This window comes from Dermacentor silvarum, chromosome 1, assembly GCF_013339745.2.
Source record: "Dermacentor silvarum isolate Dsil-2018 chromosome 1, BIME_Dsil_1.4, whole genome shotgun sequence".
Lineage (NCBI taxonomy): Eukaryota > Metazoa > Arthropoda > Arachnida > Ixodida > Ixodidae > Dermacentor > Dermacentor silvarum.
The window spans coordinates 93,209,336-93,281,424 of NC_051154.1; the positions used below are offsets into that span (position 1 = coordinate 93,209,336).

At 48.5% G+C, this 72,089-nt stretch overlaps 2 protein-coding genes across 2 annotated transcripts; both read right to left on the bottom strand.

Annotated features, from left to right (window-relative positions):
* Window positions 1-49,514: 49,514 nt before the first annotated feature.
* On the bottom strand, window positions 49,515-50,960 carry LOC119432498 (CCAAT/enhancer-binding protein delta). Its single transcript, XM_049670976.1, has one exon. It carries the CDS (start codon window positions 50,707-50,709, stop codon window positions 49,729-49,731), a length of 981 nt encoding a protein of 326 aa, XP_049526933.1. The 5' UTR covers window positions 50,710-50,960; the 3' UTR covers window positions 49,515-49,728.
* Window positions 50,961-54,947: 3,987 nt separating this feature from the next.
* Window positions 54,948-55,676, bottom strand: LOC119432506 (glutathione peroxidase). Its single transcript, XM_037699676.2, has one exon. It carries the CDS (start codon window positions 55,628-55,630, stop codon window positions 54,968-54,970), a length of 663 nt encoding a protein of 220 aa, XP_037555604.1. The 5' UTR covers window positions 55,631-55,676; the 3' UTR covers window positions 54,948-54,967.
* Window positions 55,677-72,089: the final 16,413 nt, after the last annotated feature.

Here is a 72,089-nt window from a genome sequence, read left to right on the forward strand (position 1 = left end):
GCTTGGCCGGGTCGGCGAAGACGGGCCCAGGCCGCGGCGACCCCGATCGGCGGGAGCAGCGCGCCTCCATCTGGGGCGTTCCGCTTTCCGGCGGCCGACCCAGCGACCGACGACGACGACGGTGCCGCTGCGCTGGCTGCCCCCCCCCCCCCCCCCCCCCCTCCCAACACACACCACCACCACCAGCGCCGCACTCCTCCTCGGCTGGCCGCCGCCGCTAAGGGCGAACCCGGGCGTCGACAGCAGGGTGGCCTCTGCTGCCGCCACTGGGCACCGCTGCGCACGACAACGCTTAACATGCGCCGGCAACGTCCGTACGGTGACAGTTCTGTGGCTGGGGACCTCTTATTTATTCTGCTTTCTCATATTATTTATTTATTTATTTATTTATTTATTTATTTATTTATTTATTTATTATTTATTTATTTATTTATTTATTTATTTATTTATTTATTGGTTTGTTTGTTTGTTTGTTCTGAAAGAACAAGGGTACTCACTTGCCCAGATGGTCATATATGCACATCAGTGCGTGACTCACCGATTGTGCATTCAAGAGCTTTAGCAGGCCGTGCGAAGAACAGTAGAAAATATCGTAATTTTGACAACATTTAGCAGCGAAAAGCGCCACGGCCGTTGGTCGTATTGTTTGCAGTTCGTGTGCCAAGTGCAACAAATAAGAAAAGTAAACTGCTACATCACAGAAATATTTTGAGAAAGTGGTATTAATAGTTAAATACATGCGTTTCTTTCTCGAGTGTAGTTTGCGCTCAGTACTTTGGAGACTTCTGGGTCGAATCCTTGAACAGAGGCCGTATAGTCACCTGCCATCCTCTTGCAACCATGGTATCGACTCAAGGCCGCGAAAAATGGTGATGAATGCTATGAGGACAATACCAGCGCGTAGTCGCGGTGCGTACTGTGGTTGATTGCCTTTTCTCTCTAACTTCTTCCCGTACTCTGTCACTATGCGGCTAATATAGGAACTCTCTCTCTCTATGTTTAAGTGAAGTCCGCTGAGTTTCACAGCCTACGACAGAGGCAGAACAGCGGCTACACCAAGCGTTTATACATCAAAACATTTCGAGGTCATGAACAAAATCGAGAAAGGCTATTATACCACAGCAGCGCTGCTTCGCGAAGAGCACGAAGATTCTCTCTTAGAGAAAACTACGAGAGAAAACGTTTCCAGAGAGAGAGAAAATGATTTAATGAAAGGCAGGGAGGTTAACCAGGACTGAGCCCGGTTGGCTACCCTACATTGGGGGAAGGAAAAAGGGGAGAGAGAGATAGAGAGAAGAATACAAAGTCCACTGTTGATATCGCCGACGTAGCAACAGATCTCTGTTCTATCACTGATGATCAATCAGTCCGGTTCATAGACGGTCACTCAGTCCTGTAGTTTTTAAAAATCTCAGCAGCGCTTTTGTGGCCCTTTGCAGCTATGCTATTCGAGGCCATGGTCCCAAGATCTTGCCCAAAGTGAACGGTCTTCTATCTAGCCTATTGAGAACGTTGCAGAGGTCATGTCTTTCGTTTTGAAAAGATGGACAGTAGCATAGTAGGTGTTCTATAGTCTCATCGACACCGCAGGCATTACACTCGGCGCTATCAGCCATTCCGATTAAACACTTGTAAGCATTGGTGAATGCAACACCCAAGCGTAAGCGGCACAGCATTGTTTCCTCATTTCGCGCAAATCCAGGCAACAGCCGCAGCTGCATAGATGGGTCGAGAGAATGCAACCAATGTTGGGCAAATTCAGTTGTATGCCACTTCTCCAATGTCATAGTTTGCGCTAGCTTGCTTAGGTGTTGGGCTGCGTCAGTCCTCGATAAAGGTACAGAAACAAGATTTGCTCCTTCGTGTGCTTTCCTAGCAGCTTCGTCGGCGATTTCGTTGCCGGTGATACTCGGCAGCCACTGAAACACGACGTCGTGTCGTTTTGCGATCGTATGGTGGTGCATTTCTCGTATCTCCGAGATGAGTTGTTCGCAGGACCCGCGACGGAGAGCTGACAAAAGACATTGTAGGGCCGCCTTTGAATCACATAATATTACCCACCGATTAGCCGGTTGGTTGTTAATATAATCAATGGCACCTCGGAGGGCCACAAGCTCCGAAGCGGTCGATGATGTCACGTGAGAAGTCTTGTATGTGATGCTCATTGATCGTGATGGTATAACCACTGCGCCGGTGGAGCTGGTCTGAGTGGAAGAGCCATCCGTATATATGTGGATTCGGTCATAGTAGAAAGAGTGCAAGCAATTGAGAGCTGCTTGCTTCAAGGCCAAAGTAGGCAGGTCCGTCTTTTTTCTTATTCCTGGAACGTAAAGGCGCACTTCAGGTTGTTTTAAACACCACAACGCTGAGGGTGAACGTGTCGAGGGTGTGAACCCGATGGTAGGGAGGCACGATGAATGCTGACCACGTTGGAGAATGACGCCTGTGGTCGTCGTTCTGGCAGGGAGGCAAGAGAGCTTGATTGCATCCGTGAAACGTGGCGAATATGGGCCCTAAGCGTGTCGATGATCATGTCAGTCGTGATCGGATGGTCTTGAGCCGTGATCGCTTCCAGAGCTGCCATTGATTCAGTAAGCTATAGAAAGCTCGTTCGTGCACATATGCATGGTCTCTTTTTGACGCTCTTTAGCCATCCCTGGCCCTTGCGCCAACAAACCCTATATTTGCCGTCATGGTGTGTTTCTTTGGCTGTGGTTATGTACACTCTACGTTTTCGGAAAGTTGTGAGAATTTCAGAAAATAACACCTTGTACATGATTGGTGTGTATGCTCTCAGGAAACAAAACGACCGATAAATCGGAAAAACGTATTTTTGGTTGCTTAGTGGTTATGGCGTTGGGCTGCTAAGCACGAGGTCGCGGGATCAAATCCCGGCCACGGCGGCCGCATTTCGATGGGGGCGAAATGCAGAAAACACCCGTGTACTTAGATTTAGGTGCACCTTAAAGAAACCCAGGGGGTCCAAATTAATCCGGAGTCCCCCACTATACGGTGTGCCTCCTAATCAGATAGTGGCTTTGGCATGCACGTAAAACCCCATAATTTTAATTTTTTTAAACGTCTTTTTTATATACTGCCAAACATCGCGACGGTGCTATCCTTTGGCGGTAGCAGATATAACGACACTTCATTTTGCCCACGTTTTTATCAGAGCAGACGTCAGTTAGACCAAAAGGAGGCCTAGGAGGAATATGACGAAAGTGCCCAAAGGAGCGAAGCGTGCGCGCTCTCTCCTATTTTGCTCCCGAGAAAACACCGCCGTGCTGATAACCGTGCCGCGGCTGCTTGTTGGCCGCTCCCAGTATCGCGTTCCACTTCAATGATAACACTAGCGTCGATTAGAAGGCGGAGCGCGAATTCTCGCGTGGGTAGACGCGCCTTTTTCAGTAATTCGTGGCACCAAGGGCTTCTGTGCCAGCCGACTGCGAAACAAATGGTTAATTCGCACACAACACCAACCCTTCGCCGGCTGTGCGTGCTGTTGCGATGCCAGAGTAACCTGCATACACACGTACAGTGGCAGCCTCTCAAGAACAGACCAGTTTGTTCGCCGTACGGTAAGGTCTAAATCGAACGCTTCAGGTTTCATTAAGTTGGCAAGCCGGTGAACGCGGAAGCATACAGAAGCAAATGAACGCGTGCTGCAGTTTCGCTTATCGCCGCAAAGCGCCAGTCAAGAGAGCTATCAGTTAGCCTTTCGGACGCGGAGCAGTGCTCCTGTATACATTGCGACTGCCTCTCAGTCGGTGCGCTACGAGTAAGTGTTCACCTTAACATTCTTTCTTCCTCTGCTTTCTGCTCTTGTACACATAATTTTACGTCGGCTAGGGACGCCTATCGTATCGTTTGCCTGATCATGCGTGGTGTTCCCAGGGTGAGCATCTCTATTTGGCACAACGACGGCGGGCTGTGTGTGTGTGTGTGTGTGTGTGTGTGTGTGTGTGTGTGTGTGTGTGTGTGTGTGTGTGTGTGTGTGTGTGTGTGTGTGTGTGTGTGTGTGTGTGTGTGTGTGTGTGTGTGTGTGTGTGTGTGTGTGTGTGTGTGTGTGTGTGTGTGTGTGTGTGTGTGTGTGTGTGTGTGTGTGTGTGTGTGTGTGTGTGTGTGTGTGTGAGAGAGAGAGAGAGAGAGAGGGCGGGGGAATGCGTGCGTGCGCCTATTTATTTCGGCTCAGATTTGCCCACCTTGGAGACCTCTCCGCAGTGTCAAAATATATTGCTGGAGGCCGATTATGAGTACCAGCGATAAGTAAGGTTAGAAATTACGAGGTCAGTTCATGAAGCAAAATATATATTACGAAAAGGCATTTCTACAGAATATTTCGTGACCGACCACCGGATATGATAGGCCTATATAGCCGACTCGTCAATCTGCGAGTAGGCCCTCGTACAGCACCCGTTGTTAAAAAAGATGACTCTCACTACTATGCACCGTACACGCACCAAAGTGTGCGAAAATTATTGCACGCGTTGACAAGTGATATAAGCCTTATCGCGCATGTTAACCTTGCACGTATAACTAGTTCATGCTGAAGCAAAACTATGCATGTCATGGGGGTTAGCGACATGACAAGGTGTCTTCGTTTGTAGTCTGCACTAAGCAGGGTGCACGTAAGCGATTACGAGCAGAGGATAGGACAACCTTTGTTCCCTCATTAAACAGCCTTTCCTCTTCATTCCGCTGTAGGAGCGATTCGCTCACGTTGCAAATATCAGGATACAAATTACAGCTTCAAAAATTTTGTGTGATTGAGACAAGACTTTGAGAAGATACGTGGAGAAAAAAAAAAGAGGAGGAAGACAGCGCACAGAGGATGTGACTCCCGGTGTTCGCCAGCCACTTTCGTTGGAGAGTTGCAGACGCTCCGCTTTGCTCGTCAACGGCTATCAACGTTCTGTCGAGTGGACTTCCCCGGGTGAGCGGAAAAGTACGCTTATCAGGGAGACCTTGGCAGAGAGCGTGCAACTCCGTCAGAGGAAACGAGATCGCCGCTACAAATGAGACCGCAGAGATTTTTGTCCCTTTTTTCATACGTCTGGTCTTTTGTATAGCTCTCAACGGCAGACAGACAATGTCGCCTAGTCGTGAGACTCGCGAGTAGATCGCCCGCCTGGTGTTCGTTGATGCAAACTGAGCTGCACGAGCCACTCTGGCTGCTTCCGCTATAGTCGACGCACACGCGTTCCGCACACTCGCGACAGGCTTGTAGAAAGAGAAGCGCTAACAGAAGTGCTAAATGGATCGCTGCACTTCCGGCACTGCCACCTACATGATGATGATGATGATTTATTGGCATATCGTTCGAAACGGAGCAGTGAGAAATAGTCACCTAGCCGGCTTGAGTTAATCAGGTATGCTATGCATGCTTTCATTCTAGCATTTTGTATACACCTCCTTAATCTTTTTTTCTCTTCCTTAAATCGTCTATATCTACCTGATATACCGCTACATATGTCGATAACAGATCCGGTCCTGTCAATCTCTTCCCTGCTTTTTTTTTCCCACAAGTACTCTAAAAGACTCTTGCTTATCTCGACTGCTCCATCCACTTTAAATCCAAGCGCTTCTGGAAGGTGCGCATTAGGCCTACGGGCCTGGCTGGTCTCGCATTCCAATAAGATGTGCTGAGTGGTCTCCGGATTCTTGCTACAGCAGACACACGCCTCATTTCGTGAATGAACCTTGCTACGGGATTCACTGAACCTTCCAACCCTCGAGCAGCGCCGCAAAACCGCAAGGCTGTGCCTTTTACAGCAAAGCTGTATATGACTCGGATCCCGGGATTTCTTCGTCTCCGTCGACAGAACAGTCGATAGAAAACTATTCCACGAATTGAAGCGCTAGTCTCCATTGGAATTACACATGCAAGACACCCCAGTATTAGTTTAAATAAATAAAAGCCCAAAACAAGTGCCAAAACCCCATGATAGATGGTAAGGCGCGTTCGAACAATGCGAAGCACGTAGCGTTCGCCGCATGTGTTTCCCGGTAAAGGTTACGGTACGTTGCATACGCTGCAGGTGCCGGGAAGTGGCAACTGTAGTATACGAAGCAGCGAGTGACGTCACTTCACTTTCATATGTAAAAGAAGAACCCGCCTAGCAACTGACTTAATTTGTTTTGGGATGGGGCTATGGGAAAGCCACGCATAATCAGGACTCCCGAAGAGCAGCGTGAACACGATGAGCGTCGACGGGAACAGTGTTATCAATATCGTTTCATAGAAATAAAGTTTTTGTACAGTGCATTTAATTGTCAATCATTTCATGTAGTGCATTGCTCAATCGTTCAAGGCTACGTCACATTGGTCTATTGGATAAGGTGATATCGCATCTTCGCTGGCCAACCACGCTCACAGCGTGGATTGGAACCCAATTTTTCATAAGCTTGTCATTAATTTTCAACTTCAAATTCCCGTCGACTCTGCATCGCCACATTGATGCTTCCGACGCTGAATACCTCACACGCTCTCTTAGACGCTACATAGAGAATTTCGCTATACGACTCAGTTTTAACTCGCACCATAATCACTTCTTTGGCGTCGACGCCGCAGTCGCGTACCGAGGGCTCCATTGTCTGGTCGAATGCGTTCCGGTGGGCGCGGCCACGGAGACGTCTTAACTCGTCCCTTGTTTCGCAAGGGTTGGGAGGCGCGCCACTTTTCACGTCGTGTTTCGACACCCGCCTGTGTGCGTGCACCTGAGGGACAACTTCTCCCCAAGGGGAGCCCTTTAATACCTTCGGCTGGCCAGGACAAAGATTGCCGAATATATGCGGTGCAAGCAGCGTGACTCACTGGGACGGGAGCAAAGGGAGAACAAAAAGAAAAGACAAGTACAGAACGGCGCGCAGAGATGGCCACCGATAGCAGAGAACCCGAGGCCATATATTGAAGGTTTAACATAACAAGGCGCTGGCACAAGCGCCCTGCTCAGTTGAATGGTTTGACCCACGCGTAGGGACGAAAGGGGAGCTTTGGACGAAGCGGGCAGGGGTCCCGCTACCACGGGCCTTTCAGGTGCCTTTCTTTGAGGAGGAGCGCCTTTGAGGTGTGCCTTGCGTAAACAGCCCTAACGGGGACGGTCGACTCCCCGGCAGCGCTTCGTGAGCGACGCGCCGGCGACGAGCATGGCTTCGCAGCTGGGACGCATGACTGTCGCTGTATACGACTGGCCGCTGGAACGAGTGTCGGTCGTCAGGCACTTACTTTCCCTGTTCATACTTTGGAACGCGCCACTCTAAGGTACAAAGGAAAGAGCCGAATAACCTTAGAAAGCTGCTCTGCTTGTTTTAGCATTGCGTGCATGCATGGTACAACGTGGAGGGTATTACTTACTGATGTCACCATTGGTCACGATGTCGTCACTGTAGTCTTTAACTTAATCTGTCTTTCGTGGCAAGTACGCTCCTACGGGTCAATACTCTCCTCGTTCTCTGCCTATCCCGGACAATCGGAATCCAGGAAAGCCTCTTACGTGCGATTGCTTTCCAAACGAGTGATTAAAAAAATTACCAAGCCTTGTAAAGGTTCTTTTGGTTAATTTAGTGGGTACTTTCGTACGTGGGTATCGCCGAAAATGAAGAGGCTGGTCCACTGACTTCCACTTTTGCTCACAGCGATGACTGCCCGGAAATTTCGTCTAAGCATGACGATCCCCATTCCTCTGCTCATTCGTCGCTACCCTCTTGCCGAGAAGCCATTCCTCCGAGGCAGATGCCGAAGAATTTCGCGACGAGCGTTTAGCAAATGGCTCGTCTCCTTCCCGAGGCTGTGGTCGAGGCTTGCCTCGTCGCGCTAGAGCACTGCTACTGGAACTAAGGGTTGGCTGTGTCCTGGTGTGTGAACGTTTGCAGCGACAAGGACGTGTGGACACTCCGTCAGTGTGTTTCTTGCTATTCCTGTAAGGAACTTGATCATCTTATAATTGGAGTGTCGAGCTTTCCTTGGGGTGCAGCGCACATTACTGCTAAGGGACTATCGTGTTCTTGGCTTGCAGTGTATACGTACGACACTCGACGCATACCTGTATCCGAGTGGTTGCGTACCTCCACGTCACCATGCAGGCTCATCACACCCTCCTCACTTTTTTCTAGAAGCAACTGACTTGGGTTTCCATTTATAGCGTACTTTTTTTTTTTTTTTTTTGAGTGTGACAAGCCCCGACTTTTTTTTTTCAGCTTTGTTTTGGCATTCTTTTGTAAATTGTACTCTTTTTTTTTCTGTTCCTGCTGCCGTTCTCTATTCTCTGTCTCTCTTTAGTCTTTGTGATATGCAATCACGTTCTTTCTTTACCTTTTCCTCTCTTCTTCCTTCTTCCATTTTTATGTTTCTATCCACTCATTCCTGAAGAGTAGGCAGGCGTTGTGCTCCTTTCGGTGGCTGTTGCCAGCCGGCTTCTTCCCTTCGCCTCTGTCTGTAGTATCTGTTTTCAGAAAAAATAATAACGATAATAATAGAGAGAGAGAGAGAGAGAGAGAGAGAGGGAAAGGCAGGGAGGTTAACCAGATGAGAATATCTGGTATGCTACCCTACGCTGGGGAGAGAGGGGAAGGGGAGGTAAAGTGACAGGAAATTAGAGATAAGGAACGATAATAATAAATTTTATTTCCACTATGGATGCAGAATTGCAAGGCTGTCGAGAAGCGCAGGAACCGACGCCTGACGACGCCACTATATATCTTCGTGCGGTCAAGAAGACTGTGACCGAAATTCTATATACGCTTTACAGTATACCCAGACGAGAAGTTCCACTCCATCGTGGCCTGCCTGCGTGCATATTATAGAGACGCACAAGACGTCTTGCCCCTTTCATTCCTGCTGCGTTTCCTTCCTATTTGTTGGGTCTTTCTTGCCGGACACGGTTCGCAGCACTTGCGGGCCGACGTTGTGGATATCTCGTGCCGGCGGCCTGACAGCGCGCATGCGTCGCGCCGATTTCGAGGGGGTACGACTATTCAATTATTGAAACGAAGATTCCGGCATAATCGCGGCCGGATTCGAGCCATCGCCGGAGCCCCAATGAAGCCCCGTCTTTCTGCGCGCCTCTTTCCCGCAAAGGCCTCGCAGCGGGCCCTCTCCTTCCGGCGGTGTGCGCCTGGTGTCATCGCCGGGTGCGCCGTCCAACGCTTGGCTGGCGATCAGGGTCGCGCCGCGCCAGGCTTTCGTCCTCCCTCGGTGATTTCTGTTAGCCCGGACTTGGTTCTGACCAATTTAACTTTCACTCGGCGGCGGGCGTTCTCCTTGGGCCGCCCCCGTAGGAGCGAGCGTTGCCGCGTGCTGCACAATCAGGTAACCTGGTGAGCTAGCCGAGCGCGTCCCGCCGACGGCCAGCCTCCTTTGGCCGGCACACCTCGCGCCCCGCATGCTGCCGAGGTGTCTGCGCGTACGTCGACGTCCGAGCTCACCCTGGATATAGTTGGCCTGCTCGCTGGTTTGCGCACCCGCACCAGCGCTGGGCCGTTCGTGGACTGACCCAAGCTCCATTCGTTGCATGCCTCTGGCACTCTTTTCGCCCTCAGCGTTAGCCACTATGACAAATACCGTATGGAAAACGTTCTCCTGATTTCGTGATCAGCGCTCGGCCACAGCAGTATCAAGAGCAGCGGAGATGTGCCGAGAAGCCATTCCTCCGAGGCAGATACCGAAGAATGAAATTAATGCGCGTCGCATCATTTGGACACCGGTCTTTTTTTTTTTTTTTCACAAATCTATCGAACCTCTCCATCTCTGCTCTCACTAAACTCAATTTCTTCTACAGCGCCCGCTTCCATCCCTGCACCAGGGAGGTGGTGTGCAAAAGAAACACACTGTTTCCTCTCGGCAGCAAAACATGTTCAGTGCACCTCTGAGTACACGTGCTCCTTGCTTGTTGCGGTTAGTTAGTTGGTCGACGGCAATTTCTCAAGCTCCAGCGATGAGCACGACAAAGCACACGATTGATGCAACTCCAAATTGAAAGCCGAGCCTATTGTATGTCGCTGGCACGAAAAAGAACGCAGAAATATTTTGTCGTCGTGCTCTTCCCTAAGAGGCTCGTATCTCGTATTCCACGTCCATATCGCGTTTACGCTATGCCTTAACTGCCTTGCCACAGATGAACGGAGCACGAAAACCCCTTACTTAATCGGTTACCTGATAATTGGGCGAAAGGCGGCTGCACGGAGGAGGTGAATGCGTCAAATGGCAACAACGGCACACGCATCGCTTAAGAAGGCACTTCCAGGTCTGGACGGCGCCCTTGACTGCGACGTAATCCGCGCGCGCGACGACGTCGAACTGCCTACCTTCCGGTGCGCTGGCAGGCATCAAACGTCGATGCCTAGCGTGATTTAAATATAGAAACACAGGTCGCGAATGGCAAAACGTGCTCCCATTTCCAGAACAACGTTCTCCTCGGAGGCGCTTTTAAATGCGCATACAGTTATGAGGCAGCGTAAGCGTAGCGCAGGTGGATCGTGAGCGACTCTTTCCTTCCTATTGGTCGTTCTTCATTTTACCTCGCATATACCGCCCTGTTTGAACAACGCCTCACAGTGAAGAGATATGAAAGACGATAAGTTGACAAGAGGCCCACCGTCACTCATATATTTTCGCTCGAGTGTGTCCCCAGCATCAACAGATTCGACCTTCCGTGTGCTCTTCCGCAGTCATTTTATCGTGAACTCACACAGGCGATGATTCGGCGTTGATTAGAGCCACTTTGTTGGCAGCCAGCGCATGGAAGGGTGTAATCTGGAAGAGAGATAAAGCGTTCGTATACGGCGCCCCTTCGTTCGCGCGATTGCTGCTACTTCAGCGGCAGAGCTCGCATGGCCGAGCATCTCCCTATGTCTGCCTCGGCCACTGCAGTCGTTATCGAACCCGTTCATTTAATCGACAAATAAAGTCCTCGATATACATGGCACGCATCCTCCTCTTAAACTGTGTCGTGTGCAAAAAAAGAAAAAAAAGTACGGTGAAACCTTGTACGAGAACTAAAAGTGACCGACAAATGGAACAAACATAGGAAGGCTCGGCGGAACTGAACAAAAAATAATTATACTGTTACCGGTAATATAGTACCGTTTGTGGAAGCCTGTAGCGGTGAATCGGCACAAAGCAGTGCTGATGGTCTTTTATTCATTCCGCGATGTGCATAGCTTAAGGAAACATAATAGATGAGGCATATAAAGCAGGTTCGTTGAATCACCGATCAGATTATTTGAAGAAAGTCAGAACCGCTATGCTTATTACACATATTGGACCATGAAAGGGATCAAAAGCAAAATAGAAAAATAAAAACGAGTCCACGAGTGGAAAAAGAACGTGGGAATATGTTTACAGCAGGTATTTTCTGTATAGTATACCACTGGCAGTGCGGAACAATGCCGTTCATTTACCACAGCCACGTTAAAAATACCGCATCCCTTATGACATATCGTCTTCCGTTCGCGCTATTTGCGACTGCAAACATGCCTGTAAGGGCGGCGGGGCAAAAACCTGGCCGTTCAGCGAAGTCTCTACGCGCCGCTGCTGCCCCTGGCTCGTTTAAACAGAGGAGCTTTTCTTGTGCCTTTGCCAAGCGCCCGCTGCCGCCTCGCGCTTGCGGTGACACAGCGTGGAACGCTCCCTTCGATACACGGCCTCAAAAACACCCGAGTGAGCGCTCTCTTATTTACACGCCTGGCGAACAAGCACGCGAATGCACGACGCGCTTCTACATCCGCGAGCTGCCCAAAACGAGAATCCAGAGGGTCGGATCCGCCCTGGAGTGCACGGAGGCATCGGGATGGCACGGAGTTTGACCTGAGCGAACAGTGCCAGTGGCTACTTGACGTCGTCAAAATCGGGCAGCCATTTGCGAAAGAAAACTGCAATAGTCAGCCTCTCATTTCGTTTACGGCAACGCGTGCGGCCAAAGGCGGCTCTCCGCACCTGTACCGCTTCGTTGCGCGGCTTTCGCGACCACCGAGGCAGCGCACAACCTGACGACCGCAAATGCACTGGATCGGAAGACTAAACTTGTCGAACATATTGAGTCAGACGTACATGAGTATGAGATGTCGCTAACCCAATTAATCGCAGCTGAGAGCGATGCTGAGATATATAGGGCATGTCTGACATTATCTGGCGATAAAATAAAAAAAAGACATCTAGAATTTGAGAAATTTTCAGATACAGACCTCAATAGAAGATATTCTGTGAAATGTTTGTTTGCAGCGTGACATTGCGCGAAGCACGATCCATAGTGAAACTACTTCACATCAGGAGGCTCGCATAGCCTAATGACTTGGTTCTACTTTTTGGAAGTATTTGTGTCTCATAAGCCCAATTATGGCAGCTATCAAGCTTTATTGTTCGTAGCAGTCAGCAGGCCTGATTGGGCAGTTCTTTTTTGTGTGGTAGCTAAGAAAATGAGTTTTCTTCAACTTTCCCACTCGGCCGATCCTCTTCTCCGGCATAAGGCAGCCAGCAGTGGGAGATAATGTATGTTCCTCAGCAAGAGTGATTTAAACCTGCCTTAGTTGAGGAAACTGTACTCAGCAGGCTCTTGAACAGGATTATTTGCTTCCCGCACCGCTTTGTGATGACGACAACGAGCGGAAACAGTGTATCAATAGAAACTCGCGAGGCTCCTTTTCATTAAACAACTGAACTGCCCTAATTTTAAGTGCTGCAGTACCCCAATGATTCCAAGTGGAAATAAGTGTACTTTACACGCTAGGTGAGCATCCTTGTCTAAGCTGATGACTCGACCAAGTCATCGTATTCAGATAGTCAGTTTGGTATCGTATTCAGATGGTCAGTTTGGTATCGCCTAGCGTTGTAGTTAACAAGTGTTGTCTTCTACAGGCATCACTCAGGTAATGTAATAATCGTATTATCTCGGTATCCTATGTGCACAAGAGTATACTTGAAGATCATCGTATTCAACTGCGCAATCAGTTTATTCCAGGAATAATATATATATATATATATATATATATATATATATATATATATATATAGCAATAAATCTTCCGAAAGCCATACTAACTTGCCGCACAACTCCCCAAATGCACATTCGAAAAGCGTAAGATTAAAGTTAATTACATGCATAAAAACCATACCCCAAAGAAGCCTAGGGAGTTGCAAGGGTTTTTTGGTCGGAAATCGGCATTGGATGTTGGCGAAATTATCAGAAGTGCCTGCAAGCCATTCCAACCGCTTTCAAACATGAATGTACGGTTCCCTATTCCAGAGGTGTGACCCGTCGGCAAAAACTGATACCACATTGCGCCTTCGCGCCTCTTCTCTGCCCTTCCGCTTACGTTAGCAACCGTCCCTTACCTGCCTGTCACAAGTAGCGGTTAATGTCGAGTGACTGAAAGTCACAGCATTTATTTATTTATTTATTTATTTATTTATTTATTTATTTATTTATTTATTTATTTATTTATTTATTTATTTATTTATTTATTTCACTTTAAAAAATTATGCAAGTACGCTCCTTCTAATGTGCCCCACAAAAAAAGGGGTCTCCTGTGCACGAGTGTTGAAGCACTAAAGTGAATGATTAAACATTATTTTGAGGACTAAAGTACTGGGTCATGGTGTTGAAAGAATTGAATGATAAGGGAGTGTCTGGCCGGCGCGGATACTCCCTTAGGCGTTCCTGCGACCGAGTTTTGGATGTTACTGTACCGGCGCTTTCTTTCGTCTAGTATATTTTGTTCGGCAAAGAGGGAAAGGGAGTGGGCGCACCCTATGAATATGTAGCATGTTATAGGTGCTGCTCTACCACCGACATTACGGACTCTTGTAAACCGCCATCGAGTTCACCTCTTATCCCGCATGGTGCGCGCAGGCGTGTGGAGACCGCCTCGAGCGTGGGAGGCAACAGATCCTCGGAAAGCGCCGACTAGCTCACCGTTGAGAAGCACCGAACAGGCGGGCCATATCTTCTAAGGGAGGCGAAATATAAAATAAAACAAACGTTTAGAAATAGATCGCGTTATTAAAGGGATATGTGTCCGTAACGGTGCTTGCGTTCTTTCTACGACATCTTACCATGTCTAAACAATGGATTATGCCTCGCAACGGGCATCTTCGGTTTCGTTACACCAAACCCGGAGGCAACGATAACGAAAACACTTCATTCGCAAGTGAACGTAGTGCGCCTGCTACGCGTCCGTTTCTCGAGAACGAGATGCAGTCACGCAAGGAAGGCCACGGTCTTTGTCAGGGGCACCCAGACGTCGACCCTCGACCGGGTGCGCCGCCGGCTTTTGCCCCGGCCGCATGGGGCCCGCTGCGGAGTTGGCGCTCGCGGTCGACGCCGTCGCCCCCGCGGGCCTCTCAGCCCGCGGTCAGTCGCCGTGTTGTTTTCCGGCCGCGCTTGGCGTGCGTCCCGTGCTGGCGCCCACCGCGGGCCTGCTTCCTCGAAGGGACCGCGCCATCTTGAGAGCAGCAACTCGGGTCAAGACCTTTGCTGCCGCAGCGCGGGAGATATGCGCCATCAAACTCGTCGTAAAAATGCACTCTTGTTCACTTAATTTTTCCACATACTCCAGCGACATCCCATACACCAGGGAGAGGCCAACTTCGATAACCGAAGGCACTTGCTATGGATCCCGGCACACATTGGACTGAGCACCCCCAACGAAGCGGTTCACCGCGTTGCTCGAGGCCTCACTCACCGAGCTTCATCGGAGGAAGGGCCCCGCGGGGTACTGCAAACGTCTGGGCGTGGGAGGATCGTATGATCAGGTTCCACGACATCACGACACACTACCAGTTACACAGACGCGTATACCCATTCCCTCACGCTAGGTTAGACAGGACGCAAGCAGTACACTACAGACAATTAGAAACGGGTTCTTACAGAAACCCCAGACTCATGCATGCCATGTATCCAGACATGTACACTACAAACAGATGCACGTCGTGTGGCGAGGTTGCCACGCTTAATCACATGTTATGGGAGTGTCAGGATTTAACAAACAATTCGGGCAGTGCCAAAACCTCCACCTCTTCCACCACCAGCCTCCGCTCGCGCTGGAAGACCGCACTGCTCAGCTCGAACCTGACAGCACAACTCTGGGCCGTCCAGCGAGCCGGGGAAGCCGCTTCGAGACAAGGTCTCGGAACAGCGTCCGCGGCGGGTGCCCAGACCCACTAAAATGACGCCGGACTCAAATTTGATTGATTTGAATTTAAAGTTTACGTTCTTCACTTACTTTTTTTCTAACAAAACGCCCTTTTATGCATTGAAGCACAAAACTGAAACGCCCATGTATTCCGTGCCATATTTTGTGAAATAATATCTCGAAACTGGTGTCATCCTGCAAATTCATTCCAAGTGGACACGTCTTGCAAGCTCACCGGCTGCAATTCGTAAATTGCAATGTGTGCCATAAAGTAATTAACTAAGAAGTTAATTACAGAATTTTTTGTTAATTAATTGAATATGGCTTTCGATTTCTCGTGCTACTAATGTGTCCGCCTCTTCGAATAATCCAGCTCAAGGGCAAGAATTATGCTGGCACAGGCAATTTTTAAGTTTTCCATAAAACTTAAAAATGACCCCCCCCCCCCACACACACATATATATATATATATATATATATATATATATATATATATATAGTTGCGCCTGCACACCACTTTGTCGGCCAGCGGTGCCAACATCTGCGTTGAAGATACGCCACGGATTACGCATTGTTCTAGGAGACGTTGTCTCCTAGGTTGGAGGGATGGAAGACCTTTATCAGCATCCCCTTTGAAATGGGGTAGTGGCTGGTGCTAAAAAAATAGATAAAGAAAAAGAACAAACACTTTTTATTTTCTGCTACGAGAAAAGTACGCGAGACGAGAAAATCGCCCGAGTTTCGAACTGTTCTTGGACGGGCGGCGTGTAAAGGCTCATTCCCATCGGCGACTGACAGTAGTCGCGCGACTAAGTTGGTCGCAAAGCGACCAGTCGCAATTGGTCGCAGATGGTCGTTTTTCTCGAAAAGCGACCATTTTGGGCCAGTCGCTCGCTGCTAGATTTTTCAGTCGCGCGACCGTGGTCGCAAAAGTGCTCAACCAATAAGCGCCGAAAGTGATGTTATGTGTCTTTGTCCGGCGTCCTCCACGTCAAATGCAATGTCCGCGCTACCATATGCAGACTACAGGTGTTTGTGATGCTGGGACGCAGCAGTTGCAGAAACGTGTCGAATGTACGCGGTCGCATTCGCTGGAGGGTAAACAGCAGGAAAAGAAAGCACAACACAGACCCTTTTTCCAGCTGCCGTTCGTTGGATGAGCAGCCATGCACTCAAAGGTGAACAGCGGGTGAACTTTAATATTAAGCACCGAATCCCGCGCAATGCGAACTAAAAATTACAACTTGCTCTCGATAATACTCGTTCTCGTGCGCACAAAGTACGGGCAGGAGGCGGCTTGCGTGGCCTGCCACTTAACGCGAGCGGATCCGCACCCACCAGCGTCGCGTTTTCTTCGGAGGCTTCCGCGCTGCGAGGGATGACACCATGGCAGAGCACATCAGCACAGTGACGACGTCTTCCTCTTCGCTAGCATCGAAATACATGGCTATTGCCGGAAGGTGAAACCAGAGCGAAGTGCGCGAACTGCGTATAGATCCCTAGAATTCTCGCTGAAGAACGAGAATCTCCGAGATTGCGACTTGAAGGTCGCGCTCAGCCGGGCTTGCCGGTGTGAACATCAGTCGCCTTCGGTCGCTTTTTGGTCGCGAGTCGCAAATGGTGGCGCGACCTCCTCAAGTCACCGGTACACGTGAATGAGCCTTAAGAGAGGTGAATAAACTGCGCGTCCTAGGATTATGGATCCAACAAACGGCCGGAGTAGCGCACACGCTCCGTCTCCTGAAAGGTACTACAACAAAACGGTACCTAAGATGATCCGTAGGGTTACGCGAACCCGCGAGGGCTTCTCGGAAGGGGAAACGATCCGACTGGTACGATCCTTTGTCATCAGTAAGATTACGTACTCACTTCCCTTCCAAAGCATTACCAAGCAGGAGCTCAAACAGCTTGAAGTCATCATTCGGCGGGCATTTAAAGCTGATCTAGGGCTCCCGGAAAATACCAGTACAGAACGTTTCGAGAAATTGGGAATCCACAATACCTTCGAGGAATATGCGACGGCCACCCTCATCGCGCAAAGGGAACGGCTGTGCGCAACAACGCAGGGTCGGGCGATGTTAACCAAACTCGGCTTTGCACTCCGGCTCCAGTTCAGTGCAGAAGAGACAGTGTACACGACCAGGGAAGTCAGGCAGCACATAGTGGTGTCCCAATTCCGAAAAATATGCGTCCGAGATATCATACGGGGCGCCGGAGCGAGAACCTTGTACCAGAGATTTAGAGGACAACCGGACGTGTACTACACAGACGTGGCGTGAGTCAAACGGGCAGGGACAGGTATACGGTGGTAGCCACGAACCAAAATCGTGTGATATCTGCATCGGTCAGGGCAAAATCTGCCAGCACAACAGAAGCCGCAGCGATTGCACTTGCAATTAGGGACGCGGAGAATAGGGACGTATCTGCGGCCCTACTCACGGACTCACAAACCGCCTGTCGCCTGTATTTCTCCGGGACGGCGCCGCGCTTAGTACTAAAAATTCCAGGGAGTCAAATTACCGGATTCCACAACCTCACTTGGTGCCCCGCACACGAGAGCATGGAGGGCAACACAAGGGCGGACCGGCTAGTTCGCGTACTATGCATCCTAGCTGCGGACCGGCCTAGTGCGAGCCCCCCTCTGCACCGCGCAACATCCTCGAACAACAGACAGGAGCAGAGGCAATATGGACGCCCGCACCCAAATTTAAACAGTCAACAGGCGAGGAATCGGCGCCGACTTCAAACACACATGTACTCAAACCTACATATACCCTTAGCCGTATTCACCAAACACGATACACTGACGAATGCCCGTGGTGCGGGGACACGCCAACGTTACCGCACATCACGTGGATATGCCCAAACAGACCGACACATATAAACTCCACACAACTAAAAACACAAGATTTAAACAGGCAGTGGGACGAGGGTCATGATAGCCAACTGGCTCTCCTGGACCAAACCCAGCGAGCCGCTCGCGCCAGTGGAGCCCTGGACTAGGGGCCCCAACCATGGGACCTCAAATGTTGTTTCTCTCTCTCTCTTCCCTCCTGCTGGGTCTGTTCTGGGCCCTAGGATACGTGGTTCGTGCTAACAAATTAACCATAGCATCTTAATAAAAGGCGTTGCTAGCAGAGTGCTCCTGTGCGTCAGGAAGGACTTAACCATCTTATCAAATTCAGTCAAGTGATTCAGACTTTCCGGAATTAATCGCATGTAAAGTATCCTTTGGTAAGCTGTGCATAACAGTGATTAACCTATATCTACAACCTTCAGGCCGTATCTCAGTGGAAGCGCTAGTGGATATCTTCAAAATAGCTGATTCTATTGTATTTATATGTGGATACTTCAATGCACACGACATTATCTTGGGCAGTGATCACTGTGATGCACGTGGTAACGCTATTGAGTGCGCCATAGATAAATGCAACTTGACTGTTTTAAACGATGGATCGCCAACATTTCTTCGTGGATACAATTATTCAAGCTGCATAGACGTTACCCTGTGTTCTCAAGATCTGTTGAATGGTGCGGGAAGGGCAATGGATGTAGAAACGTGCGAAAGTGATCTTTTCCCATCCTTGTAAATCACCCTAGCGTGCACAATGATATCAGGCGTTACAGCAGACTAACCAACTGGAAAGCTTTTCGCTGCCGCCTAACGGATCAAATTAGTCACATACAACTGTTGAAAATTTTACTGAATTTTTACAGGATAATGTGAACATATGCACAAAGAAGGTCTCAATTCCAAAAGGTTATGCTGCAGTTGACGGAGAGTGTGAACACCTAAGAGCCATCAGACGCCGATCCGAAAGAGCCTACAGACAGAGCAGAAGTTTAGAAGCATACAAAGAGGCTCAGAAAATTCACAGTGTATATAGTGCGCAGACGCATGGAAAATTTAGGCAAACGGTGCTAGCGTGATTTCTGCGGCACGCTGTCTCCTCACACGTCTGTCCCAAGAATTTTTCTAGTAATTCGTTTTTAAACGGCCCTGTAACACAGAGCTTCCCATTTCGTGATCTCGCTGTAGCCCGGGACATATGTGAGATAATAGTTGCAGACGAATTTAGCGAGCTTATTTCCAGACCTGCTTTTTCATGACAATGTGCAGAATTTGATAATTCAGTAGTGTTAGCTAAGCAGAAAATAAATGCTTGCTATTGGGCACAACATTCTCAATTAGATCCTGCATTCACATTGAGCGAGCTTCAATGTGCAATTGCATCATGTCACCAAAAGTGTGCTGCTGGACCGGACGGCATTACGTACAATATGGGAAGAAACCTCGAGCCGACAGGTACAAATGCTTTCTTAGACATCTATAATAATTTATGGATAGAAGAAACTGTACCTGAAGGCTGATTCTTGGAAATTCGCTCGAATCATCTCAATTTTAAAACCGGGTAAGACGCCCTTGTGCCTTGAATCATTCCGCCCAGTTAGTTTGACAAGTTGTTTATGCAAAGTAACGGAGAAAACTATTGACGCGGGACTTCAATGGTGGTGTAATGAAACGGATGTGTTGTCCAACTACTTAGCAGGTCTTAAAAAACAGAGATGCACAACGGATGCAATATTGGATATAGTAACCTGTGTGGAACACGAACGTGCATGTGGCAACTTGACGATAGCAGTATTCTTAGACATGAAGAGGGCATTTGACACTGTTAGTCACGTTCATGTCCTGCTAAGTATGTTAGAACTCGCAATGTCCGGCAGGTCCTTGCGATGGATTTCTGAATTTTTATCAGGTCGAAAAATATTTGTTCAGACGAGCGAAGGAATGAGGGCTGAACATGTTGTCAAGCAGTGAGTACCACAGGGAAGCGTACTCAGCCCTTTTCTTTTTAACTGCGTCATGGCTGATTTAGCAAGAAGGCTGCCATCACAGTTAATATTCTCACTGTATACAGATGATGTGTGCATTTGGACATCTGGGACTAATGTTCAATTACTTCAAATGACATTGCAAGGCGGCATAAATATCATTAACCACTTTTTGAGAGAGGGGGGAATGGTTCTATCACACGCGAAGACAGCTGTATTGCCCTTCACTCGGAGACAGTTAAAAAAGTTTCATTCTTAATCTGGAAGAACAACCTCTAATGATTGTCACGCAGTATCGATTTCTTGGAATAATACTTGATCGACAGCTATCCTGGGCACCCCACATAAAAAAAAAAACTCGAAAACGAGGTCAATGCGATAGTGACTGTACTTCGCAGACTTGCTGGCACATCACGGGGCGGATCAGTATCGTCCATGCTGACTGTTTACAATGCACTTATACGACAAAAAAATTGCGTATTCCGCGCCCATCTTACACCGACTTTCACACACGTCAGAAGAGCGACTTCAAAGTCTTTCAGCTAGAGAACTACGTATATGTCTAGGAGTTGCACGTGCGACTTCTAGCTGTTTTGTAATAGCTGAGGCTCGCCAATCACCGTTTCCAGTTATGAGAACTACAGAAACATGCCAGCATTATTTTCGTCTTCAAACACAGTATAAAAGCCACCCATTTGCTCTAGACATAATGAAATTAGATAGAAGTTATGTTCATAAAGAAATTCAGGAAAGTCTTCATATATTGCCAAGAAATTAATTTTGGAACTCAGATGTCCAATATCCTCCATGGCTGCTTTCACTTCCAAAAATCGAATTGTCAGTAGATGGAATATTAAGAAAAAGAGACATGTTCATTCAAGCAACTCCACAACTAGCACATTACCAGATATATATGCGGTATTCGGGATACATACACGTCTACACAGATGGCTCCATTGCAGCAACCTCGTCAACTTCAACATTTATTATACCACAGCTCAATAAACAAGAATCGTTTAAGTTATCTCTTGCGACTTCGTCCACAACGGCTGAACTATTTGCAATCCTATGTGCGATAAGAGAGAGAGCAAGCGAGAGAGGAAAGGCAGGGAGGTTAACCAGAAGTGAGTTTCCGGTTTGCTACCCTACACTGGGGTGGGGGATAAAGGTGTTGGAGAGAGTGCAAAGAGAGAGAGAGGGGGGGGGGAAAACACCAAAAAAAAAGACACAGGCATAGGAAACAGAAGAGGCGTTCCGATCACAGACGTTCACACAGGCCAGCGGACTTCAGGAAGCGCAGGAGTGCTTGCACGGCCTTCTGATGCGATGTTGAGTCGTGTCGATGTTGCAGAATTCTTTCTTCCGATAAAGGCTGGTCGTCCAACTGGTTCAGCACGACGGAAAGCGATTGTCTCTGCACACTGTATTGTGGGCACTGACGAAGAACATGACGAATCGTTTTCGCATCCCTACAATTGCCACATGCTGCACTGTCGGCCATCCCTACATGCGGAACGCGTAGGCATTGATGAACGCGACGCCCAACCATAGCCTACACAGAAGGGTCGCATCTCTTCGGGGAAGTCTTGGTGGAAGTCGAAGGCTTAAGGTTGGAGTCAAGGTGTATAATCGGGCGTACATAAAATGTGGTTTATTCCAGTCTGATGAAGTGCATTGGCGTGCAAGTAGGCGGAGCATCCTTGCAGCATCTGTCCTAGACAGCGGGATCGATAGGCGGTTGCCTTCTTCATGAGCTGAACGAGCAGCTTGATCGGCACGTTCATTGCCAATGATTCCACAGTGACTTGGCCGCCACTGAAATATTATTTCGTTTCCTTTCTCAGTCAGGTGGTGTATGGCCTCTGTAATTTCGAAAACCAGTTGTTCCTGTAGACTGCGCCGTAAGGCTGACAGTAAACTCTGCAGTGCCGTCTTCCAGTCGCAGAAAACGGCCCATTTGTGTGTTGGTTCGTCATTATAAAATGTAGTGTGACTCGAAGCGCTGCGAATTCTGCTGCCGTCGACGTTGTGAAGTGAGATGTTTTCATCTTGATAATGGTGGCTTTTTCTGGAATAACGATAGCGGCGGTAGAGCTTTTCTGCAAGACGGAGCCGTCGGTGTATATGTGGGTGTAATTCCGGTACTTTTCATATAATAGGAGTAAGGTAAGCTGTTTAAGCGCAGGCGATGACATATCAACTTTTTTTCCGGACGCCAGGTACTGTCAGGTTGATCGTTGGCTGAATGAGGCACCAAGGAGGAGTGGAAGGTCTCGCGGCAGGTGTGAAGCAAGATGGTATAGCCTCACGATGTGCGGATACCGTTCGGCAGAACGAGACGTGTGGTCTCTCCGCAGGTAGAGAGGCTACATGGGGGCAAGGAGTCCGTGCAAGGTGCCTTACGTGTATTCTTATTGCTTCAACTGCGATGTGGGTCTTGATGAGCTGGTCTCTGGCGATTGCAATAGTTGCCGCCGTTGACGCACTTCGAGGAAGACCTAGACAAATCCGGAGCGCCTGGGCCTGCACACTTTGTATAGTACGTAGGCTTGTCGTACTTGCGTTAGTCAATGCTGGCAAGCTGTACCGCAAGAAGCCGAGGAAAAGTGCTATATATAGTCGAAGTATAGCGCTTGTCGACATTCCCCAGGTCTTTCCAGCGAAGAATTTCAAAAGGTGACATGCCGGTCAACCGCTTTTTCGTGTACACTACATGGGGGCTCCATGAGACGTCTCTGTCAATTATGACACCCAAGAATTTGTATGACCATACAAATGGTATCATCTGCCCATTAATTAATACACTGTAGTGCGTCATAGGCTTACGCGTAAATGCCACAAGTGCACATCTCCAGGCCTTGATTTCGGAGGTAGTGTGTAGTCGGACGGACGGACGGACGGACGGACGGACGGACGGACGGACGGACGGACGGACGGACGGACGGACGGACGGACGGACCGACCGACCGACCGACCGACCGACCGACCGACCGACCGACCGACCGACCGACCGACCGACCGACCGACCGACCGACCGACCGACCGACCGACCGACCGACCGACCGACCGACCGACCGACCGACCGACCGACCGACCGACCGACCGACCGACCGACCGACCGACCGACCGACCGACCGACCGACCGACCGACCGACCGACCGACCGACCGACCGACCGACCGACCGACCGACCGACCGACCGACCGACCGACCGACCGACCGACCGACCGACCGACCGACCGACCGACCGACCGACCGACCGACCGACCGACCGACCGACCGACCGACCGACCGACCGACCGACCGACCGACCGACGACCGACCGACCGACCGACCGACCGACCGACCGACCGACCGACCGACCGACCGACCGACCGACCGACCGACCGACCGACCGACCGACCGACCGACCGACCGACCGACCGACCGACCGACCGACCGACCGACCGACCGACCGACCGACCGACCGACCGACCGACCGACCGACCGACCGACCGACCGACCGACCGACCGACCGACCGACCGACCGACCGACCGACCGACCGACCGACCGACGACCGACCGACCGACCGACCGACCGACCGACCGACCGACCGACCGACCGACCGACCGACCGACCGACCGACCGACCGACCGACCGACCGACCGACCGACCGACCGACCGACCGACCGACCGACCGACCGACCGACCGACCGACCGACCGACCGACCGACCGACCGACCGACCGACCGACCGACCGACCGACCGACAGACAGACAGACAGACAGACAGACAGACAGACAGACAGACAGACAGACAGACATACAGACAGACAGACAGACAGACATGACCTTTATTTGGTCCTGAGGAACTACGTGTGGACCCCTGTGGGAAGTCCGTAGTAGTCGCTGGCCGCGTCCACGTAGGGGCAGGAAGACCGTGGTCCTCCGCCCTTTCGCAGGCCCTCTGGACAGCCTGGAGTTGGACTGAGAGCACGCTGCTTTTAAGGGCATTGTCCCAGTCCGCTTTGTTTAACGGTGCGTTACGTAACGCACGGCATTGCCAGAGCATGTGAGCCAATGTACAGAAATGCACACCACAATCTGGACAGTGTGGTTCTATATTTGAGGCGATGCGACTTAGAAAGCCCCTCGAAGGAAAGGACCCCGTTTGGAGCATTCTAAAAGTCGACGATTGAGACCTGCTAAGCTTAGGATGAGGTAGTGGAAAACTGCTCCGCACTAACTGGTAGTGAGAAACTATTTCGTGGAATGTAAGTAATGGGTCGCTGTGCTTAATTTCGTCCGGCCCCCCAAAAGCTTCCATACCGCCGCGGCGGGTAAGATCTCGCGCACGGTTATGAGCAAGCTCATTGGGGTTTGGGAGATTTATAAAAATATTCGGACCCATGTGGACTGGAAACCACGTAATGGAATGAAAACAAGTAACCACCCTATTTCTGAGGATGGCCGCAGCCTCTCGGGAGATGGAACCCGATGCAAAGGCACGTATGGCCGCACGAGAGTCTGTGTATATATTGGGACGCACAGGGTCCCTCATTGCTAAAGCTATGGCTACCTGTTCTGCTACATCGATGGAGATATGACGGACAGAAGCCGCGTTGATGAGTGTACCGTTCGTATCAACTACTGCCGAAACAAAGTTGCTGGTCTGTCCATATTGGGCCGCATCTACGAATGCTGCCAAGCTTGGGCTATCTGCGACTGTTGTTAAAAATAGCCCGGGCGCGAGCCTTGCGTCGCCCAACGTTATACAGTGGGTGAACATTCCTAGGAAAAGGACTAACAGCGAATGATGCCCGGATTGCTTCCGAGAGTGATTCCTCATGGTCGTTGATTAAGCTTGGAGCTAAGTTGACTGAGTCTAGTAAACGTCTTCCGGCTTTGGATGTAGATAGCCTGACAATTTGTGCTGTTCTTTGGGCCTCTATCACCTCCGAGACGGTATTATGCATGCCCAGCTGCATAAGCTTCTCTGTACTAGTGGTGACTCGTAATCCCAGTACTCTTTTAATGCTCTTGCGCATGAGCGTGTTATTTTGTTCCTTTCTGTCTTAGTCCAATTTAGTGCAGATGCCACATAAATGATGTGACTCATCAAGAACGCGTGATATATCCTGAGAAGATTGTCCTCTCTGAGTCCCCTTTTTCTATTCGAGACTCTAGAGATGAGCCGGAGCATACTCTCCGTTTTGGAGGTGATGTGGGCAATTGTCTTTGCATTACAGCCTCTGGCGTCCAGTAACAGCCCCAGTATCCTGATCGAGTTGACTCGAGGAATAGCCTGACCATTCTTCGTGTGTAAGGCAATAGGTATCAGTTCCATCGGAACCAAACCCCTAACGCCCTGTCTCGCCGGCCTGTACAGCAATAACTCAGACTTGGTAGATGAGAGGCTGAGCCCTGTTTCAGTTAAGAATTCTTCCGTTACATTTAGTGCTTCTTGTAGCGCCTGTTCAACGTCCGCGTCTGATCCGTCGGAGTGGCAGCTTTTTGGAGCCTGGCGCGCAGCTGTAGGCGTGTCACTCCGGACGCCCAAACGCATATGTCGTCCGCATACATTGATAATTTAACTGTGTTTGGAAAGTGATCAAGGAGACCAATCAGCGTAAGTTTAAACAACGTAGGGCTCAGTACCCCACCTTGGGGGACGCCTCAGTAGGTGTAATGCAAAGAAGTGCGGCCGTCCTCGGTGCTCACAAAGAAAGATCGCATAGAGAGATAGCTATGTATCCATCGGAACATCCGACCACCGAGGCCTGCCTCTTCGAGAGTGGCGAGGATGGCTTCATGTGTAACGTTGTCGTACGCCCCTTTGACGTCGAGGAACGAAGAAGCGCACAGACGTTTACACCCTTTTTGGTACTGAACATTGGTAACCAGGTCGACGACATTATCAATCGACGAGCGGCCACGTCGGAATCCTGCCATGGCATCTGGGTAGATGTTGTGGTATTCCAAGTACCACTCCAGGCGTCCGAGGATCATCCTCTCCATCACTTTTCCCACGCAGTTCGCCACTGCAATCGGGCGATACGATGAAAGCTCCAACGGAGACTTTCCAGGCTTCAGTAGCGGAACTACGCGACTATTCTTCCAGCTTGTGGGAAGTGTGCCAGCTCGCCAGAATTCATTATAGATTTCAAAAAGAACACTCCTCGCCCGCTCACCCAGATTACACAGAGCTCTGTAAGAAATTCCGTCAGGTTCGGGTGACGACGTGTGTCTGCACAAAGCTAGCGCCGCCTTGAGTTCATGGATTGAAAATGGTAGATCCATGCGGGGGTCACGTGGTGGCGGGAAGCTGATGAAATGTGATAAGTTGTTGGAAGCTGTGCGTTGCCCGGTTAATCTGGCACAGAAGTCTTCTGCGACATCAATATCTGCTCGTTGTTGGAAGAGGGCCAGTGCCTCTAATGAAGACCGCTGTACGGGTGGCGTTTTACGTTGTGACTCTAGCTTATCTAACCGGCGCTGGATTTTCTTTTGTAGGCGTCTAGCGGTCCGTAGATCGTCCATTGACTTCGTGCGTCGGTATCTACGTTCGGCACGTCGCCGTATTGTTCGAAGTCGCTCTAGTTCTACGTCAAATTCAGTGAATTTCGAAGAGCACATTAGAGTACGCGTACTGTCTTGCACTGTGGTCTTGATTATGTCTTCCAAATTATATAATAAATTACCTTGACATTGGTCTTCAATAACAGCCTGAAATTTGGGCCAGTCCACTCTTCGGATGGTATCACTTGACTTCGACGACGACAGTCCTCTGATCTTGACATATGTAGGAATATGGTCCCTCCCGCGCGTTCCAATGTCCGTAAACCATCCTTTACGCCTGACGAGACTTCGTGATACGATGGCCAAGTCAAGACAGCTGCTGTATGTGGAGCCGCGTAAAAAAGTAGGGCTGCCGTCATTTAAAACCCAGAGCTCGCTGTCGGAGGCGAATGATAACAAGGCTCTGTCTTTCGCGTTGACTTTCGTACTTCCCCAGATTGTATGATGAGCGTTGAAGTCCCCGATGATAATCCATGGATCAGGAGATGTTGACAGGATATCTCGTAATCTTTTGGAGTCAAATCTACTTGATGGTGATAGGTACGCACCGACAACAGTGACGGTAAGTCTTTTCTTCTTTACTGTTAAGCATACGTATTGGTTATCGTCATGAGGTAGCACAGGCTGAAGAATGTAAGTGAGGTCACGGCGAATAAGCACCATAACCTTGCTTTTTTCACCACTATTTGATGACATAACTGATTTATAGCCGGATAGCCTGATTGAGTTCGATAAGTTCGGCTCGCAGATGATGATGATGGGAAACCTATTGGCATACACTAACCGTCGAAAACCGGCGATGCGCGATCGCAGTCCCCGGGCATTCAACTGGAAGATTGCTGCTTTTTGGACCTCCTCCCGAAAAGACAGTTTCTGGTGAGCCATGATTTACTAAAGGGGTGCCAGCACCGGACTTAGTGTGTCCAGTACTTGCAGTGCACTTTTGGCTGACGTTGTGTGCATGTTGTTCAGCAACACGTGAATGGAATTCATTAAGGATCGCAGTAGCGATACCACTTGCTGATCTGTATGTCGCACCTCATCCGATGGAGCAGCTTGCTGTACTGGATGCGGTACTTGCTGCTGTTTCTCTATAGGTTGTGTACTTGGAAGCGGGGGCCATTCATTTGTAGAGAGACGTCTCGTAGTTTTCTGCCATCCCGTGTACGCGTTTGCTGCGCTGGGAACTGCAGGTGACTTTGTTACTTGAAGAGGTAATGCATTTTTCGAAGCTGGCGCAGTCCTACGTGAGGACCGTCGGCGGCGGCGGCGTCTACGTCGCACTGTTTCAGCGAACTCCTTGTGGGTGGAACTGTCCCTAACCATTTGTTTGAGCACAGAACATTCGTTCCTAATCTTCGGGCAGTCTTTGGAAGAAGCACTGTGAGCGCATTGACAGTTAGGGCACTTCAAAACAGTCGCATTACAGTTTTGTTCTGAGTGGAGCTCGGCGCATCGGGGACAAGTGGCTGAATTCGTGCAAACGCCCTTCACATGGCCTGATCCTCTGGCAGTTATAACATTGCAGCGGTTTTGGAACAAATGGTCGAACCGGGTGGCGGAAGTGGCCAACCTTCACGTAGGAAGGAAGGCAATCACCCTTGAACGTTTTCACACAACGTGTCTTACCAAGACGGCCAAGCGTGCACAATAACGTTGCTCTGACTTGCTGGTTTTATGAGCACTGGAAGGTCTGCATCAGGGATCTCAATGTCATAAATGACTCCTGCAATGTGGGGCGGCAGGTCCCACAAAACGAGTGAAAAGTAAAGAAAAGCAGAGAGACGGGCAGGTTCTGTTCCACAAAAGAAGCACTTCGTCGTCGTCTCATATAAAAGTTATGCGATAAAATTTATAACTTCAGTACGAGATGCGCAAAAATGGGAAATTTTCAGCGATTCACAGGCGGCACTAATATCACTCTGCAGCCCAAAAGCAAGAACAATCAGTGATAGTATAATAAATGAAACACTTAAATATCTCACAAAGGCAAGCCAAGCGAAGCATGAAATAAGATTTCAGTGGATACCTGGACATTACAACATTCCTGATAACACAGCAGCCGATGAAGCAGCACGAGAAGCACACCTCAAAGATGATGTGGTTTCGCTCCCAATATCAAAAAATGAATTACGCTGCATTATAAGGGCAACATCTTTCAAAATGTGTAGAAATACGTGGTTTGACCAGAATTCTGAAAGATCTGATTTGTACAATATCGATCCGCTTATTGAATTCAAAATTCCATTGTCATTAGACAGAAATATGGAAACCCTTATTCATCGATTAAAGCTATGCACTGCCTACAGAAAAAAATTCTTACATTGGCCGCGCGGAAACCGCCGAATGTGATTGTGAATTCGTAGATGAAGATATACATCACCTCCTTCTAGATTGTCCACATCACGACGCACCAAGATGCCGACTTAAATCAACTCTTATGACATTAGACCGCAGACCTTTCAGTTTAAGAAACCTTCTGGGCAATTGGACAACAACGGCCTTGCAGAAGAGCGCTTTAAAAGCAATAAAAACTTTTCTCGAAGACAGCGGCATCGTTGGCCGTTATTAACACTTATAGTGTTCCTTTTATTTTAACGTCGCTGTATATATGCATGTGTTTGTGAATTATGTTATGTTGATTATTCTGTTCTGACTAGGTGTGATAATGCAGTTACACTATGTATGCACCATACGCTGACTAGAGACTGTCTTACATTAGGGACTGTATTACATTAGATTACAGAATGTATGGTTAGGTGACAGTATTATTGGTATTCTCGACACTTTCTTCTATAGTGTCGTGGAGTTACTTAACTTGTATATTGTATGTACCACGTATTTTTTTTTTTTTTTTTTACGTTGCAGTGTTTCTGTGAAAACGTTGCTTGACAAGTATTTTTTTTATGTTCTGTTGCTTGTATGAGAAGGTCGTTTGACATGTAATCTTGAATACTGTATGTTGTAGGTTAGATACATTCATGAGCTCAGGAGTAGCCGGCGCCTTACTTGTGCGTCAACATCTCCTTATATCATATCAATAAAATAAAGAAAACAAATTTTAATAAAATAAAAAAAAACGTTTCCTCTTTTTTTTTCATTCTCTGTTTTCTGTATCTTTACGCCGCACATCTTCCTACCACTTTTCACGCGGAGACGCATCTCTCATTCAACAGTCTTAGACACTCGCTCTCCCTAATGACGCAATCCTTCATAACATCAGGTGTAATTTCAGGTGTGACGGCAGCATCGTAGCGTGCACAAACAGGTACTGGGAATGTCCGCAAGGCCTCACGTCAGCCCACGTTATCGCGCACTACCTCAAACTTGTCGTACACCCGTAACTCTGTTTTTCATAATGGCCGCGTTTCTCTCACCTTTATATTTGGTTACGTGTTCATATTTTTCTGTATAATCCTTACCTTCTTTATTTCACACTTCTACATACTTGTATTCCTCAACGCGCGGTGTTTTGTGTAGCTGAAATGGCGATCGCCCTATCGGTGGTACCTTAGACACCACAAAGTCTGGCTTCTTAGCGATGAACCTAAAACCTGTATGGATCCATGGATGGATGAATGCTATGAGCGTCCGCTTTGAAACGGAGTGGTGGGTTGCGCCACCAAGCCCTTGTTCTTATTTTGCCTAACGTCCCACGTATCTTTCTAAACAAAAGGAAAGAAAAAAGGATTCCCAGCATCAAACTTTCTGAACCACTACTGGGAACTCTGTTTTTGCATGCCTCCGTTGTTTGTGGTCTCCCTACTTTTCTGCCACCAAACCTCCAATCACCTCTTACTAATCTCTACTTGGGACATGTTTACTTTCCCCCTGCTATCCCTGAACCCAAGGGCTTCAAGGAGGCCAGAGGAGCATCAACCGACTAAATACATTCACCTGTATGGACCATGGAGCACCGCCACCTATACGTCAAGCGCTGCGAAGACACGCCTATCTTTCCGGCTATACTGCTACTATATAGCTGGTGGGAATGCGTCTGTGTGAGTGCGGTATGTCATGCGCGTATGCTTCGTTTGGCTTTCATCTGGAGTAGTATGATTGCTATTTGCCCCAAGCAGGCCCCATTCCTGCTTCCATTAATAAGGTTCTCTCTCCATCCTTCAGCACTGAAGTTTCTCGTTTGAAGCAGGCTACCAAAGTCTGTGCATTATTATTATTATTATTATTATTATTATTATTATTATTATTATTATTATTATTATTATTATTATTATTATTATTATTATTATTATTATTATTATTAAAGTGAAGATAAAGGAGGGAGCCTTTGTCAACGTACGGTTACTACGGCAGTACCTTGTTATTATCTCTTCCAACATCTCGTTACCCGCTATCCGAGTACCGCTTAGCACTAGAAATCCTTGCTAAAAAATGAATCAGTTCCAAGACTGCACCACATACGCATAGCAAGCTCTCGTTATAACGCACTGGTAGTTTGATAGAAAGTCGAATGAAGTTGCCAACCCGACAGCTTTTGCTTTTATGAATCGCTTTTACAATGCTGGGTTCCCTTGAATGTAAGAGCGGCGTTGCGGTCACCGCCGCACTCATTGCGACTGGCTCCTTCAAGACCGCGGGCATCGAGGCCCGATTAAAGGGTCGCGATGCCTTTGGCCCGGCGGCGCTTCTCCGAAGTGGCGCATGACGCGCGGCTTTCGGGGGGGTCGTGGGCCCGTGCTGGCTCGGAACCAAGGGCCCAGGCCGCTGCATACAAGGACGGACGGGCCGTTCAACCTGGCGCCGTTATAAGCCGGCCTTGCCCCTGACCTCCCCCTACTGCAGCCCCCTGAATCTCGTGTGAGGGACCTCTGTTGTGCTGGGCGCACGATCACCTTGATCGCGTGCCCGATCTGCGCCGTGGGGTACACTGATCGCGCATTTGAGCCCGAGCCAAAATGCAGTGCGTACTCATACAGCGGTTTCCTGAAAATGTTCGCACATGTCTTCCTCCAGGTCCCTGCCATACTCACGCTGGGAACCAATGTCGTTATGCGCTTATTCCGTATGCATAGTTGTACATTGTATGAAAGTACGGACTGTAGTGTATCGTAGAACGTGTTCGTAGCGCTTACATATAGCACTCTATACTGTTTCGACAGCTGGATGCATAAGCCGCATATCCGCAGCCTGAATTGAAACGATGGATGGAGCAGGCATGCGATGACATAAAATACTCTCTTCTTTTTTATTCTTTTTTTTTCACATTGATCAAGGTTGTTTACAACATTCGTTTAGACGAGTGAAAGGTGTGGGCTCAAGCGCAGAGTTGGAATGAAAAAGAAAGTACGAGATAGAGTATCGGAAACATTTACGTACAAAATAATTATCACCACTTCTTCGTCAAAGCTTGGAGCTCTACATATAGGCAAGTGTAGTGTTAACTGGGGTATAAATGGAGAGGTTGGAAGCAGCATATACTTCCGGCTACGTCCACATTGCTTACCGCGAAAAATATGAATACGCTCTAAGGATTTAAAAGAATTGTAAAACACGACACTTTAGCACTCGCAAGCACTAACGCGCACCTGCAAGAGAGAGAAAATAAGACAAAACATCAACAATGAAAGCGAGTAAGTGTACATCAAATAGTCCCTAATATTTCGAGCATATGCCCCTACTACTGAATAAGTCTTTCACGACAAGAGAAACTATCATTTCAAAGTAAGTCCATCTGGTCATGATTGTCCAGGTGTGACAATGGGTGATTACCCAGCGCCGTAAGTTTGTAGTGAAGCTGGCACCTATGTTCGGCATAAAATTTGTAGTACAGCAGCACGTGGAACATGCGTCTACTTCCGCCACTCCACACGGACACGATGCGTAGCTCGCACGATGAAATTTAAATAGAAAGTTATTAGTGTGGGCAACACCAATGTGAAAGCGGTGAAACAAGGTTTCTACACTTCGTGGCAACGATGGAACCCAGCCTTTAGGACGCAAACACCAGGAGAGAAGTAGACGGACACACGCTGGGACTAGCAAAAAGTTTAATGAGAACAACCACACAGAAGTTCGCAGGGAAGCCAGAGCGCGCATGCGTCGTACATACCACGTGACTCTCAAAGAAAAAATACAAAATAACAACTAGTAACCACATTTTTCTCAATAAGCTATCTCTTTCTTTGACAGCGATAACGAGGGCACACTAACACATTGATTGTGGTGTTTTCGGATATGGTACGCTTCAATCAGTTCTCTTTCGTAACGTGTGGTTCCCCTGCCTATAATTTGTGTGTCTTCCAAAACAGGCGAGCAGCCGCACACTTGAGAAGGCAGGTTTGCTCTTCCTCCTAACGTGACAGACGTTTCGTGTTCTTTTAAGCGGATAATAATACAACGCCCCGTCTGGCCTATATACACGCGACCACACTTCAACGGCATGCGATAAACAACATTTTTGATGCAAGTTGTGAAGTTATGGCTGGTACTGCAGGCACTCCTAGGTTTACGATTTTCAATCCTAGCACATAGACTTGACATCTTGCATGGCACCGAAAACACAACACGAACGCCGTGCCTTGTGGCAACTTTTTCCACATTGTGGGAAACCTTCTGGATATACGGCATGACTTCCATTCGCTTCGGTCCTCACAGGCAGTGTTGTGTGCTCTGCCTTGTGTTTCTTTTTTCAACTTTTTCAGTTTTGTCTCGGCTACTGCCTTGAGAACAGTGTCAGGAAAGCCGGCCACCTGTAGACGCTTATTCTGCTGATGAAAACTTTGCTCCATTGAATGATGGCAGCTTCTAATGAGGGCATTGTTGATGCAGAGGGTAGCTATGCCACGCTTCACTAGTTTAGAGTGCGACGACTCGAATGGTAGAAGCTGTTTCTGGGTACAAGGCGCATACATCCAGCAGACGTGACCATTGTCAGAGAAGGTTGGTTTTAAGTCTAAAAACCTAATAGCATTGTCTGATGCCAGTTCCATCGTAAAATTCAGAGCCTTCGTACATGCTCTGAATGAGATAAAAATATCGCTTGCAACCGACTCTAGTTCCAAAGGGTCCTTCAGGTTTAAGAAGATCAAAAAGTCATCAACATACCTGAAGACCTTGACTACCCTATCGTCATTTAAAGAGCTGCTCAAAGCATTGTCAAATATTGAAAGAAAAATGTGACATAGGACGGGTGCCACACTAGACCCTATGCATATACCATTTTTTTTTTTTTGCACAAACAATTCATCCTGAAATTCACCAATCGTCGACGATAGGTACATGGCTAGAAGTTCCAGGAAGGAATCTTTCCAGGAAGGAAAGAACACGAAACGTCTGTCACGTTAGGAGGAGGAGCAAACCTGCCTTCTCATTGCCGAGTGTGCGGCTGCTCGCCTGTTTTGGAAGACACACAAATTATAGGCAGGGGAACCACACGTTACGAACGAGAACTGATGGAAGCGTACCATATCCGAAAACATCACAATCAATGTGTTAGTGTGCCCTCGTTATCGCTGTCAAAGAAAGATATAGCTTATTTAGAAAAATGTGATTACTAGGTGTCATGTAGTGTTTTTTCTTTGATTGTCACGTGGTATGTACGACGCATGCGCGCTCTGGCTTCCCTGCGAACTTCTGTGTCGTGGTTTTCATTTAACTTTTTGATAGTCCCAGCGTGTGTCCGTCTACTTCTCTCCTGGTGTTTGCGTCCTGAAGGCTGGGTTCCATCGTTTCTACAAGTATGTACCAACAGGCCCAGCAACAGACTCTTCTACTTCGTGGCAACTTGACAGAAATTTAGTACAGGCTTTACGGTATACAGGATTGACCTTGTGGCCTCCTAATTCATGCCGCAGTTTGTCTTCTCGTCGACAATATCCATGTTATGCTCCCAAGATTATCAGCGAACAGCATAATTGTGCATTCGCAGTGCTCGTATGCCCGTCTTGCCAATTCGCCTGCTCTGTTATTTCCAAACATGCCATTATGCCTAGAAAACCACCGAAAAACAATTTCATGACCACAAGTTCCTACAACGTGTGTAAGCTCCGCAAGTTTCGTAGTGGTTTTACTGTGTGCACTTTTGCCTTGAAGCTGCAGAGCCGCTCAAGAGCAGACTGTGAATCTGCGCACACAACCAATTTATCGAAGGTTAACCCATCGCAATAAACCTTAGAACTCTACGTTGAAGTAATGGCATGCCATACAAGAACACACGCGATGTGACACCACGCTTCCATGGCCAGACAACACACTTACAGAAAAATCGGGATCCGTACTCACGAAACTCTTACATAAAGGCGTTCTTACCCATTGACTATTAAGGGCACCTAATTTCATTACATTTCATTTGATTGCCTTAAATACCCCCGCAAGAAGGGTATTACATAAGGGATGGGTTTGAAATAACGCGCAATCAGCCACCACATAACTTCGAGTACAAAGGCGAGTACATAAAAAATTTTAAATGACTTGGGCAGATGACGGCGGCGACGTGGTGCAGAAGGTTATTCCAGTCTGTGTATGCTCAGCAGAAGACTGAAGCTAAAAAAATTGCCGCACGGGTACGTGGACGAGCTATACTTGATGGGGGACAAAAAAAAAGAACTCTCGTAATATTTGTGAAGGAGCTGCGGTATAGGGTTTGCCGTTACGTAAGTTAAGCGATCGGCGTAATAACGAAACGATCGCTTCGACGATGGCCAATCGCGGATAGCACTAACGTAAGACGTTCTGGTGGGCTAGTTGGTTCATAGCTTTTAGACGTTTATAAACTGCGCAAGAAAACGAAGACACAAGAAGGAAAACACACACGACGTCTAAACGTCTAAAAGCTATGAACCAACTAGCCCACCAGAACGTCCTACTGAAGTACATTTCTTCTCCTCTGGGCTCTATTTAAAAAAAAAAAAAAAAAAAAATCTGCGCTCGTGGTGTCGTGTGTGTTTTCCTTCTTGTGTCTTCGTTTTCTTGCGCAGTTTATAAACGTCTAAAACTTACGTAAGAAAAGTTCTCTGTCTACGCGTAGTCCCGAAGGAAGAAAAGGAGAAGGCCCGTGATATTCCCAGTGTGTGCGCCACCTGCTGTCCATAAATCCCTTGCTCAGTAAACGTTAGAGGAGGAGTGGTGTAACAAATGTATACGCTTGTGGTGCTATCCAGCCTTAAGAAGAGCCCTGAACCAGTACGTGCGAGGTGAGTGAAAGGAGTGCACTGTCGATGCAGGCTCCCACCGCTCGGAAAATGACGGAGCGCCAGTGCGAAACTTGTTGGTGCCAAGCGGCGAGCGCTCCGTTCAGGGATATCTGTAATGCAGGCAGGCACTGTGCGGGTCAACCAGACGTGTCACTAACACTTGGCTGTGTACATCCTCTCTAATTGGGCCCCGCAGTAGTTTGATCCGGAGCGGTTTATTTCTACTGACTATCTCCACATTTGCATGTTTCATATTTCATTTGGCAGAGCGGGAGTCTAAAGACTGCTGCGTTAAGTAAGCGCGTGCACGCGATTTCTAAACTTCCCGAGCACAGATGTCGTCCGGTGTTAACAGCGCCGACATCCCCTGTTACAGAAAGGCATTGCCCTCATGCGCGCGACTAACACAGTAACAGGACATCAAGTCCCGGCTGGGGCAGAATGATATTACGTGTACTTGTTTTCCAGTTTAAGACAGCGCATAAGCACCAATCGACTGCTCATATTCCGCGGTTCTACACATCTATATTGTTCCGCGCTCTCAGCTAGAAAAGAGATGATAATAATAATAAGTGAAGTTGCACACAATGTCTTTGCCTATTAAGCAGGGGGGGGGGGGGGGGGGGGGGGTCACCTCGCACGCCCATCTTTTTTTTTTTTTTTTTTTTTGCAGTAGGGAAACCATCATTCGCACTAATACGTTCCCCCAGCCTTGCTCTCCGCCACACTTTTTACCCTACCCAGCACACCGACAAATGTCCCTCCTGTGGAGGACACCCAAACCTCTACCATTCTACGTGGGAATGCTCCAAACCACCCGGCCTACCTAGAAAACCCAATGCCTCCCCATCCAAGTGGGAAGCCGCTCTTTCCAGCACAGCCTTGGACGACCAGCGATACCTGATTGACCCGGCCAGCCGGATAGCAGCAGCAAATGGGGCCCTGGTCCACCCTCTGGGACTTCATTACAAAACAACAAAAAGTTTTCTACAACAACAACAACTACTACTACTACAACTCCTACAACTACTCATTCGGCGTTGCCAGGTGCCGCTTAGCTACATTGATCTCACAAGAACCGGCGTATTCAGAATAATATGGCCGATACTTCTATTTTCTTTGTTACATGAAAATAGGCACTGATCTAGGGAAAAAAAAACACTACGAGAACTGAATTATTCTCTAAAAAAATAACCGTACAAGTCAGGCCTACATGACACACACTTGATATTTTAATCAGTCTGCCGTCAAGTCGCTGTGATAGTAAAATGCAGACTACTCAAAAGAGTCGCAGCAACAACAAACAGGCAAAAGGAGTTGTGCAGTTGAAAATGAACCATGATGCGACTCAGCGACATAATACAAAATGAGATAATGGAGCATTGACAACGAGACATTACCCATATTACCGCACAGTGTTTTTCCTTTGTGTTGCCGAAACCTTTAGTTTATGGGAAATTGTTTTTTTTTTTATTATATGGCATAAAAACATGAAACACAGACACAAAGAAATACACAAAGGAAGGGGTGAAGCAACAAGCTGCTCTGCTAAGAGCACAATGCCTGCCTTTCATTACAAAGATCTGCGAGGTGGAAACGCAAGAGGCCACCTTCCGTGCTATACGTCTGAGCCTCTGGATCCCATAGACATCACTGCCAAACCTTTCTTTCGCGTGGGGCTCCGCTCACCCTCCGCTGGTGGTCTATACTGAGCATCAAGTCACCACTGCTTACCATGCGCAAACAATTAACCTTACAGATCGCCTTAACAGAAGGCTCACTAACGTGTTTGCCATGAACATTTTCCGAAAGCCACCGAGTATGGCATGTCGCTCTCCCATATGTCACCGATAGCTACTCTCCGTTTTACCTGCTCTTTACACGAGCTCCTATACTTTGATCCTGGACATTGTACTACTTATATCTGCACCCCTGTCGCGGTACGCCCGCGATGCAATCGCCATGGCCACCCAGGCACGTCATATTGCATCTTGTGACCACCTCACAGGCTTCCCAAAAGCGCCGCTGTGATAGGCGTCACGTCCAGTTTTCATCTCTCTCTCTCTAGTGCCCCCGTGTTCACCACCGTCGCCGTGTAGTCCTGTAAGAACTTCTTTCGTGTTGTTCGTGTCTCTACGGGACCCTACGTCAGCTTTCCGATTCGCATATGAGATTGCTCCAATCGACCCTTGACCCCCCCATCGGTTAAGCAGAGAACCGTGGTCGTTCATTTCGCTCACCTTGAAGCCATACATTACCGCTATTCGCCAACAGGGACAGCGCTACATTGTGGGAGGGGTATATGGTGTCGCTGTGTACAAGACGAGGACACGAAATGTGGATGACGACGACGGGATGGGTTTGAAGTGCTAGCGATTTCCCGTGATGCCAGTGCTGCTTGTATTGTTGCATAACATAATCGCCGGCTTCCTTTTCGCAACAGTATTTTCGCTGATTTACATCCTTCGCTGCGCGGGAATCTACAAACGTGGCCAGATCGAGCTTTTTCAAAAAATGTACTCGTTTTTTTTTTCTTTATTTATTTTGCATTAATAATAGTTATCATAGCCTCAGCGAGAAGCTGCCGCAATTTATGACGTCCAAGAAATTTGGCGCCAGATTTTCAAGTTGAAGCCACCGATCTTTTTCCTTTACATCTTCTTCTGCCGATGGCCTGCGCTCTCCGTAAGACTAACTGGTACTCCAGAAATGTAATCGACCAACTCTGCTCTTTTCCATTAGTATCCTTTTAATTAATAGTAGTCCTGCTATATTTCTGGCAAGTTCATTTCAGACTGGAGCAGAGTAGACTGACGAGCTAGTTGGTACTGCATCTTAAAAACGGCAGCGCTTGACACAGGCAGGCCGAAGAGAGCAGGACCAGGCGCTGACTGTAGCAACTGATTGACTAGTTAGTCTACATTCTAGATATTAGTCAACGAATTCAAATTTGTGCATGTCAATAAGTTCATCTCTTTATTCGCAAAGTGAGACTAACAGCACACTGATATACTGTTCTTTCAGCCTGTCAATGGCAAGAGCTTCGATGATCTTTCTAGTAAGTCTATCAGCACTCTTTCCTAATACATGGCAGTCATGGAGCACAGGGCTACAACCTCCCGGTACTGCGTCGTCAGATGGCTTGTGGGTTTGTTTATTTATTTATTTACTTATTTACGTACTTATGACGCTTAACGTCTCAAAGAAACTATGGGGCTGAGGGGCCCCATAATGAAGGGCTCCAGCTTAATTTTGACCCCAAGGTTCTCTAACGTGCATACATGGAACTAGCCAGGCAGGTGGCAACACCCTGTACAGAATAAAGTTTTTTCCATCCATCCATCTAACGTGCATCTCAATCTAAGTACACGAGCGTTGTTGCATTTCGCCCCCATTGAAATGCTGCCGCCGCGGCCGAGAATCGAACCTACGACCTCGTGCTTCGCTTCAGAACGACATAGCCACTGCGTTTGTTTGCTTTGTAATTGCGCTGCCCGAGGCTTTCATTCAGGAACCTACCCGATGGACCACCCACACAGCGGTGGGTGTATATTCGGTGAACATTTTTAGCGTGTATCCGAAATCACAATTTTTGGGGCTTTCTCGGTCAATAATATACAGCCACGTGAAACTTTAGTAGTAATCCTGGTGACTATTATAGTTTATTTGTTGAAAATCGATGCATAACTATACTCATATTATATAGTTTCATACTTTTTTTTTATTTTTACCGAGCAGAAAGTCAATGTTTCTCGGTCATTGCATAAATTCCCGGGAAAAAAAGAAAAAAAAAAGCTTACTTTAGTCCACAGGCCCACGTGGAGCTATAGGAGAGCTTAGGAGAGGCGCCCCTGCCAGCCCGGCTGCGTTGGGGAAAGCGTGGCGGAATTCACGTGTCTTTTTCGCAAAGGAGCACTAGGACGAATGGGCAGAGCAGCTACGTCGTCATATAGCTACCGCGCTTCTGTCGCGAACGCGGGTTGCTATGACGACCGCTGTTCTACCATTGGCACTAAAACCCCTTTATTCTTTAGTTGTCACGCCTGCGTTCGCACGGTTCGCATCGCGCCCTGAGCTGACCGAGGCTTTGATATGCGTGCAACGCTGGCCACGCGCAGCGTGCATTCTCAGAACTTTCGCTTTGACGTCGCGTCCTGGAATGGCGGCTGTTCGGCGCAACGCAAGCGCGACCTCGGTACCACTGCGCCCCAGTGCGGAGGGTGCGAAGAGAGCAGGAGTGTCTTCGAGGAAGGGTCCGGCAGAAAGGGAGAAAGAAGATGGCCACCAAGGCGGCAGAGCATGCACCTCCGGCTTCAAAAAACTAACGTCAGAACGTTTTGTTTCCGCCGTCCATGAGGTTCAGGAATTACGATGGACGGATGACCTATACGCGCATCCCCTACGGAACGGTGTGGGGACTGAATGATAACAGGGGGAAAACCGAGGAGCCCAGATTTTTGTCAGTCACAACCATATGAAGTCAACAGATAATGAAGCCAAGGAAAGCATAGGGGAAATCGTTTTGTTGTTTTAATCAAATGTATAAAAATTATAAGGTAAATGGAAATGAAAATGGACGAAAAAACAAATTAACGCCAGTGGGCGACGAACCCACATTCTGCGCAATACGCGTGCGGTGCTCTGCCATTGATCTACGGCGACAGCTGTTCGCACGTCCACATTCTTGGGTATTTAGGTGTGTTGTTGCGATCGTGCGTTGACCCCGCGGAACCAGTCGCTCACGAAAAACGCGACGACCAGGGACATGGTAAACGAGTCAACGACCTCGTCAAAGACAGTTTCAAGTGCGGTGATTCATGGCAACCAGTTGGACACCGCCAAACGGGCTTGGGCGATTTGCGAAGTGACATTCCTTCAAACGACCTCGTGGTGCCTTTCTCTCCTGCCATCGCTTCGCCAGCGGGAATTGTGTGTCCTCGGTGTGTTTCCCCCTTTCCCTTTCGTGCACAGTGACGTGCGTGTGTTTTGGGCCGAGCTCTACTCGGAGGAAAAGGGCTGTAAACCTCCGGTTTGGCCGATGATGATGTCACCCTTTTCGTGACACCGAATTGGGGGAAGGTGACGGGACAAGGAGGACGGATGAGTTAAAAGACGAGACAGATGCTTTGTGATCGTCATCGTCAGTTTGAACTTGAAGTGAACTTCTCTGCATCTTTCCTATATGTTCTTGCAAAAAATGTAAATATAAATCTGTGTTCTAAAACGTCCTGAATGTCAGGACAAGGCCCACGATCCTTACTCCGACATGGTGTGTGAACTTCTCACATCTTCGGATCCCCGGTGGCAACAGCGTACAAGATTTGACCCTGGGAGTGTCGACTAGCGCCACTCATGGCCTTGGAGGTGGATGCAACCTTTTGACCACTGGCGTCACGTAGCGCGCGAAATTTAGGAGCAGGCGTGGGAACCGGTGCCACCAAGCTCGTCATGTTTACGTTACTGGTGCGTTCTTGTCAACCCTTAGGGGTCATTCACACCGGCGATTGACAAAGGTCGCGCAACCGACCACGACTTGCGACCAATGTTCACACTGGCAAGCACGAGGTCTGCCCATCGCCGTACCGAAATATCTCGCAATTGATGCCGTTCCCGCCTGCTCGCGCAGCCATCACTACGTAATATAAGCGTTAGCGTGTACAAACGTCTGTTCCTGCGCCGCTGATTGTTTCAGTATATATATGTTGTAGGATGGCGACTGCAGTTGCGCGACTGACCCAAAACAGTCGCTTTTCGACCAAAGCGACCATTTGAGACTATTTCCGATCGGTCTCTGCTTTTCGACCAACTTGGTCGTGCGACCTTTGCAAGTCACCAGTTTGACTGAACACCTAGGTCCGTGGTTCGTGCTAACAAACCAAGTATTCTTTTTAAAACAACAATACACTAAGGAATAGTATTATTTTGAACAGCTTCATTCTGTGTGTTCCTTACCTTCATGCCACAATGAACCTTTTGCAAGAATGTTGCTGCGCATACGCGAGAAAGGTATTTTCTAACCAGAACACTTGACCACAGGCTACAGCAGAACGAAGTATTGATCCAATTCAATAGCTTCGCCTTTACCATAGCCGAACCCTGCACACCCCATCTACTCGGCGAAGGTTCGGTGATGGTAAAGGGTATCGAATGACAACGATACATGCATTGTTCCCTCTGGGTGGCCAGCTGTGGGGTACGGGGTAACTAGGGTGACATGATATTTTCGGAGTAATACTCGGAAAGCCTTCGTGCTCGCGCTTCGTCCCAGGGATGCGGGAGGGGATCATACTTGAAGGAGAAATGCAGTCGGCAGACGAGACTTTTTGGCTGAAAAACCATCTTTCATGACAGCTGACCTAAATTTTTGCAAATTGTCTTTGCTCGATATTCGGCAATGTAAGAAAAAAACCGTAGTCCATCCAGTTTGTAAAAACAGGATGGGGATAGAGTCTTTCTCCATCATCGACGACAGAAGTCGCGTAACTGCAGAAAGCGAACATGTTGCGTCGCTTAGCGCTTTTACTACCGGGAACACTTGTTTTCCAAACACGCGGTGAGGCGCGAGGTTCCCGATTGTCGCGCAAGAGGTTGCTACTAAATTTGCAAATGGTACATTCTGAAGTCGTCTTTTATCATTCGACTGTAAAGAACAGCGGTGATAACGAGCAACCCTGGTGCAAACCTTCCGAATGTAAACTGCCTGGCCGTTACTTATATAGGCCTTCCCGTATTATATGCTTGTTATTATTCTGATACATTTTTTCAGTAACATTATGTTGCCTTCACCTATGAATTCGTCTCTATAAGAATGTTCCGCAAAGTTTTTTTTTGTGCTCACGTTTTATACGCACCAATAACATTTAGGAAAGCTAGGAATGTGGTGTAAGAAGCTTGACTACATACTAAGCAACACCTGTAGCGCACCTGAGTTGCAAACAAGCGCGATAAAAGAAAAATTATGGGGTTTTACATGCCAAAACCACGATTTGATTATGAGACCCGCCGTAGTGGGGGGCTCCGGAATAATTTGAACCACCTGAGGTTCTTTAACGTGCACCTAAATCTAAGTACGCAGTTGTTCTGGCATTTCGCGACCAGCGAAATGCGACCGCCGTGGCCGGTATTCGATCCCGCGACCTCGTACTTAGCAGCCCAACACCATAGCCACTAAGCAACCACGGAAGGTCAAGCGCAATTACCATCGGTGAGCCCCGCGCTATATGAAGTTCGTGAGCACGCCTTTGGGTGCAAAACGCCCAGAAAATCAGGGCCCAAATTCGCAAAACCTTTTTACGCTAGGATTGCTTGTAAGAGAAAATTCCCAAAAAAAAAAAAAACCTGATGCTGAACATATTACCGAAGGTGACTGACCAATGGCAAATAGCACTTACGAACGAAGAGCTTTGTGAATTCGGGCCCAGAAATCAGAAATCAAGAAAAAACAATTATACCTTTATTGCAAAGAATATCGATGTTTCTGTTTTTTTGTGGACTTACCTTCAGCAGGGGTAGCTGGCTTCCTCTGTCGCATGATTGCCGGCAGCACCGACGTGTCGACTGAACCACCAGGGAATCACGCAACCTTCTTTATGTGAAGCAACGCTCGACACCATAAAAACATTCTGCTGTGTGAAGTGCTGACGCCATGGGATTAAAAATAGGAGCTTATTTTTGAAGCTGAACCATTCGTTACGAGCTACAAGGTGTCGTGCAGCTATAGGTTGAATTCAGTCAATCATGGGGCCGGGCCGTATTCACAAATCAGTGCCGTATATATAGGATAGATTGTTTCGCAAAACAGGTGCCGGCCAGTCATGATAACGATCATGATATTAGCAAAAACGACTGACCAATGAAACAGCTCTAATAACCCAAAATGCTTGTGATTTCTGTTCCGGAGAGGGAAAAAAGTTGATGCAGCAGCCCGATTTGAGGCACGGCTCGAATTATGTTACGACTCTTCCGTTTCTTTTACCTAGGGATCATCGCTGGATCTATGTATCCGGTGCCGTGATGCATGCCTCTTATGATTCTATCATTGGGAGGGGCTGGCCAGTCGATGCAGATGTCGCTCATGTGAAATAAAGAAATCGGAAAACATTGTTCGACGGTTGCGCTCACGCATTGGTGGTATGAAACGATGTGGATTCAACCGAACGGTATACAGCGCGGAAGGACATCTTTCTTGTGGTCAAGGGTATCGTGATTGTCTCCAGAGAGTAAATGTTGGTAGAGTTAAGCACCTGAAAATAGCGGGACTTGGTAACACACCGTTTCAAAACCCGTGCGCTCGTCTTCACGCACCTCTAGCGCACGTATGGGTTTGTTATGTGCGCGAGACACGCCGAGTGCGTATCGAGCTTAATTCACGCAAGCGCTCTTCAAGCAAGCATTCTTCCCGCCAGTCAAGAAAGGCTGATCTCTATGCTAACCACGCCCGAGGCGTTCTTTAGTGTGTGGTTCAATGTAATATTTCCATGCGCGACGCTTATTAAAAAAGAGAGAGAGAGAGAAATCCGAGGAACCGACAGCATGTATTTCGGGTAATATCAATCATGTTCCTTTTTTCTTGGTACTATAATAATCGTGCAGCATTGCAGAAGGTGAAGCAAGGCATCAGTTAATCCTTATATCGGTGACCTGTCAAAGTACTGAAAGTTGGGCGAGTTGGTAGCTATTCATCATGAAAGTGCAGCGCACACACAAGAAACGAGGACACAAGGCAAATGTAACACACAGGCGCCTGTGTGTTAATTACCTTTTCCTTGTGTGCTCGTTTCTTGTGTGTGCGCTGCACTTTCATGATGGCCTGCCAAAGCATGTTCCTGCATAAAAAAAAGTTCATGATTGGTTGGTACCTTCATAGTATCAGCACCTTGACTGATCAACGCACAGGCGCCGGCCCGATCGCAAACGTCGCTTACGCGGGAACAGATTTGAAAAATCGTGCCCTGATTGGCTGAATCGGTATTTAGAAATCCAGAACGCTGAACGCTTTTAACGATGGACCAGTCAACCCTATGGTAAACCAGTGGTAGTCAGTAGTCGCTACTGCTGTTTCATTGTGGTAATAAAAGCTCTGGCTATAATATTGACTGGGATAACACACGTGTCATTGGCATTGAGCGCAACAGGATCGGACGCCTTCATCTAGAACCATTACAATTTCAAACGATTTTGCCTATGCTCGTCGGCCAATGACGGCATACTTCCAACTGCTTACTCGCGCTGTTCGCGCCATATCTTTTTTAGATTTATATTGCACGCAAACTTCACCTGTAACAATTGTAAACAAGGCTCCCGTACGGGAGCCGAAACATCGTTTGCTTCTTTTCAACTTGTGTTTCTTTGGTTGGTGTCCGTTATTCTGTGCCACCAATGTTCTGACGACACCCGCCAGCGGTTCCTCGAAAATGGCACGACATTTTGAGCGACAGCAGACGCTCACTTTCGCCCGATGCTCCCAGCCATGGCCACGCTCGAATATAGATGAGCACAGGCATCCCCATGTTGAAGCGTGCCGGTTCCCGGTCAGGAGTTGGTCACCATGGATGAATGCTAAAATGGAGAAACCGGATAATTTGCTATGTCAGCGCTGCTTCATCCGCTCAGTCCGTTAGCAGGCGCACTTTCCGCGCTGGTTGCCCACAGTGCGGTGATGAGCGCAGCATCCATTCCGCGCTTCGCCGCGGGACCAGCTGCTGAGAACCCAGCGCCAGGCTTGTTTGTATTTTTCGGCCATCTCGCTGCGAGCGCTTGCCGAAACATGATACGGGCGCGCGCTGCGGCGATCGCAGACAGGGAACGGGTTTAGTTTACAGCCGAGTCCTTGGACGACTTTTGGGCCATCTCCTTCACGACTTCGTTCCGCCCTTCTCTTCGTGTTCTTTTCTTCGGGCGCGCGTGGGAGTTTTCCTCGACGGTCGCACGAGCGGCCCTTGTAAAGCAAGCTACGCCACTTAACCGTAAAGAGAGCGAGGGATGCACCACTCGACTGCATGGAGAGTCCGGCACGCCAAATTCAGGCAGCAGTGAAGTTAGTCTGAAAGCGCTTCATCCAAGAAAAAGGCCTTTCCAATGGCGGCCCATGCGTTATCGTCTTTGGTCGACGTAGCCTCCTCCGCGATTCGCCAGTGCTCTTCATTACACTTTGTCAGACCGCGTCAGCCACATGAAGTACGAGAACTATAAAATGGACTTTTCCGTTATCCCACTGAGCGCCGCTTATCCATCCGTGATTCTTCCATACAATTCGTCACTCTTACGAGGATTAGCGGCGTATTGTGGACAAGCTTCTTCTCCTCGTTATGTTTCTGAAGGGACGACGCGATCAGTCACTTTGGCGGCACTACACGGATTTGGTGAGATGAAAGTATAGCGGCAATTACGACGCCTTCCTTGTTGTTACGACGAACGCTACGCTATACTTCAGCTTTGTCGGCGCACATCACGCCACCTTACAATGTATCGTCATATTGAAAGATACGTTCACCAGACTTTGTTCTAAAACGGGCGCTCGGGCGACAACCACCCTCCTTCCGATACGTAGAGAGAAAGTGATCTGTGCAGTCACCTGCATCCCCCGGTGCTCCATGGTCAGACCGTGCCGTTAAACCAACGCTTATGAGAACTATTCATTGCCGCACGACGCGAATCGAGACACGCGCGAAAGAACTTAGGCGAACATGTCCAGCAGAAGCTATACTGGCCGCATCATGGTCAAGGATACTCCAGCGACATTGAACTGCGGTAGTAGTATAATGCAAGCAGGAACGCCGACTCACGACCTCTATGCATGCGACCGCAAATAAATTCCTACTTCAACCTATATAGTATATGCAGTCGCGCTCACTGAACATTGACTAAAATGAAATATGGCATCATCGGCAACTAATACTGTTTTGAGCTAAGAGTCGAGCACTACTTTTATCGCTTTTAAGCGAAACGCGGGGAAAAAAATAATGTCATTCAGCAGAGGTAAGTGTACATATTATTCTGGAAAAGAGTCTTGACCGATGCATCAGAAGAAAAAAAGTAATATAAGCAGAAGAAAAAGAAGCATAAACTGTAAGAAATAGAGAGAAGTATTTATTTAAGAACGAAGAGGTTGACTCGATCCTCCATGGGAGCGGGCTACTTCAAAGCGTTTACGCTTTGTGAGCATAACTATACTTATAACAGTAGGAATGAAGCACAGAATAGACGACGGAAATCAACAAACCGCACACAACCCACCATACAATCTATGTACATGTATGTACAGTATGAATAATCCAGACTCTATACACACTATTTACACTATACGTGCACGGCGAAGATCCCTGGCACCATGCATTGTGAATGGAATATTAGAGATCTATCTCCCTCAACGTGTCATTTGGCGACGCATGCCAGCCAAGCTGGAGACAAGTATGTGAGCAGTTAAACTAAAGCGTCACTAACGGTCACGATTTTTTGTTACAAAACAAGGTTCTTAACAGCGAGCAGAGCTTTACTTTGATCGTGTATGTCAGAGTTGACGCACCCGTAAGATTACGATTAAACAAAGGTGATCTTGACAGCAAGGTAAGTCTTTTCTGTAGCACAAGCTGCTCGTTTGCAGACCGAGGACAATCTAGCATAGAGGTGGCCGACATCCTTCACCTGACGTCAAAATCCCCAACTTGGGACGACTGTGTGCGTGTGTGTGTGTTCTACCGCATGTATCCAGGTCCAGGTCGTGGTAATGACATGCGTAGACTGGTCATCTTCAGTGTGAAGTGCAAAATGTCTGAGTCATGGACCAAGTCTACAGTTTTGACAGTTTCATGATCCAGCTAATGTAGGTTGGATTTTGCACTTCCTCTCAAGAGAAGAATAATGTCAGCAGTTTATCTGCTATGTACCGCTACGCTCCCACACACCTCTAAATTCCAGGCTGCTTTCGTAGGACTAGCTGCTTGATGTATGCGTTTGCACTGGGGCCCATATAATGCAAGAATTGTCTTCGTCCGATTCTATCCATTTCTTATCATCTGTCCTGCTGAGCGGCTGATCTCTGCATTAGCGGGGACTCGGTTTTGTGCGAACCAATGACGAAGGGCAAAACTAATGGAAACTTGTTAGATAACTCGGGCCCTGATCAATATACATTCCCAATTCAATTGTTCACATAATGTACCAGGTAAAGTTTCATGTGCATATGATATTTCTCCTTTCCCTTCATAACAACCACACTTTTTTTTTCTCCCTTTCCATTAATATTTGCCCTACGTACCACCATGAGCACAGAAGTACTTATCCCACTGCCCCTTGCGTTTGTCGTAGTAAAATACACCTAACGAAACAGAAGTCGCCAGGTCACAGTGCACTAAAGCTGCTGCAACGAATACTGTCACGCCGAGTTCTGGAAAGTTTGTTTGCGTATCGGCAGGAGTAACGGCACACGAAACTACCGGAAAGGGAGTGCGGATTCTAAGCGACAAAACCGGGTTTGTCGAGCACGGTGGGGAATAAGGACAACTGCGAAGCTCACGTTATATATCTTCAGCAAATGTAACAAATTGAGGCGCTTGGCCATACGAATCTATGGCCGAATAATGCACAACGTGGCGAAGTGGCCAGTTGGTGCACGTTTGCAGGACAAAAGCTTACAAACAGAAAACCCAATTCTACAACAACGTAGTGAACGGAACAAGTAATGAGTGGGGAAACGCTGGATTTAAAACAATCGAAAGCGCTGGGCATTGCCATGTCTATACCGGTAGACCTGTCTATGCCTTGTTCTCGTGTATGCGCCGCCATTTTTCTCTGTACTTTTTTTTTTTTTCTCGGAATAATTTATGGCACAAGAAGAGACCGAATGAGCTCGGGCTTTTGAAAGAGCTGGACCGGTGTTAAGCCAGTAAGCGGGGTGAGACTTTCAGGGAGCGTGGGCCGGGCGCGCCCGTGACGCCGGCCCGCGGGCAGCCGGGAAACAGCGCTCGCGCGTAGATCGATGGGGGAGGGGGGATGGAATGGCGAAGAGCGCAGCGCCTAAGTTGCGGCCGCAATATTGCCAAGCGCTGAAACAGTGTATCCTCGGTATTGCACAAGGCCTGACCGAAAGACACAGCTGCACGGTTGCCCCTGGCAGCGAGCGGGACGCTGTCGCCTAGGCAACGCGCGCTCGGTGCGGAAATTCCGTCAGTGCGCGCGGCCGCGAGCGCCTTACGCTGACCCCGCGGGGCGCACGATAAGGGCCGGCCTTCACATTGGACACCCCTGGCGCGCGTCCGCAGCGATCAGCTATCGCCCCCTCTGGGGACCGCTGCAGCGGTGCACTTACCTGCAGCAGCTCTTTCGTACTCTGCGAACACACACAGTTAGCACACTATTGCTCTGGTGCCGAAAGCTGTCCTCGTGTCTCGCGCGCAACAGGAAGCACACCTACAGCAGCGAACAGATGGGCTCATCCAATTTCTGAGAAAGTTTTAGATATCTCAAATGAACAAATTACGGTACCACAAGAAACGTTTCCTGGCTTAGGAGGCATGCCAAAAAACTATACGAAGCAAGTATCACAGCAAAGGCTTATAATTCCCAAGCTACCACCTGACGTCATTTAAGAATTTTCAGTGAGCGAAGTGTACAGGAACTAGGGAGCTGCTGGTAAGCAACATGTGATGCCGTGCTGGTGTTGAGCCAATGGAGCGCGCGGGATCATCGAGGAGACGCGGCGGCAGGCCCTATAGAGCCTGCCACCGCGGCAAGCAGCTGGCGCGCGCCAGCAGGCGTCGTGTCTGGGGCACAGCGCCGCCGCTCGTTTGCCCTGAGGCCGGGGCTCCGAGCGGCGGGCGAGAGACACACACACCGGGGCCAGCGCTTCGATGAACGGAAAATGGACTTTAATATTGATATTGTTTTTCTTAAAAAAATAAACGGTGCAACAGTACTCAACGCAAGACGGAGGGGGCGGCAGTCTGAATGAAGGGGGTGGGGTACGCACTGGGGGTCCGCCGCGAGCCGGCGCCGGCGAGTCCAGGCCCGGGGGCCCCTTTGTACAGCTGACTAGACACGGGGCGGCCCGTGGGCGCCGCCTAGTAGCCCTGAAGCGAGCGCGCGATCTCGGAGTCGACGTTCTCCGGCGGCACGCCCACGTTGGTGAGCAGCGACTTGAGCACGGCCAACTCCTTGGTGAGCAGCTCGACCTTCTTGCGCAGCGAGTCGTTCTCGCGGTTCAGCTCGGACACCTTGCGCTCGGTGTCCCGGGAGCGCTGCTTGGCCTTCTCACGGGACTTGCGCACGGCGATGTTGTTGCGCTCGCGGCGGCGGCGGTACTCGTCGGAGCCCTTGTCGAGCAGCTTCTTGCCGGCCGAGCTGCGGTGCGGCTGCGGCTTGGCGGGGGGCGCGCCCAGGGGCCGCAGTCCGGCAGCGGACGCGGCGAGAGCCCCGTTGTGGTGCGTCGGAGGTCCTCCGCCGAGCCTGTGCAGCTGCGCTCCCTGAGGTGGCGGGGGTGGCGGTGGCAGGCCCAGGGGCCCTTGGGGCGGCGCCAGACCATGCGGCTGACCCGACGAGAACACGGCCACAGGCCTGAGCGTAGGCGCGGCCGAGGGGGCCCCGCCGTGCAGGCCCGGAAAAGCGAGCAGGCCGCGGCCGTAGGGCTGCTCGCGGCAGCTCGAGTACTCGGCCTGATCCAGCGGTTCTTGCTTGATGCCGAGCCCCGCCTCAGCGCCGTACCGGTGCTCGTTCAGGGACCCACCCTGGTGGGGCATGGAAAAGGCCTGGCCACCGTAACGCTTCTGCTGCTCTGTCAGCAGATCCGTGAAAAGAGTCTCCTCGAGGCTGCTCGACGAATGCGCCGAAGAAGAAGAGTCAGCGATGAAGCCTTGCAGATCGAATGACAATTCGGGTGTGTTCAGCTCGGCCAGGTCCGGCACGCAGCCGTCCGAGCCCAAGTCAAAGGCGCCCAGCTGAGACCGCGCGCCCAGCGCAGCGTTCAGCACCAGCGACGGCTGCTGTCGAGACGGATGCTTGAGGTCCTCGCTGCTCGCCGACTCATACAGATGGGGCGAGTCCATGCCGGACGACGCGTAACATGGCGAAAGTTGCACGCAGTGCTCAAAGTCAAAGCTTTTCCGCAGCGGAGAAGCCGTCGTGACCCGGGGGGCGCTGGCCAGTGACCACTCCACACACTGCCCTCGCCGGGCGCGCACCCCGACGATGCGCTCGGTCCTCGAATTTGCCGCGCGCACAAGTCCACACTCTCCGCACAGATTACTCAAGGCTGGCCTGCTTGCGCGACCCAGCCGAATGCAACGGTTCCCTCGGCGCCGGCCACGCACCACATTTATAGTGCGCCGCACTCTTTCGCAGCGCGCACGGCCGCCGGCGTGCGCCGCCGCGGTGTCGTCACTTTGCGGCGCGCTCATTGGCCGCCGCCAGGCTCTCCTCTGACGCGTGCGTGACGCTCCTCGGGGCGGGGCTGCCTCTCCCGCTGGAGAGGAGGACTCCGCTCGTGGCTCGCCTTTTTCCAACTTTCCCTAACATTCCGGAGCACGTGCTGGCGCCGAAGGCCAGGCTTGCCCCGCTCAAAAGTCAATTAGCCCGCGGAAGGGAAGCCCCCGCATCGATCGGACGCCACGTGAGGCCGCTTGGAGACAGCGCCGCTGGGCCCTGGCCAAGACCGGGCGGCTAAAAGCGCCCAAGGTCTCGGCCCGGTGGTGGCCGGGGAGGGGGGGGAGGGGGGGGTTCGCCACCCTTCCGCTTCCACCCGCTCTGAATGAACACTGCGCTCCAGGGGCTCTTGGGACCGGGCTCTCCCGTTTGGGACACACCTGGGCCCGGACAAAATTAGCAACGACACGAGTGCGCTAGTCTCCACGATTATCGCTGGCGTCCGAGCGAAGCCCGTGGCACACCGCATAGTTCGGTGCGAAACAGCGACCTGACAAGTTCCGGAGCAGGTGGAAGCGGCAGGCACTTATGCGATATGATTTGCCACTGCGGGCATGCTGCAGAGACGCAGAATTACGGGGATATCTTTGGGCCTCATGATAAAAGCTTAGTCGTCAATATGGTCCAACAGTCAAAAGTGGTTCAGCCCGCCTTTTTCGCATTTCCTGGCTTTTGCCACACTGCACACAATACCTCGCTGCAATCTTTAGTTTCCTCAGATTTTTATTTTTTTTTTCTCTCTCCATCGCCCGCATTGGTGCCGTCATTCATGCAACATATCATTAGCAGAAAGCCGCGCGGACGCACCTGCATACCCTTCAATAGAATAGAAATCTCTCAATATGTCTTTTAGCCATATTAGTACACCTCTCTAAACGGCTATGCAGTTGTATTTTTCCTTACACACTGTGAGACGATTGCTTCTGACGAGATCCCTTAAATTGAGCATGTCTCATTAAAACTGTAGCAGGGAGTAAATGGGGGCTAACTCTACAATCAGTGAATATACATTACGTCAATGTTCGGCTGGTCCTGCATCCACTATTTCTATATATTTGTTAGGAAGCTCTAAGTATGCTTCCAATTGCCCTCCTCGCTTTTCAACTACGTACATAGTCCTGATAGCATCAAGTGCTTAGGGCTCTCGCGAGCACCCCCAACCCCCTCTTGTTCCCACTCCTCCGAAGAAAGGAAAATATGCGGCTGACGAGTACCCTTTTTGGCTCATTGTATTTGGTACAAAATTCCGTCATTTACTCTCCGCAGCATAAATATAATTGTCTTCAATTTTAGGATTGCTACGACTGCCTATCGATGCTGAAGCTGTCTAGCATTTGTCGTGTTTCCCGGAAAGCATACTATCTTGGAATAAAATATAAAAAGAAAAGAGATAGAAAAGGAACACAAATGTCCGTTCCTCTTTACAGCGGGGCCGCAAAGGTCAGGGATAGGCGCGGCCGAGAGACGCAGCTCCTTGGACGGATACGCACGACAGCCGGAGCCAGTACACTTTCACCCACGGCCCACTGGCGCGCTGTTACATTACGCCAGCAGGCTACTCCGCGTAATGTGAACGCCCGATGACAGGTTCGTGCGCCGCGAGTTCGGCGAGCGCGCTTGGATCCGGCGGTCGCTCTTTCCGCGGGCTACGAGTCAGTGGCGCCCTCGCACGCCGCCAACAGACAACTTAGGCGTCGTCTGCTGCCGCTGTTGGAGGACGCGCAGGCAGGTGCTTTGTAAGCACTCAACACGGGCCTGGCCGAATTCTGCTTTTCTTTTCTTTTTCCCCGGACACATATTTAAAGATACCAAAGCCTGGGAGCAGAAAACTAAGCTCTTGCATCCGCTTGAGAAGCAAGCTACGCGACAAATAGTAAGGCCCCCTCCTCCCTTTCGTTTCAGAACACAAAGGAACCACAAAGCCCGGCCACAGGGCCGTCATTACTTTCTTTCAATTTGATAATCTGTAATTCTGTCCATAAATGCCTGCCTTAGAGGCGACAATAACATCGTCACCTGCGTGTGTGACATCCCGGACTCCTGTGTCCCAATTGGTGAGCTGGGAACCCGAAAACGGAGGTTATTTATTACGGTCATAGCCGCGTGCTCTATGTGTCACGAAAAAAGAAACTGAATTTTCTCGCGACATAAACCCACAGCCCGAAATTGACGAAATCAATGCTCAAATCGCACGCACAGACCTTACAAACATCGATTCTTGGCTACGTGCGCATACTTGCGAGGAAATTATAACAGTGGTTTTCATATTCCGAAAACTTGCGAGCATCTGCACGTAGAAATGAGAAATAGACAGAGGCGCAAAATCGAATGAGTATGCACGCACCTCGCTTGAAATCCAAGTTTTGAGTAATCCCTACACTAAATAAAATACCTGATGTACGGAGTCAATCCTAATCGCAGTCTGTCTGCATTAAATAGCTCACTCTAAAGAGAGCAAACTTTATAATGGTGCACATTTACCATCTCAAAAGTAACCGGCGATCACCTCCTTGGAAAATTGCAAAATCGGCCCGAGTTTGGATGTTTAAAATATTTTAGTTTTTCAATCGTAGTAAAATTTACGGAAGCGAACCATACGTTATACGTCACCAAGCGTCATGTTACGATTCTTAGATTTTAATGAGTTCGATGCTACATGAAGATCTAACGAAAAGTAAGCAGACTGTTATCAATATTTAACGTAAGAGGGCGGCGATTATTTGTGAGTGTAAACATGTGGACCCAGAGTGTAAGGGCTGCCGTGTTTAGTGCAGTGCTCAATCATCATCACTCATCGCACCTTTAGGTCCCCGTTCCCCCTCTCCCTGTGCAGAGTAACAAGCAAGAGAGTGCTAGCTCAGGCCGACCTCTCAGCATTCCTTTAAATAAATTATCTCTATCTCTCAATTTGCATTCATTAAAACGCGCTCGAAAATGCGCGGTTTTCAAGTCATGAGAGGGCACAGCTGTCACTGGTGCGAGTATCGGCCCGGAACAAAAAAAAAGGGAACTTTCGATCTTTATACACTGAAGTCGATGCGCATTCAAATATTACAGGACGATATCAAACCCAATCTTGCATGAAATTAAGTACCGTACCTGTCACGGAGGTCAATATTCTACATTGACTCAAACACGCTCGAAATTAAATTGTCGATCATTGCTGTCAACGGCAATCAAAGAGCTAGGTCTGTAGCTTCCGAAATAACTTTTGTCACATCGAAGCGAAGAAACTGGGGCACGAAAAACGTACGATTGACAATCTGATTTTGCCGTTCATCACCTACCAGATAAACAAATTTATCACTGGATGGCTGTAAAAATTTATTTCTGTTGGATGACCTGTTTTGGGGCTAGTTGGTTGATAATTTAGGAAGCTATTGCAACACAAACAAAAACGAACACAAGATCAGACACTACGGGTGCCCGTGGTGTCTGGTCTTCGCTGCGATCGTTGTGTTTGTTTTTATTTGCGCCGCAATGGCTTCATCATATTTCTGTGGCATTGTTATTTTTGAGTATGATAGAGTTACATTCACTCATGTGTATACCTTGCGTGCACAGAAGGGCACGTGTCCATAAAATGTGCACACAGTATCTGCGTTATGCTACTGCCGCGCCCATAAATAAGGACAGGAGACATATTGACTACTAATAATTTATTTGTGTCCTTTACACAATAAGCTCAGAGAATGCCGCAACCACCACAACTCGTGTGCCCAAGCATGGACAGCAAAGACAGTTACAAAAAGGAGAAACTCTCTCTGTCCACAGGTAACAAGCCTCGTTGAAAAATTAATGAAATGAACGCACTATACAAGTGTTTCAGCTTTATGGAGTGTCACATGCCCCAGTGAGTGAGTCACATGCCCCAGTGTGAGTTCAGAGTTGCGAAGAACCAGCAAGCAGCTTCTTGATGTCATTTTCAATAGCACTGGGCGCTGTCGTTGGCGAGTATCTACCTACAGGCTGTCCAGACTTGTTAACAAGGAATTTGGTAAAGTTCCATTTGATTTCGTCGCCCAAGGTACCCCCTTGACGATGCTTGAGAAACTTCCAAAGCGGGTGAGCGCCGTCGCCGTTCACGTCCACTTTGGCGAACATGTCGAACTTAACATCGTACGTCGACTTGCAGAAGTCCTCTATTTCCGCGTTGCTCCCAGGTTCCTGACTTCCGAACTGGTTGCAGGGAAATGCCAGGATGCTCAGAGGTGGATCGTTGGAAGCGTACTTGTCGTGCAGTGCCTGCAGCTGCCTGTAGTTGGAGTCGGTGAAGCCACATCGAGAGGCAACATTCACTACCAGTACAACGTGACCGGCGTATTTTCTAAGGGAGACGTTCACGCCCTTGATATCTTCCGCGGTGAAATCGTAGACGGAGCAGGCATCCTTCCAATTTTCCCCCGAAGCCATGTCACGGCCCGGTGACAATGGTTCAGCTAATAGGTTAGCTGGGCAGCTCAGCAGGTCACTTTCTTCTTCCGCTAACACGCCTGTAGCAGCGATGCACGAAGCACAGGTGATAAATGCAAACACAACTTGCATTTTCTGGCACTCCAGAGAAGCAGCACACCGTAGCAGTCACAATCGAACGCCGCACGGGGCAGTGTCGGCATCTATCGTTGTCTAGTAAAACCATAAATTTATCAGCATTATTCTTTAGCTATAAAATATTAAATTTTGTAATATTGGTGGTACATTTTGAGTTTGTTTTTATCAAAAGCAAACACCATGCAGTTTTGCAGATATTTTCTTTAAAAAAAACTTCTTTGTATAAAGGAGGTGGCGCCTTCTGAGGCACAGAAAAAGTACTACGCGGAGCGGCACACTCAAATTTGGTTTGTGCTTGCTTTGAGCGTGGTTTTGATCGATTCTTGCATTGGCAATGCTACCACTGCCACGGCCGCTGGATTAAAAAGGAAAACAAGAAGTTTTCCAGCAGCTGTGTCACTGCTTGCGGATGCACGGAGGCGGCGATAACGAAAATTCAGGAGCTGAGTCGGTAACCTCGCGAATGACGTAGACTGTAGAAAACAAAAAGTTTTCCAGCGGCCGTGTCACTGCCTACGGATGCCGGCTACACGGAGGCGGGGATAACGAAAATTAAAAAAAAAAAAAAAACTATGGAGTTTTACGTGCCAAACCAAGATCTGATTATGAGGCACGCCGTAGTGGTGAACTCCGGAATAATTTCGACCACCTCGGGTTGTTTAACGTGCACCTAAATCTAAGTACACGGGTGTTTTCACATTTCGCCCCCAAGGAAATGCGGCCGCCGTGGCCGGGATTCGATCCCGCAACCTCGTGCTTAGCAGCAAAACACTATAGCATTAAGGATAACGAATATTCAGCAGCTGAGTAGGTTACAGTGTGGTAACCTCGCGAGCGACGTAGACTGCAGAAAACAAAAAAGTTTTCCAGCAGCCGTGTCACTGTCTACGCGGATGCCGGCTGCACGGAGGCGGGGATAACGAAAATTCAGCAGCTGAGGCTACTCTGTGGTAACATCGCGAACGACGTAGACTGCAGAAACAAAAAAAAGTTTTCCAGCGGCCGTGTCACTGCCTACGGATGCCGGCTACACGGAGGCGGGGATAACGAAAATTCAGCAGCTGAGTCGGTTACCATGTGGTAACCTCGCGAACGACGTAGACTGCAGAAAACAAAAAAAGTTTTCCAGCGGCCGTGTCACTGCCTACGGATGCCGGCTACACGGAGGCGGGGATAACGAAAATTCAGCAGCTGAGTCGGTTACCATGTGGTAACCTCGCGAACGACGTAGACTGCAGAAAACAAAAAGTTTTCCAGTGGCCGTGTCACTGCCTACGGATGCCGGCTACATGAAGGCGGGGATAACGAAAATTCGGCAGCTGAGTCGGTTACCATGTGGTAACCTCGCGAACGACGTAAACTGCAGAAAACAAAAAGTTTTCCAGCGGCCGTGTACGGATGCTGGCTACACGGAGGCGGGGATAACGAAAATTCAGCAGCTGAGTCGGTTACCATGTGGTAACCTCGAGAACGACGTAGACTGCCGAAAACAAAAACAAAAAAAAAGTTTTCCAGCGGCCGTGTACGGATGCCGGCTACATGAAGGCGGGGATAACGAAAATTCGGCAGCTGAGTCGGTTACCATGTGGTAACCTCGCGAACGACGTAAACTGCAGAAAACAAAAAGTTTTCCAGCGGCCGTGTACGGATGCTGGCTACACGGAGGCGGGGATAACGAAAATTCTGCAGCTGAGTCGGTTACCATGTGGTAACCTCGAGAACGACGTAGACTGCTGAAAACAAAACAAAACAAAAAAAAAAAAAAAGTTTTCCAGCGGCCGTGTACGGATGCTGGCTACACGGAGGCGGGGATAACGAAAATTCAGCAGCTGAGTCGGTTACCATGTGGTAACCTCGAGAACGACGTAGACTGCTGAAAACAAAACAAAACAAAAAAAAAAAAGTTTTCCAGCGGCCGTGTACGGATGCTGGCTACACGGAGGCGGGGATAACGAAAATTCAGCAGCTGAGTCGGTTACCATGTGGTAACCTCGAGAACGACGTAGACTGCCGAAAACAAAAAAAAAAAAAAAAAAAAAAAAAAACGTTTTCCAGCGGCCGTGTACGGATGCTGGCTACACGGAGGCGGGGATAACGAAAATGCAGCAGCTGAGTCGGTTACCATGTAGTAACTTCGCGAACGACGTAGACTGCGTTCTGTAGCTGCGCTGCTGGCTCAGCGAAGTGCACGTTTGAGTTCTTTCACCGATTTGAATACTCGCTTTCCTACGAGGTAGATTGGCTTCTAAACTGAAATATGCGAAGCCAATACCTATACAGTCCCCTTAGCACCAGCGCACACTACTGGACAAAAACGCGTAGGTCCAACTCGAATCGATCGTTTCTCTTTAAAAATGTACTCGACACTATTTCCCCTTTACCTGCTCTTCTCTGTGCGTGTGAATCCTCTAATCCCAGTGTTAATGTTCGTGCATACCTAACATAAGTTCACTTCTCCAAAGGCTCGGGAAGCTGCGTCTACAACCTCCATCTAAATAAATAAATAAATAAATAAATAAATAAATAAATAAATAAATAAATAAATAAATAAATAAATAAATAAATAAATAAATAAATAAATAAATGCAAGCCGCTCCTATCGAAGACTGATCACTCCTATATTTTTTGCCAGTAACTTTCGCGTAAGAGCCCGAACCATGTGTTCTAGTCGATGTGTTTATACAGATCGAGTCCCTATCATGCAAAATGTGTTAAGTGCAGTGAGAGGTTGGGTGTTATAACTACTGTCACAGAACTATTAAGCGGCAGGTGTACTACCCCGTGGTGATTGTCCCGAAGTGTTCAGGTGTCATACGAATTTGTGCAGACTTGACCAAGCTCAACTATTAACATGATGTGGCATTTCCGCCCATTTCCTTCCACTGAACACGTTCTGGTCCTGCTGCGAAACACAAATTTCTTGAGCAAGCTGGATGCAAACTCCGACTTCTGGTCGATAACACTGAACAAAGAAAGAATGTGCACGACATTCAGAACGCTCATAACACCGCTCTGACGTTCTTGCTTGAACCCCGTGTCATTCGAAACATTGCCTGCATCAGAACATATTGAAAGGCGCCTGGCCACATTGCTGAATGGTCTCCGCAGTTTGTTACGTCACATGGATGTTTTTATTTGGGGCTCCAGTTAAGCTGAGCGAGCATATGGCAAATGCCTCTAGGTGGCAATGAAGCGCATGAGACAGGTATGAGATGACGATAAACAAGGACAAATGCACCTACAATCAACCCTCTAGCAAGTGACTCTTCTTGGCGACACCAGCAGCAGCTATGACATTTGAACAGCCAATGAGAAAGTAGAAAGTAGAAAGTTGAGAAAAGGCTGTCACATCCCCCCAAAAAACAAAAGAGGACTTCCAACGCCTCTTTGGGATGTCCATGCACATTGCTCGATTTGTTTCTAACGCAGTGGCTCCTGCAGCCATTTTCCAGCATGGTGAGCTCCAAACACAACTTTGTATGGGCAAAGCCGCAACCTGAGCCTTACAAAAGTGCAGAGCTTCTCTCGTCAAACCGTATCATAGGCATGCTCTTAACGCGCGCTCTTCCGAAAAGACAACGGGTGCGACAGCAACGTGCGGCTGCCTTACTCACGTGTTGCAAACAAGACGATAAATGTATACGTTACAACATACGCAACTGAAGCTGGGCGAACATATCAGGAGAAAATGTGCACAGAGCGGTTGGGCAGGTACCCCAACAACTGCGCGTCGATTAAAACCTAACCTACTGCGAACTAAGCACACAGAACCTAGACCGCCTAGCAGGGTCACGTGTTCGGCCGACTTTATCAGGGAGAAGAAACGAAGAGGATGGCTTCACAGAGAGTTGGCTAGCGAAGGCTGATTGCGTGACGTAATGCTCCCTTCCATGATTGGAACTATATATATAGTTTCCAAAATTACTAGAGGGAAATCGGGCGCCAGTGTCTATGGAAGTTCTTTACTTCTTTCTGGGGTTTTACGTGCCAAAACCAGTTCTGATTATGAGGCACGCCGTAGTGGATGGCTCCGGATTAATTTTGACCACCTGGGGTTCTTTAACGTGCACTACAACGCAAGCACACGGGCGGTTTTGCATTTCGCCTCCATCGAAATGCGGCCGCCGCGGCCGGGATTCGATCCCGCGATCTCGTGCTCAGCAGCGCAACGCCTTAGCTGATTGAGCCACCCCGGCGGGTGTCTATGGAAGTTGCCATAGAGTAGCTTTATAATGCCTTGTTCCTCGGTTTCGCAAGATACAGCCTCCCGGTGCTAGGAAACACCTTCAAAACAAACCTGCGTGTACTCCAGGGACTATACAAGCTCAAGCCCTAAGGACATGTCTCGGTCTTCCGAAGTGTGCGTCTACGGCGGCAACGATTGTCATAGCGCGAGATCCCCCAATATCAACGTACTTAGCCACCGACGCGCTCAGGGCGCATATTCGGCACGTTGCCCGACTACCTTCCCACCATCTTGCATCTTTACCTACAGAAAGGCCACACACAACTTTCAGTCGTATAATTGCTGCCAATCGTACCTCGTTGCCATCGAACTACGTGCCTGCAGCAAGACCATCCTCACCGTTATGGTGCCTGCACAAACCTTACATACGCCTCACCATCCCAGGAATCACGAAGAAAGCTCACATGCCATAATTTGCCCTGAAACAGGCCACATTAGAACTTTTACATGAGGTTCACAGTGGCCGCGCACATGTTTATGTCGATGGCTCAGTCACACCTACAAGTTCAGCTGCCGCAGTGGTGATTCCAGCAAGATCCGTGGCCCAGAACGTTCTTGACGTGCTGCACCAGAAGCGGCCACCATAGTTTTTCGAACCTTCGTGGGGGAGTGGTCCACTCCTCCCAGCTGCCAGGACGCTGGTTGTGTGGTAATTTGGAAAGTATTGTCTTTTTCAAGATGGCGTTTTCAGGGCACTCCCACAAGATGTGTTTATTTGATGGATAGGCCCCGCACTGTTTACAAGTGGGGGAGCCTGGGTCCCTGTTAATATAATGCGTATAGTTTGGTGTGAGTAATGTGTGTGTTTGTGCTTTTCGTATGATTGAGGCGTCCTCTCTCGAATGCGTGTAGGATGGTGTGTTGAGAATTGTTGATGCTTCCCTGCGAGATTTCAAAATACGTATCCTTTCTTTCCGCTGCATCTTCTGCTCTTCTCTGGGGTTGTAAGTATCTTCAACAGGCCAAAGGATATGCGTAGAAGGGGGTGAGCATGCATGTACATGTGGAGCTTTGTGCGTATGTGGTAAGGAAGATCATCATTTTGAATGTCTCTGCAAGCGCTTTGACTGTCTGTTCGGATTGTGATCGTGTCAGATGTGTGTGTCATTTCCGTTATGGCGAGCATTACTGCCAGCAATTCCGCGTCGTGAGGCGTTGGGACTCCCAAGTAATTTTTCACAAGCGTCGAGTCATGGCCCACGACCGCTGCTTTGCTGATTTCGGCATTATGACTGGCATCTGTGTAGTACGTGCTTTTATCCTCTGTCCTCTGCATTACACTTGTTCTTTTTGAGCGCCTATTTCGATTCTTTTCCGGGTGCATATTTTTTGGAATGGGATCTACGGTTATCCTTGGCAGATCATCCCATGGTGGTAGTTTCGGGGGAATTTGGGGTAAATTAGCGGTTTCGTATCCCAATCTATTCAGTATTCGTCGACCCTGATTAGATGATTTAAGTCTCTGTATTTGTGCTTGATTGTGCATGTCTATTCTGTCTTCTAGTGAGTTAAAGAGGCCGGTTGCTTCAATTTTATGGTTAGGTGCACTCGTTGCCATCGACTACGTTGCCTGCAGCAAGACCATCCTCACCGTTATGGTGCCTGCACAAACCTTACATACGCCTCACCATCCCAGAATCACGAAGAAAGCTCACATGCATAATTGCCCTGAAACAGGCCACATTAGAACTTTTACATGAGGTTCACAGTGGCCGCGCACATGTTTATGTCGATGGCTCAGTCACACCTACAAGTTCAGCTGCCGCAGTGGTGATTCCAGCAAGATCCGTGAAGATACAGCTAAAGACGTCACATGTCTCATCAACGACATCTGCTGAACTGGTAGCCCTGCGTGCGGCTCTTCATTTCATTCTGGAGGAACCACCCCATCCATGGTCAATCTTCTGTGACTCCAAGGCAACCCTCCCGCGTTTACTCTCAGTACTGCGCCATGGATCACATGAGCAGCTCGTCGCAGAGATCAGACAAGTACACCATCGCATAGTAGATGACGGGCACGATATATCAGTGGTTGCCTAGTCACTGTGGCATACATGGCAATGATCGAGCGGACGCAGCGGCCCGATCTGCCCATGATGGTGCCTGGTGTCATTCGTTCCCTTCCTTTGGACGATTTCTTGCTTAAGCTTGACTGTTATTGATTTATCTTTTGTGTTGTTTGTTTTTGCTTCCTGCTGCTTTTATTTGCAATTGTGTACGCTCTACAACTGTATAATTCCCCCCCCCCTCCTGCCATAGCCCTAACAGCTAAGGCTGCAGTATGTAAAAATAAATAAATAAATAAATAAATAAATAAATAAATAAATAAATAAATAAATAAATAAATAAATAAATAAATAAATAAATAAAACTGTGTTGCCATTCCTCTTTCGAGAGCCGACGCAGCGAAAAAACTTTCCGTGCTTGCGCGTGAGCTAACATTGATGCAGTGGAATTCATCTGATTTCACAAGTGCACGCCTTCATGCCCTGGACAATAATTTACAGCTCCGTATTCCATTCACCCTTCCACGACGGGACTGCACACTTCTAGTCCGTATATGGCTTGAAGTAGCATTTTCAAATGCGTACTCCTTTCTTATAGGAATGGCCAATAGCCCACTTTGTGAATTCTGCGGTTGCAACGAAACAATCGCACACCTTCTTTGTGAGTGCCCTCGTTTCAACCCGCAGAGAGCAGCACTCTCAGCGACGATTGATCAGCTGGACAAACACCCAATAACAGAAAAGAACATCCTTGGTAGCTGGCCCACACAAAAAACGGCGCGAGCCGCCCTGAAGGCACTGCTACGTAACGTTATTTAAAAGACACCGGACTCAGCGACAAATTGCGACTCTGCACTGTGTTACGTAGGATGGAACGTTGACACTATGCAACACGAGAACGCCTTCGCAGACTGCGTGACAGTGCCCACAGAAACGGTTCTGTCTTGTGTGTGCATGTGTGTGTGTGTGATTTTCTTTTCTTTCTTTCCTTTTTTTTTACTTTTACTTATTTTTCTCTCTCTCCTTTCGCATCCCTTTACCCCTCGATCCCCCGGTACAGGGTAGCCAACCGGAGATAACCTCTGGTTAACCTCCCTGTCTTTCCTTTACCTTTTTTCACTCTCTCTCTCTGCCATAGAGTTAGTATATACATAGAGTTAGTACACTAACTCTACGGGAGCTGCAAGCATGGCGTTTCAGTCAGCATAGGAATGTCGGTTAGTTCATGGATTTGCCTAAACTTTGTTCTTCTGGATTGAAACAGATTTTTCACTTTGCAATATGATATTTTTTTAGGAAAGTATATATTCTGTTAGAAACGCAACAATGCGCAATGATTATGCATATGAGCAGTCTCATTCTTTATGCGCTTAGAAAAATAGGATTGCTTCGATCTTTGAGCCAATAAAGGCAGATAAAGCGTAATAAAAAACTCCCAAGACGTCTGAAGCCACAATCACCAAGATCAGACAAATACATGTGCTAACTATGGCTACGTTTACATGAACGCGAAGTGAGCGGGTCGAGTCATAAATTTGGGCTGCCGAGATCGACGTGACCGCCGTTTACATAAACCCGCTTCTAACGGGTCTAGACAATGGCGGCACGCAGCGTCGAGCTGATATATCAACGCGCTCGAGCGGGGCTTCCGGTTCCCGCTGACGACTGCGGGAACCGGATTTCATGGCTCATATTGTTGCATGGATGAGGTTACACTGCACAGAGATTGCGTTTGCACTGTCCTGGTAACATTCCCGCTGCCGGCGCGTAAGAACGGTGACGTCTCAAAATATTTCTGGAACATGGAGATCATAAAACTGAGAGGTTGTCCACTCACTTTAATCCCAGCGAAAAAAGTAAACCATGTACCACAGAAATAACCTGAACGCCCTAGAATTGGTTGCTGGCCGCAAATTTAGTCCCAGCGCGTCCCAAATCTTAATTTAGCTGCCAGCCAACTTAATCTTTCCCGGAAAATTAAAGATGTCTCATATCCGTAGAAGAAAACAAAAATGGCGCTGAACAGTTAAGGGAATTTTTGTGACCCTGGATAAATCACACAGTCGCAGTTTGACGTCGCTTGATGAAAATTTTTCTCTTGAAAAGCCCAAAATAGTCAAACAACGTGTTCGATTGATTTCCATATGACAATCACATCGAGAGAAAACTTTTCTAAATATATGGGGCGCACTTGAAAACTTGCTTCGCAATCAGGCCTCGGCATACAGTCCTAGGGTAGCTGTTCAGAGGAAGCTTACAGTGCTGCTTTACACGCGTTCAAGAGCAGTGTCACATGTGTCGGTGCTAAATATAAGTACCGCTGTTGGCCTAATTATAAGAAGCATATTAATATTGAACTTGTAGAGACAGCAGTTTAGTATTCCATGTCTGGCGATAGCCTCCGAGGTCAAACCACCATGCGTTTCAAGACGTGTCACCCAACGACATCGACGGCTGCGGAACTTGCAGCTCTTCGCGCTGCACTTCGTCTCGTCAGCCAAAGAACAACCTCGAAGATGGTCAATATTCAGTGACTCGAAGACAGCACTGCAGTCTTTGCTATCAGCCCTGCGGCGTGGACCATACGAACAACTGGTATTCGAGATTAGAGAACTGATCCATACCTTGACTGAGAAAGGACACCACGTGACATTTCAGTGGCTTCCAAGTCACTGCGGCGTCATACGGAACGAACACGCTGATAATGCTGCTCGGTCGGCCCTTCAAGGCGACGAAGAGGAAACAATACCGTTATCAAGGACAGATGCGCTCGAAAACTTGGAATGCTCACCCGTGATATCACGTTCTCCCTGTGGAACGCAGGAAGTTTTCAAAGCGACCGGCTGCACAACTTTAAACTCCTCTCTACGCCTTTGCATCCCAGCTGGACTCTGCCGTCGAGAAGCTACCCTAATTTTTCGAATATGGCTAGGAGTGGCCTTTACTAAGTATTTTGCATTCCGAATCAGATGGGCCGACGACGCCTCGTGTGATGACTGTGGTAGCGAGGAGACTCTTCAGCACCTTCTCTGTGACTGTCCTTGCTAGAATTTACAGAGGCGATCGCTCGCAATCGCGATAGCGCGCTCTGACCAATGACCTTTAACAGAGGAACCTGTTTTAGAATGCCGCCGTCACAAGCCATCGCAGCGGAGGGTGACGAGGGCACTGTTGCAGTATTTAAGGGCAACAGACTTGGACAAATGGCTGTAGCCTGAACAGATGTTTATAGTGCTGCAGGTGCTACTGTGCTGTGCGGTGACAGTGACCGACTGTCATTGTGTATCTGTGCTCCTTTCTTTCTCTATCTCTAGTTTTCTGTCACTTTATCTCCCCCTCCCTTCTCTCCCCAGCGTAGGGTAGCATACCGGATCTTCCCATATGGTTAACTTCGCTGCCTTTCCCCTTTCTTCCGTCTCGCTCTCTCTCTCTTTCGCTGTCACCAGAGAAAATTTTTCATTTGAAGTGTTTTCGTTCGTTCCGATTAGATGGTAACCCGCGAGGCGGAGGACTATTGACACTTGCTTCAAATAAAAGTTGTCATAAGGCAAACCTTTCTTTTAAAATCATGGACTCCGACTGCGAAATTCTGGCAATATACTTGTCTCCCAGGGTATCAACCATTTTCAATTATTAATGCCTATTTCCCCACCTGTGTGCAAAGTACGCGTCAACTTGATAGGGCTGTGGCTGCTTGTATAAAATAAATTTTGTTAGCAGGAGACTTTAATTCGCATCACGTATCGTGGGGTCTAAAAATAGACTCTGTGTGGTACGCGACTATGGGAGTGGGCTATTGATAGCAACCTTTCATGTCAGAGCACAGGTCATGTAACATTTGCTAGAGCCCACTTTCGTTCAGTATTATAGATTAAAAATTTTGTAGTGCTGGCCTCAATGTTTCGTCGTGGTTAGCGGTTGGCTCAGCAACCAACAGTGATCATCTTCCTGCGTCATTCGAGATCATGTGTCCAATAACATCTTTAGAATGCCAGGCCAGCGCCTCCTCTATTTTTTCAATGCCAGCCAGATGCTGCCTATCGAACCGTTCACCATCCTTTCCGAGCGCCCTTTCCTACTCTCTGCTGTCGGCTAGCGTTCGCGCCTGCTTTAAGGTGGGGAAGAGTACCCTCTGGGTGGCTCGTCACGACGGAAGTCGGAGAAACTAATCCTGACAGACCACGGGCGCGCCAGTCGAGCCCGGCCGTGGACAGACGCGTGAAGCGTCTACCGCATCCCTACCGGAACGGCAGCGGCGCGCGCTCAGTGGCTCAGACACACGCGTGACGCAAGCTGTCATACCTAGAGTTACTGTATAGGCTCCCTTTTACAGTAATACTAGTCGTACCTAAAGTCCCTTGATGTAGGAAAGTACCGCCACTCTTTGTACTCTGCCGTCGGAGCGCGACCTCCTCGCCTCCTCGCCCCTCGCGAGTCCCCTCCGCGGCAGACGGTCTTGCGCCCGTTTTCCTGCACGATGATTGGTCTCCCTGCCATTGCCCTTGGAAACGGGCGGAGCTTGCGTTTTGCTTTTTCGTTCGCGCCATTTTGCGCCTCAGCTCGGCTGGCTCGGCATATAGAGAACGTCGCACGCTAACATTGCACGCTGTTTCGTGCACTGTCTGCTGGCGCTATGCCGTGCTGCTGCGCATATAACTGCAGCAAGAAGCGTCATGATGGCTATGCAGTTTTTACGGTACCGCAAGGAAAGCGTGATGGCTTGCGCAAGAAGCAGTGGCTGCACAACATTGGCCGGAAGAACTTTGTTCCGACAAGGAAGAATGTTGTTTGCGAGGTAAGGCGCCTTTCTTATTGCTCGTATTAAAGCATCCCCTAATGCTGCATTTTTTCAATTCTTGCGGCCTGCTCATTAGCGTTTTTGCTGCGGCAATTTGTACGTTGCATAAAAATGGGGTTCTCCTCAGAATGCTGAATATTCTACTGGGACTCCATCACCTCGCACGTCGTCAACTCTTATTCAATCGGAAATGCAGCACTATAGATTCTGCTTTCCACTGAAGAAATATACCCGAAGATACAGCCTCTCGATCGCACTTTTCGTGATTGTTAGGATCCGTTGCCTGTTTTACTGAAAATCGAAATAGCAGCTTGTAGAGGAGCTATTTACAGCTTACTTTGATGTGTGTGTCAGTCACTTAAATACAATGAATGCAGCCCCCCCCCCCCAAAAAAAATAGTGGCAAGCATACCCGTGGTATTGCAGGTGATGAGCGCCAGCTAGTCCACATTTTAAGGCGAGACCCTTAGTTGGATATGTTTCAAAGTGAGCGGTTGAGGTACAGAAAGTAACGTGACCTAATGAAGGCCAGAAGCGAGTCAAATCAAATCCAGCCATGTATAATAAATTATTAATGATTAGCAAAGTAAATTCATGACTGATTAACGATTGTATTAAGGTGTTTAAAGTTGATTAAGGTGTATTAAGTTAAATAAGGAGGGCTAGGGTCGATTAAGGAGGATTAAGCTGGATTAGGGAGGTTTAGGGTGGATGAAGATATAATAAGGAGGATTAGGGTGGATTAACGTGTATGATGGACGATTAAGATGGATTAAGGTCAATTAAAGTGTATTACGGAGGATTAGGGTGGATTAAGGTGTATCAGGGTGTATTAAGGAGTGTTAGAGTGGGTTAAGATTGAATAAAGTGCGTGAAGGTGGATTAGTGTGGATTGAGGTGAATTACACTAGATTTTACAAGACTCGCATTCGAGTCTCTTAGACGATAGCTAAGGACACCTGGTGATCTTTTTCAGTTCTTGAATTTGCTTTGAACTGGGCTGCCATGCATGCGTGAGTGGGTGACGTAAAGACGTAAAAGGGCTCCAGCTGCCTCTATTAGGTCGAATGCTTTACCTAAGCCTTCGAAGAATGCTTAGCAGTCAAACGTCAGACTCGCTACGCCGCTTATACCAGTTAAGCCAGCTTTTTGTGTGGCATATGAAGCCAAGCTCACCAATGTTCACTGCATATATACAGCTATTTTGCAAATGTCACTTGCGCTTTTCATCAACTACACTCGGATAGAACTCAAAAACCTTTTTACCTCATTTACCTTCAATCCGGTAAATGGCAGCGGCTAATAGTAATGATGTTGCGATTAATGACATTTCGAAGAAGCTCGTACCAGCCAACTGCGATGTCACGCTAGGGGATTAAGCAGGACGTCATGACAAACGGTCGATACCCTTGGTTGGAAGACACGCTTTGAGGGGTGTTTGCCACTTCGTTCTTGGGCTGTATCCAACTATAGAGCTTTTAAAATTAAGGACTCGATTGTGCATGCGCGCCCAGTATGAAACGAATCTCCTGAGCATCCGCGCATGGCATATTCTTTGCAAATAGTGGCTCGGCTCAAATGAAAACGTGCTATCTCTTACACCTGGAGTGTCGTTTTGATCGCAACAGAGCCGCTTTTTGGAAAGGACAAGCTCTTAGCGCAAGAACCAATTGCCCGTCAACTTTCGGCCGCACTGATACTGCTTTATCATGTATTAAACGGTTTAGGTTTGTGCCATGGCGTAATGTTACTACTGTTGTGTTTTCTTGAGCATGTCTTTTTCTCAGCTGCCATCCGTACTGCATGGCAGATTTGTACACTCGCATTGTTTCTCATTCTGAATATTATATGATACTCTTCTCCCACCTAGGATGAACCGGGTCCTGACTCGGATTACCGTTTCGGAAAATAAAAGTTTATTTCTCTCTCTCTCTCTTCTACGTTACCTGTATCTTGTCAAATAACGTTTTTTGCGCGTGCACGAAAATAAAGCATCTTACTGACCATTCTTATTTTTGTGTGATAAATGTTTTTCTGATGTCTAATCAAAATCACAATTTTAACTATCCTACTACATAATTTAACGGTATGTTGGTGTGAACTATCAAAATACCTTTTCCAGAGGCGTTTCTTTTTGCCTAAAAATATAGAATGCCTTCTCCCATACGTATACCGAGTATTTTGTAAGCTTCATTGACACCGACGCCTAAAGAATAATCTGTAAATACCTTTCCTCAGATTCTGTTATTGTGGGTGATGAGTGGCTGCCGGCACCGCTTCATCGCACTGAAATTGCGCAACCGTCCTATTCAATGCAGAAACCACAGCGCAAAAGCTACTTTGACATTGAGACAAACACATGGACGGACGATGCTCTCGCCAGTAATTCATTATAAGAAGGCACACTGAATATAATACCTGCGATGCACATGCGCGCACATACAAGAAAAAACTGCCAAACATAGAGCGATCTGCCACAAGCAATACTAGATCAGATGCAAAAAGTAAAGCAGCGTGTATCTTGTGGCAGAAAAAGTTGTCGCAGTTTCACCTGAAAGGCGAAGCATCAATTGCGATAGCAAACTTGTAGAGAGCTATACGGAGTAATGATATTAGCTTTATCAGCTGTATAAACTTGGACATGCAGCAGCACCGGCAACACGCAGAACTGTTGTCGACGCCGTCGGTGTTTTGCCCGCGTTCGCTCAAAATGCGTGCGGCGTTGGTGACTGTTGCCGGAGCCTCTGATATAAATAGGCACTTGGTGCCGCAGCTAAACGTCGCCTCCCTTCCCTCCCCCTCCCCCACGGCCTCTCGCGCGTCGGAAGAAGGCGCGTTTGCTCTACATATATGGTGATTGTAAAGGAGGAAAGAGACGCCTACTTCTGCAGCCCTTAAGCGAGCACGGCGCAGAACGCGCGTTTGTTCTCTGCCGTGCGTTCACTCCCCGTGAAAGCGCGCGCCCCTCGCGCCCTTTCACTCGCACATACAGCGTTCGGCGCGCTGCGACGATTTCATCTCCATTGACGTCATACGGAACCTCACGGCGACGGCGACGGCAGAAATCTGCTTTTGAGTGTCCATATAATTGCTATCGCAATAAAAATAACTGGAGTATAGAACTCGCCTCAAAGCTCCTTTTATATCAGTGTGTGTCATTCATACGGCTTTAAGATGAAACCAACATCATCATAAACGTTGCCTTCAGCATTCTCCATGCTGTTACCACCATTTTTCAAAATATTCTACGCCACTGGGGCGCGCAACTGGCCCAAAATAATGCGCCTCCATCGAATCCTGCGGCCCGTCCGCAGGAGCCCAGGCGCAATAGCGTGCCGTGCGCAGCGCGCGCAGCCGGCGGGCGAGGAGAATTGAGGAGGAAAGCGTGCGCGCGGAGGAGAGTGTCGCTACTTTCAAGATCAAGGGGTTCTAGTCGATGATGATGATGGTGATGATGATTTATTGGCATCCCCTTTGAAACGGGGTGGCGACAAATAGTCACCTAGCCTGCTTGATTTAATCAGGTATACTACACATGTTCTTCATCTAGCATTTTTGTATACCTCTCATTATCTTTCTTTTTCAAAAATTTAGCTTGTACCGCTGCCTATGATTTTAAGAGATCAGGTCGTATCCATCTTTTCCCTGCTTTTTTTCCACCAGTACTCTAATCGTCTCTTGCTGATCTCTACGGCTGATCTGTTTATGTTTCCTTCCACTTTAAACCCAAGCGCTTCTGGGAGTTGCACGTTACCTACGGTTCTCGCTGGGTGGATCCCGTCGCATTCCATTAGGATGTGCTGAGTGGTCTCTGGATCTTTACTGCAGCATACACATGTCTCATCTAGTTCCTCGGATTAGTCGTACCCTCTGGGTAGCGTCACATCGCGGCAACTTACTGAACTAAGGCGAACCAACGGCTTCCATTTCGGAGCGAGCGATTGCACTGGCATTGAAAAAAATAGAGGAGGCGCTGGCCAGGCGTGCACATTTGTCAACCACAATAAATTTAAGACGTACTGTCTTACGTTCAGCCGTTTCGAAACTTGCCAATGCCAATGACAAGAAATCGCTTCAACGATTTGTTCAGTTCTAGAGGGTTCCCGGAAGCAAGCTGAATTTGGCATCCCTTCGGCTAAACGCACCGCTTGCCGTTGGTGGAATGATAGATAAAGAATGATAGAAAAATGATAGAAAGAATGATAGAAAAAGAAAAGCCGTTTGGAAAATGCTTCTCCATAATCAATGCCCGACAAATTGGAAAAATTATCAGTTTCACGCGGGGGTATTTAGGCGTACAGTTAACCAAGCCAAAGATATGATACTAGGCATTACAATTATCTATCAAAATTAAAAAAAAAAACAAGCGTGCTCTGTTCGCATTTCTTCGCGCTAGGAAGGTGCTACCAACGCCGTTAACATTAGACTCCATCGTTTTGACCCCGCAAGAAATGAGCTCCTCTCTAGAAGCGATTGCCAAAGGTTTAGAAAATCGATTTGCAGCCCGGCTTCCGGCTATTCGTTATGCTTTAGAGCCTTCGGATGACTTGCCGTCTATTTCATCACCTGATCTCACTTAGCCTGCAGCATGCTTGCCGAATACAGCCCCTGGCCCGGACAGAATCACAAATGCAATGTTAAAAATATTGTTACAGGAATCACCTAACGTTCTTGTAGACCTGGTAAATTATTCCATTATATATGCTTGGATTCCTTTGCAATGGAATGCGTGAGTGAGAAAAACGATGACCGGTGAACGCGCTTGCGGTCCCGAGTTGGAAAGAGGAAGAGGACGGCGCCGAGTTCTTTAACCAGCTGGCCGCTCTTGCGCTCACCTTCGCCACCTAAAATAAACGACCCCCTTCAGCCGTAAGGGTGATAAGCGGTCTCCTTCGCGCGTAACAGAGTGGTGGAGGGGTGCTGAGTAAGCGCTCACAACAACGGAACCGTCATTGCTGCAGCTTCGTCGAAGCCGTCGAACCGGCCTCCCGCCATCTGAGGGCAGTCCACTGCAATGCGACCGAGTTCCACCCACTTTCGGAGGAAATGCGGGAGAAGATGCCGACGAGTGGCTCGTCCACTACAAGCAAGTGAGCAAGTCCAACCGGTGGGATGCAATCGCTCAGCACGAGTGAACGCCGAACGTTATAGTGGGTGTGCTTTCGAAGCACGTCTCGGTATTCGACTTGCGCCGATGGACAAAATACCTTCAATTCCCGCGTTTCGAACACGCCATACCATCAACACGGGTTCGGCAAATCCGATTAGACAAAAGTAATATCGCGTTTCCCCATCAGAGCGCCAGATTATCAACGAACCAGTGCGCAAAATGATGAAAAAGGGAGTCGTACAAGAGTCAGCGAGTCCGTGTGCAGCTCCAGTGGTTCTTGGTAAAAAGATACA

Excerpts from the sequence above, each read along its gene's own strand:
- LOC119432498 (XM_049670976.1), bottom strand. The coding sequence starts at position 50,709 with ATGGACTCGCCCCATCTGTATGAGTCGGCGAGCAGCGAGGACCTCAAG.
- LOC119432506 (XM_037699676.2), bottom strand. The coding sequence starts at position 55,630 with ATGCAAGTTGTGTTTGCATTTATCACCTGTGCTTCGTGCATCGCTGCT.